The sequence below is a fragment of the Scleropages formosus genome, chromosome 13, assembly GCF_900964775.1.
Source record: "Scleropages formosus chromosome 13, fSclFor1.1, whole genome shotgun sequence".
Lineage (NCBI taxonomy): Eukaryota > Metazoa > Chordata > Actinopteri > Osteoglossiformes > Osteoglossidae > Scleropages > Scleropages formosus.
Genome location: NC_041818.1, coordinates 8,798,832 through 8,870,920, shown reverse-complemented (window position 1 = coordinate 8,870,920; position 72,089 = coordinate 8,798,832). Strand labels below are relative to the sequence as shown.

The following is a 72,089-nucleotide window of genomic DNA, read 5'->3' as shown; positions in this document are numbered from 1 at the left end:
CCAGATGATATCAAAAGAACAATGTAATTCAGACGGAGGTAAGACCTGGTAAGGCTTTATCTTAAACCTAGCCTTGAGAACAGTCTAATACTAAAAATTAAAATCTTATCTCATTCCAAAATAAAAATGTATCTGTGAGAAAGCTGACTCCTCAATTCCAATACTAATGGGGTTTCAGACACACTATAACTCTATGTAAGTTAAATAACTGTATAACTCTAAGAGGCTGCATTTCTCAAGTAAGCAGGTTTAACATACACCGATCAGCCACAATATTAAATCCACTGACAGGTGAAGTGAATAACATTGATTATCTCATTACAATGGCACCTGTCAAGGGGTGGATATATTAGGCAACAAGTGAACAGTCAGTTTCTAAATTTGATGTGTTGGAAGCAGGAAAAATGGGCAAGCGTAAGGATCCGAGCGACAAGTACTAAATTACGATGGCTAGATGACTGGGTCAGAGCATCTCCAAAACGGCAGGTCTTGTGGGGTGTTCCCGGTATGCAGTGGTGAGTACCTACCAAAAAGTGGTCCAAGGAAGGACAACCGGTGAACCGGCAACAGGGTCATGAGCACCCAAGGCTCAGTGATGCGCGTGGGGAGCGAAGGCTAGCCCATCTGGTCCGATTACCCACAGTAGAGCTACTGGAGGACAAATTGCTGAGAACCTTAATGCTGGCCATAACAGAAAGGTGTCAGAACACACAATGCATCGCAGCTTGCTGCATAGGGGCTGCGTAGCCACAGACCATGCTGATCTTTGTCCACTGCCGAAAGCGCCTACAATGGACATGTGAGCGTCAGAACTGGACCATGGAGCAATGGAAGAAGGCTGCCTGATCTGATGAATCATGTTTTCTTTTAGATCATCTGGACAGTTGGGTGCATGTGTGTTGTTTACCTGGGGACTAGATGGTAGCAGGGTGTACTATGGGAGGAAGGCAAGCCAGCGGAGGTAGTGTGATGCTCTGGGCAATGATCCCCTGGGAAACCTTAGGTCCTGGCATTCATGTGGATGTTACTTTGACACATACGATCTACCTAAAGATTGTTGCAGATTATGTACACCCCTTTGTGGCAACGCTATTCCCTGAGGCAGGATAATGCGCCCTCTGCCACGCTGCAAAAATTGTTGCAGAATGGTTTGAGGAAGGGGGGTATGGTGGTGCAGCGGGCTTGGTCGGTTTCCGCTCTCTGGCAGGTCTGGGGTTTGCGGCCCACTTGGGGTGCCATGCAACAGGCTGGTATCCTGTTGTAGGTGTGTCCCCTCCAGCCTCTTGCCCTGTGTTGCCCGGTTAGGCTCCAGTTCGCCACGACCCTGCTCGGGACAATAGGCTTCAGCCAGTGTGTGTGTGTGTGTGTGTGTGTGTGTGTGTGTGGTTTGAGGAACATGACAAAGAGTTCAAGGTGTTGACTTGGCCTCCAAATTTCCCAGATCTCAATCTGATTGAGCATCTATGGGATGTGCTGGAAAAACAAATCTGATACATGGAGGCCCCACCTCAAAACATAAAGGACTTAAAAGATCTGTTGCTAACCTCTTGGTGCCAGATACCACAGAACACTTTCAGAGGTCTTGTGGAGTCCATGCCTCGATGGGACAGAGCTGTTTTGGTGGCACCAGGGGGACCGACACAATATTAGGCACATGGTTTTAATGTTGTGGCTGATCAGTAGCACACTATGTGTTAAAGCTCTGAGATTATGACCATATTAATTACTTCACTGAGTTTGGGGACCAGTAAAATGTGGTGTAATTCACAACAGTTATAGTTTACAGACTCAGTAAAACAAATCAAAATGCAACATGGTACTATAAATTGTGACATGGTAGGATGTCACAATTTAGACAGTTATTGAATGCATAAAATCTAAGAATATGAACTTATAACATTTTCAGTACTTTTCAGACCTTGTCCAAAGCTCTTCAAGATCTTTTCTTTCTTAACCGTCATGATCGCATGGAAATGTGGATAGTGGAGGACTCAAGTGAAGAGTTTACTTACAAGTGCTCTTTAGTGCGAAATGCAGTAGGTGATCAGTGCAGTTCTTGTGCTGTGGAGAAGTTAAGACTCTACTTGGAGAAACAGCAATGAGTAGACTTGAAGAACCGGGAGATAAGGATACTCTGAAGAAACAGAGACTGCAGAAACATAAGCGTTAATGTGAACTGCCCTATGTATAATTAGATGAATGCTCCTTTTCTACATATTTGTCAGGACAAACAACTCATATGAACCCAGATGGGTGCTCTGCTGAAGAATACTTCTGAACCAGAAACTTCAATTACTTAGCAGCTCTTCTGGGAAGTTCTTGCAGTCTTATTCAAATAGTTTTTGCTCAGTCCTTCTAGGAAGTTTAGATGAATCTGCTATAATGAATGCCTCACTTTATAAGCATATTTATTTTTAAGAAACAGAAGCCATCATTAACAGTCCTATAAACTGTTTAAACTGGAAGAAATTAGTCTTTTTCAAAATGACTGGTTTCCTTTTCTCATATGATTTAAAAAAATAATAAATCACAGATTCTGCGTGGTTTTTTAATAATGCTCACTCATTGATAGGTGTGTTGCTGCAAAACTGCATAGAGATCTGCAGCCCCAGGTCTGTATAAATGAGTTTTATGCATTGTGGCCTGGTGTGGGCCAGAGGTGGCCACATGGTAGAACTGAGACCAAGGACAGCAGGATTCACCAAAGAAAAAATTTTATTCCAAGCTACACCAATACAGACTGGGAAATGGGCCATTGAAGCAGAACAAAAATAGATGATGGCCAAAACAGACAAGAAAAAAAAGAACAGAAGAGCAGGCAGAACACAACAAACCCATATTTTTTGCCTGGGCGCTTTTGTCCTCCTAAACAATGAATGAATGTGTATAAGTGCTTTTGGAAGGACTGCTTACACTCTATTATTTTTGGGTTTTACTCCAGATAACTATGAATTTAACTACAGAAGTGGATAAAGTGGTTCAAAATCAATATAGAATATAACCATAGAAAAGAGTAAAATAGAAAGACAAAAATCATCCATTTAATGAAACAAGTTAGTTGATTATAGAATGCATTACATTATTCTTAAAACCTTAAGATAACAAAATGTCAAGCATATGCTGTAGTTTGATAGATTCAATACTTTGTGGAGCTCAGCAAAATAGTTCCACAAAAATTTGATTCAGTGATTTAATCCAAGAAAAAAAACTGAACTGATAGATAAATAAATCCCTTGAGAAGCACGAAATCACAAAATGAGCTGCTAAGAAAGTGAACCATCCATCCATCCTTCCATCCAGCCATCCATTTTCTTTCCCACTTGTCCTAGTAGGGTCACGGTGGCAACAGGAAGAGCAAAGAGGCCCAGCCACCCCGTCCCCTGCAACTTCCTTCAGCTCAGCCTGGGGGATCCCCAGCCGTTCCCAGGCCAACTGTGAGATATAATCCCTCCAGCGGGTCCTGGGCCGACCTCGGGGCCTCGTCCCAGTTGGTTGTGCCTGGTATACCTCCAAAGGGAGGCGCCCAGGGGGCATCCTTATCAGATTCCGGAACTACCTCAACTGGCTCCTCTCAATGCGGAGGAGTAATGGCTCTACTCTGAGTTCCTCCTGGATGGCTGAACTCCTCACCCTGTCATGAAGAGTAAGTCCCAACACCCGGCAGACAAAACTCATTTCAGCCGCTTGTATCCGCGATCTTATTCTTTCAGTCATTACCCAGAGTTCATGACTATAGGTGAGGGTAGTGACGTAGATCGACCGGTAAATGGAGAGCTTTGCCTTATGGCTCAGCTCCCCCTTCACCACTACAGTCCGGTACAGTGACCATATTGCTGCTGCCGCCGCTCCCAATCTACAGCCGATCTCAGGCTCCCTTCTCCCCTCACTCGTGAACAAGACCACAAGATACTTAAACTCCTCCACCCAGGGCAAATTCTCTCCCCTTACCTTCCTTCATACCAAGAAAACTTTTTTGTGATAGAATTAGGGATAAACGATTGAGGTTCATAGTATCAGTGAAATTTTATATCTTGGATTGTTTTGCCTATAGAAATGATATTGAAATAGCTAATACACAGACAGTAGTAGCAGATGGTGTTGGACAAATATACAAAGGAAAATTCTGAGAGAAATGGGTCCGCAGGGGATGAGGAGATAAAATTTTATACATGACCCAAAATGCACAAAAAAAATCTCTTTAACATCTTGAAAAATATGTGCATAGTTTCACTCGCACATTCATTTGGCAACTTCTACTGACAACATGCTCTATGTTCAAATATTTACATAATTTATGGAAACTGTCATATGTGTCAGTTTGACATTTTGCTAACACTACTGCATCCATAGAGAGACCGGAATTTCTGGAGGCAGGAGCTGATGAGGAAAATCCCTAGTGGACAGACTGCGGGAGTTGCTGGGAGCTGGGATACAATCTTAGGAGCACCTGAACACTGCGTTACAGCGGGGTGAACAGAGCCCGACAAGTTTCAAGTGTGTTCCCAGTCATCCAGTGGCCTGTCCTTGTGCCAGCACTCCTGCAGTAGTCTTGTTCAAATGTATGGTAAAGCTTTAAGTTCTCTTACTGATGTTCTGAACATTCAGAACAGATGGTCTGAGATGTGGTGAGGTTATACAACTGGACATTTGAGCTGACAGTACGTTAATATCTTTGATTGATAAAACTGCTATAACTCTTAAATGATGCTTTGAGTTTTTGACATGTGATATTCTATTTTTGTAAGGTATACCTGAAAAACTGGTTTAGTACACACACACACACACACACACACACTTTCTGAACCGCTTGTCCCATGCGGCCGGAGCCTACCTGGCAACACAGGGAGGAAGGCCGGAGGGGGAGGGAACACACCCAGGACAGGACACCAGTCCACCGCAAGGCACCCCAAGCAGGACTCGAACCCCAGACCCACTGGAGAGCAGGACCCAGTCCAACCCACTACACCACCACGGCCCCTAACTGGTTTAGTAATTAAAAAAAATGGTGCTACTGCTACTTTAGCAGGTAGTGCTGCTTTTTAATTTATAGTTACAACACCTTTAAAATGTAATGTTAATAATGTAGATTTTTTATTCTGAAGATCCTTGATTGTACGTTGTACTGAGTTAGCACACACAAATCCTTCCCATCTAAGAGTAGGTTATTACTGTGAAGACTGAAATCCCAAAGCCGTTATTGCTAGGATTTCACCAAAGTGCAGCACTGTGCTGTGGTTATATAGTGGAACACGGGACCCTTGAACCATTGGCAGGCTAGCTATCTGAGGTAGTTAGGAAACCATAGCCCTTACCTTGTGGATAAAGCCTATCTGTCACAAGATGTAAGACTATATCTTCTCAACACCTGGGTGAAAACAGAATTGTCAACCGATCAACACAGCGCAATGAGTTATATCTGGAAATCTGGACATGTAAACCTTCTTACTGTCACTTGCACACCCACAACTCAACCGACAACACCTGACTCTGCTCCAGCACCTGATTAACCACCCACCCTTTAAAAGACCCTCCTCAGCTCCCATACCTTTGCGGAATCTCGTCAGGGACAGCCACCCTTCCTTGTGACTCCTCGCTCATACGCATCTCCAGTTCTGTTCACGTTCTCCAGTTTTGACCCCTAGCGTTGTTTCTCGACCACATCCACGGGTCTTCATTTCAACTCCGATCGCCGTTCGACTAACTCTTCGCTTCATCTCCTGACCTCGCCCATGGATTCCCGCTCCGACCCCGACCGCTCATTGACCGACCCTCCGCCTGTCCCCGATACCGAGAACTTGCCTGATTCTCTGACTCCAAATGAAGGACTCCGCACTTGGGTCTTTCCGTTCGGGTTCTCTTGGCCTGATGTGACACTTAGTTAATGTTACACAAGGTTTTCCTTCCTTTGACCATTTTTGGTCTGAGACAGTGAGCTGTATGGAACTTTTAAACTGTAGAAGCAATTAAAACTTTTGAAAAAAGTCAGACTCCAGGGCTGTTGAGAAGGCTGCTGTAGTTGGATGGCAGTACAGTGGGAGATGTAATCCAACCTGAAAATCCTAGAGTTTGTTGTTTCACTACAGCTGCTGTGCCTCCATAAAATGTGACAACTAGACAACTGTTTCGGCTGTTTACAGTTTCACAAGTATTTGATGCTTCATGGGGATTTATCATGTTCCTTGAGAGGTTCTGTTTCAGGTCATGCAGACGTTTGGGGTGCTAGGCTTCCTTTGACAGTTGAAAAGAAGCTGCTTAGTTTCCACGAGCTGTAAGACTTCTTTGAGCATTGCATACATGACACCATCCTAGCAGGGTTCAAAGGGTAAACAGTATGAAAAACTAGTATGTCTGGTTCAGGGAATGAAATTATAAATGAAAATTAACTTACTAAAAATGACAGGCAAGAAGCTTACATAAATTTGATATGTATGAAATTTTACAAATCTAATCTTGTTATGTATGTAATGACATTTACATTTATTCATCAGGCTCCCTTCTTGAAAAGGATGTACAACACAGAGTAAACTAAAGTCCATTCAACGACAAAGAGCTTTACATGCAAACACGTGTCTCTGAAAGCACAGCTCATAACTTTGACACTATCTTTTTGAGAGCACACATTATTATTGATTAATCATTTATCGGAGGCTCAGCTCAAAAGCAGTTAATGCAAAGGCATTTACTTTATGTTTGTATTCTATGTGTACTACTTACACTGATTCATTCATTTATGTATCTTAGTGATTTCATCAGAGCAATTCAACGTAAATACCCTGTTCAAGGGTAGTACAGCTAGAGGGGGGATTTGAACCTGGGTTACATTCTCTGAACTTGCTTTACTCAGTCTGTCTAGCTGTTTTGGCAGTTATCTTGCTTGATGATGATTCATTTTGGTCATCGCATTTATGCAATAGAAAGAACTGGCTTGAATACAAGACATTTTCTGACTGCAGCTAGATAAATGATCTGTAAAGTAACTGAGTGATATTGCTACACTAATGTTAACACTGGAATTCTGTTAACCATGCACACAGAGCTTGTCACCTAATCAGTCAAAAGTTATACAGACAGCTACACGACAGGGGAAGAGCGAAAATGTGCCGTAGCTTGTTTTTTACGTGGTTCGTGGGAGTGGAGTTGAGGCACAATAAGATCGACATCCATCTGTATACAAGGAAGACAATATGTGTGAAGTGTAAATAAATGTGTAACATAGTATAGGTTATATACAGTACTATACAACTTTAATATAAAATCAGAAAAATGTATTCACATTATTCGAATGTTACATTCCACTTAACATAACACAAATGGTAATGGAATAAGAAATTTCATCATCCAGTTTTTTCAGTTTTCAATTGATTCTGAGGAATGAATTAGAACCAGCAAACAGGGGAGAAGTATAAATATAAGTGCCACATCACATAACTATCTCCACTCACTCCAGGACCACAATTCATATTTTTCAGGGAATGCTATTACCTTCACACTTCCCAGATTCAAAGTAAATAATAAAAAAAAGGAAAACAAAAACATTATGACAATGAAAAGAGTAAACAGATGCTGCAAATATGCAAGCTCCAAGTGTTCTGTTGTATTTATTGCTCTTTTTTGAACAGAAGCAGATTCTGAGCTGAAAGGTCTTCCTGACTGGCACCTACCTCAGATTGTACTTGTTCCTCAATATCATGCGACACATAGCTGTGAATTTTTATGCAGACCTGGGATTTCACCTGCTGAAAAAGATCTGTCACATTTACATTTAGTATCAGCCACCGTTTTCACCCAGCATAAAGTGAAAGGTAGCACCGAGGCATCTTGAGGAATAAAATGGAAATATGAACTTTGTATTTAATTATTTGAAACAATCAATAGGAAAAACTAGATTGAAAACCAATTTCTTAACGTTTACTGCGTATTTAGAGGTGGGTCTGAAAGCAATATGATTTTATTAAATTATAAAAGTCTTTTGCTCAGAATCAGTTTTTAAACATCTCAAGTGTGTTTCCAGAGAAACGTTAATAGGAAATTATGCATTCCCTGTTTAAAGTGATACTGGAAATCATCTTTCTTGTAAAAGCAACAGCGAAATATATAAGCAATAATACTGTATATGCTTTCGGACTTTTGGACAAGTATGTGAAGATACAGAAAGCAGGTTACACACACATACAAATCCAGCACTTGGGCAGAATATGTTGAATTTCCTGGTAATTAGGGACAAAACGGTTGTAGAAGGTTTGCTCACAACTGTGACTATTGCACCAGGCAGTTCTACTGCACAAGAATCTCAAGGACATTTCTCACAATTACCTTCATATTTCCTGTTAATTCCATGTACTGCTACTCAAGTATGCACCCATTTCTAGAGCTTTGCCATAAAATTTTATATAAACATGACTCATTGAGTCTGAAAAAAAATTTATGTTTATGGACCTTGATCATTTCCTTATGGATCTTCATATGCAACTGGTTTGTATGCTGGTTTAAACAGTGATGTCACTGTACTTTGAAAATCACATGCCTGCATTTATATCTCTCTGTTTTGTTGAAATGAACTTGTTTCTCTGAGTTGTGTGTTGCTTTGGAGAAAAACACATTTGAAATGAATAAATGTAAAGAGGTTGATGCTCATTGCCATCCACGTATATTTAGGCCAGGGGTTCAGTTCCTGTGACCCTAGTAAGTGATGTTGAGATGTGAATATCTAGCCGGTCAACAGCCAGTGGATCTGAACCCCATCTTCTTGCTCAGAACTGGCTTCTGCCCAACATATTTGTGGGGAGTGCCAAATTCAATTCAGTTCAATTCTCGCCCGCTTTGCACACATCTGTTGGCTGAAGTCTTTGCCATGGCAACAGTCCAAAACCTTCCTGTGGTGCACCCTTGCTAAAAGGTACATGGATAAAGAAAGGATTAATCACCCCTTTGCTGACTGAGAAGGTTACTTTCAACAGTTTGCATTCAGAAACACATTACTGGTTATTCTGTAGCTTCTTTCATGACTCTGACAAGACACAAAACTATAACAGGTTTCTTTATTCTGGTATTGCTTGTAGAAAACATGATCAGCAACTAATCAAAATAAAGAGAGCGAAATTAACTCCAAAATGAGAAATGGTGCAATTGGTTCTACTATTTTTTAAAAAAATTTAAATGCAGAGACTTTTACAATGACAATAAATGGACCTTCTTTCACGTAACATAGGTGTCAAAGGAAGAGAGACGATTTACTTGGTCAGTCTGTGTTGGGAACTGTGTTCATTTCTCTTTATTGTCTGGATACAATACAAGGACTTAAAGGAGCTTCCACAACACACCAATAAAGAAGCAGATGTATGCAAATAAATGCCTGCATATATTGCCACACATTTATTTTAAAATATCCACCAAAACTTCATCATATGTTTTGTATTGCATTCCACCTGGATAGCATCCTACTCATAAGTTTCACATTTTGGGATTTTCTTCTGCTGTGATCAAACCTCTGGATGCTGCATTCATTAAAACCATTTGTTCCTACCATGGCACTTGGTCAACAGAGAGGTATTCTTCCCTTCAGACCTGCTACACCCTAAACATCACCATAGCATCTGCTGATCTGTTAAACAGAAACAAACCCAGAGGTCCTCACATATCTGAGTGTTAAGCAAGGATCCAACGTCAGGTTTGGTTTGTAGAATCTGTATCCAGCAACTGCCGTCAACACTAAAATACACACACATTGTCTGAAACCGTTTGTCACAAGCAGGGTTGCGGCAAGTTGGAGCCTAACCCGGCAACATGGGGCACAAGGATGGGGGGAGGGGGCCACAAACCAGGATGGGATGCTAGGCCATCGCAAGGCACCCCCCCAGCGGGACTGGAACCCTAGGCCCACCAGAGAGCAGAACCCGGCCAATCCCGCTACACCACTGCGCCCCTCAACTCTGAAATCTTTGTGAAAATTAATGACATTTCCTTACCGCGGCTGGCAAAACATTTACAATGTCACTCATGGCATAAATTTTACAAATTTTTATTGTCACACCCCCTCCATCAGTGCATTGACAACGCCTGCTCCGAATCAAAGGAGCAGCGTATAAAGGCAAGATCTGCCAACTCAACCGATGCAGATCCTCATTTCTGGGTCACCACAACGCTCCGTGCTTCTTTGGTTTTCATACCCCTTTGTTGCTGTGTTCCCTGCTTTGACCTACCGCTTGTACCTTCGCGACCCTGAGCCTGTTTGTTCCTATTAGAAGATGATTGACGTTCAACCGACCCTTGCCTGTCCCCTTAGCTGGTGAACATAACGAGCTCGCACCTGAGTCCTTCACTCTCCCCAACCCCCCAACCATGACATTTATTTCCCAAAAAATTTAAGTTTTGTGTGATATTAGTATTGGGTGAAGAAACACGAGTTTCATTTTCATTTCTGATGATTTCTTCTGCTTGAAGGTGCAAGACTCACCATAATGCTAAAAATCACAGCTCTTATTTCTGTCAGAAAATATTGCCATAGTTGGACTGGAATTTATCCTTAATTTCAGTTGCAGAGAAGATTGTTGGGACTGTTTGTAAGTTTGGAAACTGACACCTGGACCTGATCATGAGGTCTTTTTTATTACTTTATATGGGATTGGAGAATTTAATTAAAAAGCATTTACAAGTCAACAGTCTTGGAAGAAATATGATTCCAAGATTAATTTCTAACTGACCATTACTACAGCACTTACCAGTTGTTTCTCTCTTCCAGCTTCTCCTGAGGGCTTCGAGAATTTCCTTGGAAGCACTAGAGTCGCCTGAGTAACCCTGAAAGATCAATCACCTGATGCATGATCTTGATGACCGCTTTAGTACACTTGACAATGACTTCTGTTTCCATAGACACTTGTTCTAAGTTGCCTTAGTGAACTGGTCTTTTTAGTTATTGACTCTACTTACACAAGTCCAATGTAAAGGACTAGAATGCCTAGAAGATGTGGACAGCCACTGGTACTTGGACCCCCAGAGGTTAATTTTTCTCCTAATCTTTGTGGTTGGGGGTTGTTTGTTTTCCTTTCCTCAGCTTTAGGTTTGCTTACTTGGTTATTATTTATACTGTTACCTCATTTACATTTACATGTATTCATGTAACAGACACTTTTCTCCAAAGCGATGTACATCTCATAGAAAACACAATTTATGCATTACTTTAGCAGAAAAAGAAACTTAGATGCTGACGCATAATTCTAAAGTACAGTTAGTTTGCTACTTTCCACCATATGAACCAATGTACATTACACGAGTATCTGCATAAAGGTTTATCCGAATATCAACAATTCGTAATCACATTCCTAATAATTTATTTAAAACATTTACATTACATGGATAGCTGTGTGAAACATCTTTCTCTACTTTAATATGTTTTTATCCTTTTCTTTTTATCTGTGCACAATTTTCAGCACTCTAGGTCACTTTTCAGATGAGCGTTCTATAAAAATAAATTGTCTTGTATTGAACTGAACTGAGCTCAGATTCAAGGAAAATCAAGTGAATTATTAAAAAAAATATCCATTTGTCTATTTTCTGTTTTCTCCCTCAGTATCACTGAGCCTTTCTGTACAGTTTTGAAGCTTGTCATATTTGTTTCTATAATAGCCTTGATGAGTTTATGATTGTGAGCACAACATAATGCTGCAAAAAGTGATCAGATGACAGACTGTAATAAATATCAATTGTAACTTTTCTATTCTTTTGAAAGTACGAAACTAATCATGTTTTCACACATCACACTTTTTCAAAATTTTTCTCTGTATCACTCCTATGCTTGAATAACCAAGGATAACCCCTTCACCATGCAGCTTCCTCTGTCCACTGCTGAAGGGCTTACAAATACTGTCCGATGTCAGAACCAAAGTTTAAGACATATCATTTTTTGGCATCTTGGCTGCATAACTGACAGCAGAGATACTAAAAACTGGCAAACTGAAGCTTTGTCTTGCTCTAACCAACCGAGAAGTGAAGTTGAATAAAACCATTAGCTAAATAAACACATTTAATGAGCTAGTGCTGTTAGATGTAAGTGAATCACAGCACTTCAATGAAAATGTCTCTTGCAGACTAATCGTGGAAATGAAAGCAGAGCTGAGTGATTTGAATGAGGAAATAAGGGAGAAAAATGCATTTCCGAGGCTGCCCTATGCCTGTCTGGGTCCACAGAAGGTGGAATACGGTTTTGATGTCTGAAGAAACACAAAGGGTCCCACCACACTTAATAACAAATCATTATGAATGAAATTATGGAATCATTACATTATTTTGTCTAGGATAAGTACATATATATCTTGAAGTGGGGAGGGGGTGCAGTGGCGCAGTGGGTTGGCCCATGGTCCTGCTGTCCGGTGGGTCTGGGGTTCGAGTCCCGCTTGGGGTGCCTTGCGACGGACTGGCGTCCCATCCTGGGTGTGTCCCCTCCCCCTCCGGCCTTACGCCCTGTGTTGCCGGGTAGGCTCCGGTTCCCCGTGACCCTGTATGGGACAAGCAGTTCTGAAAATGTGTGTGTGTGTGTATCTTGAAGTGATTTCAGCCAATAGGCTAAAGAAAGTTACACCCATACTGATACCATAAAAACAGTATTTTCAAAAAGTTGATCTTTAGATTAGGAATGTTCTGTAAAGGTCTAGGAAATAAATGATAAATTGCTTAGCAGATGGTAACAATGGCATAAAATTATACAAGTTTAAATTGTAGCCAGCTGAGGTGCAGAAGTGGTCACAGTGGTGGAGCAGATGCACCAGACAGCAGGTTGTCCTCATAAAACAGTCTTTAGTGATAACACACACTGGAGGCATGTGCCCTTTAAGGCAAAAATCCCAAATAAGTCCTTGCAATAGATCTCAGGAGGGCAAATAAATCCCCCAAAAAATCCACAAAGCAGGTCAGGAGTACCACTACCCTGGAATGAAATTAAGTGCAGGATGTCATCACGGGGGGAGCGGTGGTGCAGTAAATTGGACCGGGTCCTGCTCTCCGGAGGGTCTGGGCTTCGAGTCCTGCTTGGGGTGCCTTGCGACAGACTGGCGTCCCGTCCTGGGTGTGTCCCCTCCAGCCTTACGCCCTGTGTTGCTGGGTGAGGCTCCGGCTCCCCGTGACCCCATATGGGACAAGCGGTTCAGGCAATGTGTGTGATACCGTTAATACCGATAAGAAATGCTCATATTATAAAACTTCTATAAGGTGCAATCAACTTGCAGCTTAAGAGAAACACCTCACAACAAGGGAAATGTCCACTTAAAATATGAGCCTTGAAGATGTCAAGCATCACTCAAAGAACTCAGCCTTCACTTCAGATTATTTATAAGTATGAAGACAAAAGCAAACAATTTTGAAGAAAGTGGGAAAAAGAAGAAAAAGAAAAGCCTTACCTATGAGTTTCAAGCTTGATAAAAGGCTGAGAATTCTCTTCAAAAGCAATTTTATTACAATTAGCTGTTACTTGATTTACTATCATGCCAAATGATGCTGTATGAATAGCTCTGCAGAGAGTAATTACAATAATTACATAGAAAAAATAGTCTCTACAGGAACTGTTCTAATAATAATAATGATAATAATCCATTCATCCTTTTTCAATAATCACTTTGTTATGAGCAGAGTCACAGTCATCTGGAGACTATACTGGAAGCCTTGGGCGCACAGCTGACAGGGGTGGACAGGATGGACAGGACAAGATGCCAGTCAGTCGCAGGGTAGCCACACACAGCCCCTCACCCATTCACACACTACAGACAATTTTGTGTCATTAACTCACCAGAACTGCATGCCTTTGGGCTGTGGGAGGAAACCAGGGCACCTGGAGGAAACTCACACAGACATTGGGAGAACATGAAAACTCCACACAGATAGAATGGGGACTGAACCCCCACATTATCTTGCGCCACCGAAGCACTGTGAGGCAGCAGTGTTGCCATGCTGCCCAATAATAATAATACTAATAATAATAATAATAATGAGAAGAAGAAGAAGAAGAAGAAGAAGAAGAAGAATGGGTGCAGTGCCATAGTGGCACAGTGGGTTGGAATGGGTCCTAATCTCTAGTGGGTCTGGGGTTCAAGTCCTGCTTAGGGTGCCTTGTGACGGACTGGTGTCCCATCCTGAGTGTGTCCCCTTTCACCCTGTGTTGCTGGGTTAAGCTCTGGCTCCCTGTATGGCAGAAGCAGTTTCAGATGATGATAAGAAGAAGAAATTTATCATATTGTTAGATTACCTTTACAAGCAGTTGCTAAAAGCATTTTCCAACAATCATCTGTGTTTAAAAACTACCAATGCAGCACTGCTGTAGTCCAGGGCCCATCCTGGAAGAAGCACAAGGTACGAGGTACAATCTGGATCAGACACCAGTCCATTGCTGGGCAATGACACACACTCATTCACTGATGCATAAACACAAAGGACAGTTTAGAGTCACCAGTTCCCTTGAAACATATCTTTGCACTCTCAGAGGAAACTGAAACACCTGCGGATCCTCAGACAATATGCAAAGTCCAGACAGACTGAGCTGTATTTCAACTCATATCTGAAAACAGCCCGAGAGCACCAACACTATTTCGTGCATCACCATACTGCCCTACAAGAAAATACACACATGCACACTGCCTGAAGCAGCTCCTCCCAAGCGAGTTCATGGTGAGCCGGAGCCTAACCCAGCAACACAGGGCCTAAGGCTGGAGGGGGAGGGGTCACACCCAGGACAGGATGCCAGTCTGTCACAAGGCACCCCAAGTGGGACTCAAACCCCAAACTCCCCAGAGAGCAGGACCCAGCGAAGCCCGCTGCACCACTGTGCCCCCACTTACAAGAAAATAATTCATATTTACAATTCCAATTCGTATTCATAAAAATCTTAACTATATTTACATCAAAGATAAAGATGGCGAAAATATTGCAAAGGTCGCTGCAAACTAAGCAGTCTGGAATAACGCAGTTGGTGAGGCATGCAGCAGTGCTGCTTGAGTCCAATGTTCAGTTGTTAAAACAGAGGAGACAATGTGCATCACTCAGTCATATCTAAAAATCTCATATGACAGCTTGGCAAGAACAAAAGAAGGTCTCTCTTTTGACCACTGCAGCAGCTCCGCTCACCCCAGGAATCTTGAAAAATTAATTATGGAACTGTTTGCAAAAGTCTTTGCATTGAAGGACATGTGATCTAATGTGCTATGGATCTTTTTAAAACCCCTTCTACAAAATGCAGTAAAAATGTTTTTGCTTGTGAGCAATTTTTTACTTTTTTGAACCCGGTTCAGCTAGGTGTCCCTGGTTATGAGTCAAAAACAGAACCGTTCTTTCAGTTTATTCATTTACACATAAAAGACACAGTCCACAAAGCATAATTTTTTATTTAAAATATAGACTAGAAAATATTGCTTGGGACATCTTTGGTGTGCTGACCTTCTATGTATTGTAGATTTTGGCAATCTATATATTCTTCATGAAGTCACCCAGAGCAAAGGGGAAAAAAAAAACAATGTTCTGTTTGGCGGCTACATATTTTTTGCAAAATAGTGAGCTTATTTTGAATTTTGGTTCATGTTTGCTAACGAGTATCACTCATGAAATGCAAAGAAGAAATGTAGGCTTACCAGTGGCATTTAATTACATAAACAACTTCATGGGGGAAATGACTTTTCTGTACCCTTTTACTTACTTCACACACACACTGTCTGAACCACTTGTCCCATATGGGGTCGCGGGAAGCCGGAGCCGGCAACAGAGGGTGTAAGGCTGGAGGGGGAGGGGACGCACCCAGGACTGGGCACCAGTCCGTCGCAAGGCACCCCAAGCGGGACTCGAACCCCAGACCCACCGGAGAGCAGGACCCGGTCCAACCCACTGCGTCACCGCACCCCCCTTTTCACTTACATCTTTTTGTCAAAATGTATGATAATACCATATATACTAAATTTTTCTTGTGCTTCAACTACTTTGACCAGCGATCATCGAATCTGAGTCTGTCCTACAGCCAGTTCTTAAGAATTCCTCAGATTTTCTAACTGAGTTGGATTTAATGTAATGTTCACTGGAAAAATAATGAGATATGCCTGTTTCCACCAATTACTAAAAATTAAGGGAAGGATCATAAGATTCAGAACAAGAGTTAGTTATCACATTGCCCTTGCAGCTTTTACAACATGAACGAAATGAAATAGCAACTGAAATGTTGCCATATACTGCAAATATGCAGTTTGTACAAAGACATAACATTTCCAGCAGGGAGCCACTTTTAACCACCCAGGTCATGTTGTATCGAGAATGAGTTGGAGCATGCAGTATTCCTATTAGAGCTCACATACAGCTTTTTATTTTCAACAAAGTGAATAGAGTCATGAATGAGGACTTGCAACCCTTCTTTCGTCACGAACAGGTTAATGTTTTTCTGCACGAGTGTTTGAAACTCTGATTGTACCCTATAGCGCCACTTAAGAAGTCAAAGTTCACCTGGCACAGCCAGCGGTCCCGATCGTAACTGTCAAAGCCCATCGAACCGGTCGTGACCTCAGATTGAGCCACATTATGTATTTTCTCTATAGGAGTGTTCATTTTGGTGTTTGTAAGCACTGAAAATAACACGGTGCTGGAAGGTGTCCTTGCAAAGGGCAATAAAGAGATTTATTACCCCAAGTGCAATCATTTTCTGTTGTATTTCCACTGCTTTTTGAGAGACCTGGCACAATTTGAACATTCTTGTAATCTGTATTTTGGAATGATAAGATGTATTTTAGTTTGAACTTAATTACTGGTTACGGCTGCCTTAAGAAAACGTAGGGATTTCTTTTTTGTAAACAACAAGACCACATGTTTGCTGAATCGGGCAGATAGGTATGGAAAGTAGAGCATTTTCCATTCTAGTTGTTGATAAGCAGCTATATATAAGGGACAGGATTTTACTTGTCGAAGACTACCATGTGGAGAAGAGTCTTGTCTTTCTCAAGAGGCAAAAACTTTTCTGTAGTTTACATTTTTCAGACTAATCACTTTATTTATCTCAGTGATATCTGTAGACATTTCACTTTTTGTTGTTAAATCATCCTTCAAAACAGGTAAGTGATTTTTGTTTTGCTGTTTTTTTTTTTTACTGCAAAAGCCACATTTACATGTTTTGAGGATGTAAAGCTAATATTTAACCACAATGTTCAATGTGGATTTTAACTGTAACTCAGCAACATGACATACAGTGAGAGGACGAACATATTAAATTCAACAATGTAATATTTCAGTTTCTGATCTTTTTTATTGGTCCTTTCCTAACCCATTGCCTTACTGCACTGAACAAACAAAAAATATAAATGGCACAGATAAAAATCCAAAAAGTATCAGATGTTATAAACAACAATAATTAAACAAATTCTGGTTAAAGCCGGAAGGTAACGAAGAAAAGAAAAAAATGTTTTTAATACTGAAACATAAGAAAAATCCACCTGTCCTATGCATGTAACATTGCGCGAACATAAAAAAATTACTCTTTAATAAGCAGTCTTTTGAATTGTCAATTCGTTTTTGGTTTACGTGATTTTGAGTAGGTCAAGCCGTACAAAGGATGACAGTTTACAGGTCTCAGCTGGATGAAGTTCACCTGGAGCATGTTGCACTGACTTCTGCACTACATACATTTTCTGAACCGCTTGTCCCATACGGGGTCGCGGGGAACCGGAGCCTACCTGGCAACGCAGGGCGTAAGGCTGGAGGGGGAGGGGACACACCCAGGATGGGACGCCAGTCCGCCGCAAGGCACCCCAAGCGAGACTTGAACCCCAGACCCACTGGAGAGCAGGACCCTGGTCCAACCCACTGCACCACCACGCCCCCTACTTCTGCCCTAACTGGCAGAAATACAGTTTCACAGACAAGATCCTGGGCATCAGAAATAAATAGCTTTACTCAGAGTTTGTGGGACTTGAGTCTCGATTTGAATGCATTGAGTAAAAGGGTATCCTTGAAACTGGTTGACAGGCTATACTTCACTTTTGGGACCTATAATGGAAAGCATTGCCACTAATAATGTACTATTGCAAAAATTATGAGAAAGCCTATATCCTAATTACTGTACAGTGTGATTTATCATGTACATAAGTGAGGGCTCATAAATTACGAGTTAAACAATAAAATCAAAGAAATAAAACTGTGAAGTCTACTGAGAGCAAAACTGGTACAATATGACCATACTTTCTACCCCTTACCACAGTGCAGTTGGTCTCCAACTGCAGAACATTCAAATAGCAAACTTTTTGCTGTTATGATTTTTTCTGAGAAATGTTTTGCTTGTCATGTTCTATGAAAACTTAAAACCTCTCTTACCTGCTCCCCAACATCCTCCATAATAACCTTGTTCCCATCCACTACAAAACTCTCAGGCTCGTCACACTTATCCACTGTCTCAGTCCTCTAACTTCCAGACCAACACATCCCACCTCCAGTGCAAGCTTATCAAATATGTTCCATGCCAACAGACCCAAACTCCATGCCGCTTAATGGAAATGAGAGAAACGCAAAAGTTTCACAGACTTGGTTTATAAGATGCTCCTTGCATCCTTTCACTATCTTGTTTCCTGAACAAAAACTATTTCCTTTCAAGAAAAAAATGACTCTGCACCCAACAACCCTCACAAACTCTTCAACACTTTTTCTTCCCTCCTCTCCCCTCCTTCTCCTCCTCTTTTCTCCTTTTTCACTGCTAGCAATTTAACCAAAAGTCAATTCCAATACTGAAAAGTTCTTAGCATCCACCGGCCCCATCCATATCAGAAGACAAAAGCTCCTACCTCCTGCTCTCTTGACTCCATCCTTTCTCCTCTCTTGCAGGCTATTTCCCTGCAACTTAATTTCTTTTATATTTCCTATCATTAATTTGTCACCCTCCTCTGGTTCTTCCCATCTGCCTTCAAAACAACCTACATCTCACTGATGTTAAAGAAACCCTCTCTGACCCAAACTCAAACCAGAATTCCAGGCCTGTCTCTTTTCTGCCTTTTTCTCAAAAATTCTGGAATGTGCAACCTGTAATCAATTATTTATAATCCTTACCCAGAATGATCTTCTTCACAGTGATTAGTCTGGATTAGAGACTGGTCGTTCCACCAAAGCTGACCTCCTTACAGTGCCAGAATTTCTCCAGTCAGTAAGAATAGCTTGTCTCTTCTTGGTCCTTGTTCTACCCGACCTTCTGCTGCTTGATACTGTCAGCCAGCAGATCCTGTTTTACTCTTGTTGAATCAGTTGAAATAGTCTCAGTTTTACCTTTCATGTAGATCTTAAAAGGTGTTTCAGTATGGTTCTGTGTCTTCCCCTCAGTCTCTCTCAACTGGTGTTCTGCAGGGCTTGGTGATGGGTCCCTACTTCTCCTTCTGCTGCACCTCTTCTCTTGGCTCTGTCATTGTCTCCAATCATTGTTATACTGATGATACCCAGTTATTCTTCTGTTTTCCCCGTATAAACTACAGACATAGCCCCTCCTATTGCAGCTTGTCTCTCAGACATCTCTGCTTGGTTGAATGATCACCATGTACAACTCTGCCTCTCCAGTACTGAGATCCTTACTCAATATTAAGCCAGTTGCATAAAAAAGGGCATCTATTTTCACAAGGCAGTGTAGATTTTTTTATATGGGACCCCATTACATGTATAGTTTCAGTGCTTTTATTTCAATTAAAATTCTGGCTCTTCCTTGTTGCATTCCATTTTGTGGAATTCAATATTTTAGCATCTTGAAGAAGAAAGTAAACAAGAAACTGAAGGTTGGTGCTGTCGTCAGATTTTTGCTAGCTCATATCCCTGGGGGATACTCTTGGTGTGCTTTTCAGCATGTACTGGACTGCTTCAGAAACTGCAGTATACTGCTAAATAAATAGATTGTGAGCTCTGAAAATATGGATAAATTCTTGTCCTTTATTCCAAATTTGAGAAACAATAATGAAGAATGGTTAGCGGACTTGATTCTTTGTCTTTCAGATTGATCATGTGTTGTAGCGGAGAGGTGTACCAAGTACACGTGACAACAGGGGACGTCCTGTATGCTGGAACAATGAACAATGTCCTCATAAAGTTAGTTGGCACTGATGGGGAGAGTGACCAGACCCTGCTCTATAATAAGAAGGGTGGTTTCTACCAAGGTTCGGTAAGTGAAGGAAACTCAAGGTAACTTTACGACAAAATTTCACTAAGTTGTAACTATGCTCATGGATAACAGATTAACATCACAGTTCACTTACAGCTGAAAAAAAGATTTTCACACTGAGTAAAGTGTAAAATTATGCGGGGACATAGCTATTTCAGAATAGAGGAACAGACTTATTCTTATAAATTGGATTGTAGACTATGAACTTCTTGCAGATTTATCCTCTCGTGCAGAGCCTTGCATGTAACTTTGCTCTGGTTGTGCCTGCAGACATGCACATACAGTGTGAAATGCCCAGTGTCCTTGGGGAAGCTTGTGCTGATTGAAGTAGAGAAGCAGAAGTACTCAATATTCCCAGAAGATGACTGGTTCTGCTCTAAGATAGCCGTGACGACGCCAGATGGGGACAGTGTCAGCTTTCCATGTTACCGCTGGCTGTGGGACAGAGAGAAAGTGGTCCTTATGGAGAGCACAGGTGAGTAACTAAATGTTTCTGAAAATAATATCTAACTTGTTTGTAAGCTACCGAAATTGTAATCAGACCTGGGTATCCCTGTTCTAAGTTCATGTCCGGAATTTTATATCTCGTCCAGAATTTCACTGTATCAGACATACAAAATAAGAACTTACAAAACCATAATTGAAAAACTGAGAAATATCCAGCTGATGCATCATATAGGAGTACAACATATAAACTGTTATACCAAAATAAATACAGACCAGAGGAATAAAACCAGAGTTTTTTAAAATCACGGCCTGATTTATTTTGAGTTAAAAAGTCGAATTTGCCACAGTTCCAATTTTCCATGGTCATCAGTGAATGCATTGCCACACTTAAATGAGGAATTGATGAATCAGTAAAAAATGAATACCAAGCATGTTTTATATGTATGTTGATTTAGGATTTTCTAAACTATTCCTACAAAAAAGAATATTCTGAACATATAGATTCTGAAATGTGTGCATTATTATTATTATTATTATTATAGAAAACATGACCATCTCCACTATATATGCAAAGTGACAACATTTTGCACATTGTCTGCTCATTGTAAGGCAAAAAATCTTTGCGGTGCATATGACGCGTTTTATTTCCACAGCCAAAAGAGTGTTTGATGACAGTCTCCCCCTGGCACAATACCACCGGGAGAAAGAGCTGCAGAGCCGCCAAATGGAATACAGGTGAGCTGACTGCTGCCTGAGCTTCAAATAGGCAGCAGCAGCCAGCGCACATGAACATACAATATATGCAAGGATTACAAAGTAGTAACAATGAGCACATTACTAGCGTATCCTCCAGAGGTACGTATAAATCTGAGTTCTGAAGATTCGTGTTTTGAAGAGCATGATGCTTTATCAGCTTTGTGCAATCTAATGTCTAACTTTGCTGCTCGTCTTCATACGCACGTGTAGGTATTTGTTCTCCTCCAGGGTTGAGTACTATGCAAGTCCCTTATCTATCTCCCACAAGGTGGTCTGTGTACATGGAGGGTATCCCCCAGTGCCTGAAGGCGGACTCCCCCACCTCCCTGCCTGCTGCAGTGCGCTTCTCGTTCAAGAAGTCCACTGAGTTCGCCTTCAACAACTCCTATGGGTTAGTTTTTTGGACCAAGTTTCAATCTGTAATAGCAAAAAATGTGCACCATGAACACATCTTAGTTGTTGGGGAACACAATTACCTGCAATTTCCAGATTGTAAGTGAATTAAAAACAGAAAAAAACTGACATGAAATACTCCAGTTACAAAATGCTTTTGTGGGCAATGCGGTCTACTGTTTGTTTGTTGGGGTGCAAGGTGGTGCAGCGGGTTTGGCTGGGTCCTGCTCTCTGGTGGGTCTGGGGTTCGAGTCTTGCTTGGGGAGCCTTGTGATGGACTGGCGTCCCGTCCTGCGTGTCTCTTATGCCCTGTGTTGCTGGGTTAGGCTCCGGCTCGCTGTGACCCTGCTTGGGACAAGCAGTTTCAGACTGTGTGTGTGTGTGTGTGTGTGTGTGTGTTGGTTTATTCAAAAATGGGTCACTTGAAACTCTTTTTATCTTCATATGCCAAATTCTCAAAGGCTGGCTGAGCTTAAGCTGAAGGACTTCACAGAGTGCAAACAACAGTGGACAAAAATGGAGGACATCAAGCGTGTTTTCTGTACCAAACGAACTGAGATTTCAGGTAATGTATCAATAGACAGGCCGCCGCAAATGAGAAGTGCATTCAGCAGGGACAACATATTGTTGGCGTTACTCGAAGCTGCCATTTAGACACATTTTAAACCGTTTTAAGAAACAAAACAATCACTGCCTATGTCAAAATCTCTATGTTTTGTTTAAATTTAATTTTTGACAAGTTTTTTCTCTTACGTCATTTGTCAAGTTCAGCGTCCTGCAACTGTTCATATAAAATTAATGTTTAGTTGACAAAAATTCTTTAATTATACAATAACATTATAAATAATGCAACAATGAGCTGCTGTTACAAAAACACAATAATAGTGGCTTTTCATTCCTTTTGAACAGTATAGCTGACAGCTGAACAGTGAACTAGACTAATGCAAATAGAGTTTCCCTTTGACTAATTTTGGGACAGAGGGCAGTGTAGTGTTGAGGGACAGTGTCTGAGACCTAATACAACAACATCAAAGTTTTTTATGTTAATATGACTGATTCATACATCATATTATGCTGCACTAACATGGTCGAGCTGATCGTGTGACTTCTGTTTTCATAAAGCGTATGTCCAGGAGCACTGGAAAGAAGATGCATTTTTTGGGTACCAGTTTTTGAATGGTGTAAATCCCATGGTGATCAAGCGTTGCTCCAAACTTCCCCGTAACTTCCCAGTCACTGATGACATGGTGAGACCTTTCCTGGAGCCTGGTACTTGCCTCGCAGCAGAACTACAGGCATGTAAAATTAGTTTGTAACTTTGGAATTGCATGAGTTTACATTTACATTTATCTACTTTGCAGATGCTTTTCTCCAAAGCGACTTCCAGTGAACTCTATGTAGTGTTACCAGCCCACACACCTTATTCACCGCAGTGACTTACACTGCTGGATACACTACTTATACTGGGTCACTCATCCATACATCAGTAGAGCACACACACTCTCTCTGTCACTCACACACTATGGGGGAATCTGAACAACATGTCTTTGGACTGTGGGAGGAAACCAGAGCACCCGGAGAAAACCCACACAGTCATGGGGAGAACATGCAAACTCAGTTTGCTTAGCAACTACAAAAAAGAAAAAGTACTGAAAAAATATAGAAGGGAGACTTTTTAATGCCATACATTAGACAGCTAAGCTGTAAAAAAATAAATTAGGCAATGATGCAGGCATTAGAATTCTTGTTCCCCTTAACAACATTTCCAGAAGTTGAACTAGAGAATGCAACAATAATGAAAAAAATAACAAAAATAAATTAAAAAGGCTAGCTTTAAAAGTCAGCAACAACAAAAAAAACAAAGAAAGAATAAAAATTCCCTTATTATTAAATGATTGTTTTTTATTGTCAGAGGGGCAACATCTTCTTGTGTGATTACAAGATTCTGGAAGGGTTGCCAACGAATGCGATCAACCAAAAACAGCAGTACCAGGCAGCTCCTCTATGCCTGCTGTACAAGAACGCGGAGGACAAACTGTTGCCCATTGCCATCCAGGTATGTCATGGCCAGAGGTTCAACGTCAGTGAGCCTAGCAGGAGATGCTGAGATGTAATCAGTCAATCAAGGAATGAAATCTAAACCTCAAACTCTGGCTGTATCTCCTGCAGCTCAACCAACAGCCAGGAGATCTGAACCCCATCTTCCTGCCCAGTGACTGCGAACATGACTGGCTGCTGGCCAAAATGTGTGTGAGGAGCGCCGAATTCTGTGAACACCAGCTCAATTCTCACCTGCTTCGCGCACACCTGTTGGCTGAAGTCTTTGCCATGGCAACACTGCGCACCTTACCCATGGTGCACCCCCTGTACAAGGTACAAAATGAGTCCATTTACCTTACATTTTTCTCCAAAGCAACTTACAGTGCTGAACTGCTTACAATTATTTGCCCATTCATACAGCTGGGTAATTTTACAGCAGCGATTTAGGGTGAGTACCTTTCCTGAGGGTACTGTAGCTGAAGGTGGGATTTGAGCCTAAGAGCTTTGATCCAAAGGCAGCAGCTCTAACTACTACACTACAAAATGACAGAATCTGTACAATGGGAGATAAAACAAGAGTAGTGAAAGACCCATGAAAGAAAAAGAAGAAGAAAAAAGACGCAAAACCGTCCTCATGTCCCTCTTGTCCACATAGTTACTGATCCCTCACACCCGCTACACCTTGCAAATCAACCACATGGCCCGACAAGTGCTGATCAGTGAGACTGGATCATTCACACAGGTATGGTACAATTCTGCTAAGATAAAATTCTGAGCGTGTTATATATGATAATGATTAAGTGAACTGGGGGGGGCGGTGGGGTGGACCACGGTCCTGCTCTCCAGTGGGTCTGGGGTTCGAATCCCGCTTGGGGTGCCTTGCGGCGGACTGGCGTCCCGTCCTGGGTGTGTCCCCTTCCCTCTCTGGCCTTACGCCCTGTGTTACCAGGTAGGCTCCGGTTCCCCGTGACCCCGTCTGGGACAAGAGGTTCTGAAAATGTGTGTGTGTGTGTGATTAAGTGAATTGGTCATGGAATGCCTGTTTTTTTGTACAATTTTCTTACGTTATTTTCTTAATCTTATTGACCTCCTGACTTCTTGCTTCTTGAGAAATGCAACACTTTCGCTCAAAATGGCACTAGAAGCACTTAGACTTGAGTTTCGCTTTCATTTCTGCAGATTTCTTCAATTGGAGGGGCAGGAATCAGCCTGATGCTGAAAAGGGCCTTGTCCTCGCTGACATACAGCTCCCTCTGCCTGCCTGCCAGAGAACATCTCTGCACGTGGCCTGGAGTCTGTGCCCAATTTCTACTACAGAGATGATGGACTCAGGCTGTGGAACATCATCAACAAGTGTGGCTGCGGTTTAAAAGATTGAGCTTTTTTTTTTAAAAAATTTGGGGTATTCCTTTGGTATGTGGACACAGGACCTGACACAGCCTACTTTATGCTTCTGTTTAGGTTTGTCCAAGGGATTGTCTGCCACTATTACTCTTCTGACATGGAGGTGCAGAAGGACTCTGAGCTGCAGAGCTGGATCAGGGAGATATTCGTTCATGGTTTCCTGGAACGCAGCTCCTCAGGCTAGTTCCTCTTCATTTTCTTGTTACACTTTACAATTCCGTTACCTTGGAATAAATTTGGTATGGAGGTGAAAGAAACTCAGTTCACTGACAATCAATGGACAGATTTTATTTAATGAACACCTTTATTATTATTTTTACTTCTTTGCTATTTAAATTATCACTGTCAACTTTTACACTTGTCAGATTTCTATATTTGTATAGAAAGTAGTGTCTTTCTCCTGCTGTTTGCATGTCTTGTTCCTATGTGTGTTTATATTTTTGTCACCAATTACTGCCTTGTGCAACTTTTTTTGAGATTGACAAAGTATCTATCTATCTATCTATCTATCTATCTATCTATCTATGTCTGTTCATATTGTGATTTGTTCTTTTTCTGTCTTACAGGTATCCCACAGTCCTTCTCTAAAGTTGAGGAGGTTGTGAAATTTGTCACTATGGTGATCTTCACAGGTTCAGCACAACATGCAGCTGTAAACAGCGGACAGGTGAAAAACCCACTTGATGAATAGCAAATATTAGACTTTTCCAAGATTGTTCAAAGTGTAAAGTGTTCCACACACTTTTTTCTCAGTTTGACTTTGGTGCCTGGATTCCAAACAACCCCTTCACCATGCAACGTCCTCTACCCACCGCTAAAGGAAACACTTCTCAAAATACCATCCTGCAAACACTGCCAGATATCAACATCTCGGTCCAGGGCATGTCCATCTTCTGGGTCCTCAGCCGGACATCTAGTGATTTTGTAAGACCTGTCATTGGCTACTGATTTGAAATAAGCAAACTGAGCTTTTCTCAGGCAAGCAATGAGCACAATAGATGTTGACTGATTTTTTAAAAAATGAAGGTGCAGCAATCTAACTTTTACCGGCAATCAGACAAAACGCTTTTTATATGCAGACACTTAGGAACTGGCAGCTTTGATTGTGCTAAATTTAACAAGTAAAAAAATGTATAAATGGTGAAAAGCCGTTGCTAACTGCTCTTCAGAAATGAAATTCATTTCGTTTAACGATATTCATTTTGTTAGTACAGCATACAATAATATCCTATTTTATATCTGACATTATTTTATTTTGATCTTAGTCTGCCACAGTCACTACTGCCAGAACTGTCTGAACAGTTATGCAGTATTTATTCAAAAATATTTATCCTGTTTGACAACAGTCTGCATGGTGACAGTATGATTCTTACTGACACTCTTAGAAACACCAACACACAGTACCATCAGATTGTTATGGAAGTGAGTTGAGAATATATACACACACACATTTTCTGAACCGCTTGTCCCATACGGGATCACGGGGAACCGGAGCCTACCCGGTAACACAGGGCGTAAGGCCGGAGGGGGAGGGGACACACCCAGGACGGGACGCCAGCCCGTCGCAAGGCACCCCAAGTGGGACTCGAACCCCAGACCCACCGGACAGCAGGACCAGATCCAACCCACTGCGCCACCGCACCCCCTGAGAATATATATAAATTACATATTTTACAAAAATTTTTGTTCCAGAGTTTATACATATATATATATATGTCTTGGGAAATTCTTAACCTCAAAACCTTTTAAAGCTACTTGAACACAGAGTTCAAATACAAACTTCTGGAAAAAGCTAAAACTGAAAAAAGAAAGAAGGCAAATAAGTGAAATGAACTGATTTAATACATAGTAATGTATTTGTAATTGCACATGTAATTGCACAACTGCTAATTGCTTATTAATTAGAGTTTCTCAATTTCAGGTTGCCCTAGGTGTTTACCCTGAGGAGTACTTCACTGAAAGCGTCCCCTGCAAACTGATTAAGAAAATGCAACGGAAGTTGAAGGGTCTGAGTGAGGAGATAAAGGAGAGGAATGCAGAACTAAAGCTGCCCTACCCTTACCTCTGTCCAGAGGAAGTGGAGAACAGTGTAGCCATCTGAAGCGAACTTAAAGTTCCCATCACAACTCCAATGTCATTTTCATTACACACAATTTTACTAAATTATTGTGCAGCAAGACTTCTTAATCCTTTCCAAATGGCAGATCTATTTATTTCAAATAGACATAAAAACCTTTAAAAAGATCCAGCTAAATTATCTCTGTACATTTACATCTACAGAGACTGGAAAGCAAATCAGAGAACGAACTGGATGGAGTGATTTACAATCAAACTTTACAGCAAAAATTAATAATCCTTTATAAATACTAGAAGAATGCTATTATATTAAGGTTAAACCCTGGGCAAAAAACACCAAACATTCAATCTGCAGAAAGGCTGCAGCTATATTAATTGATAATAATAACAGGAGGACAACAGCCAATAGAAAGTAGAATATAAATGTCTTTCAGTGTTCCTGACTTCTGAAAAACACCCAAAGAAAGACTGAAAAATTATTTTATTGCTAATTCTCCCATCTGGGGACTTTTAAATGGAAATAAAGGGCAACATCCTGATACATAAACTAAAAATGTATTTCACGAAGTTTATAAAATGTTAATATTTTTAATAATTGTTAAAGTAAATTCTTAATTGCTCATATAACAGGCCCCAGCTGGAGCCTTTTAAATGGAAATAAAGGACACCATCCTGGTACACACACACACACACACACACACACACACACATTTTCTGAACCGCTTGTCCCATACGGGGTCATGGGGAGCCGGAGCCTAACCCAGCAACACAGGGCATAAGACTGGAGGGGGAGGGGACACACCCAGGACAGGATGCCAGTCCATTGCAAGGCACCCCCAGTGGGACTCGAACCCCAGACCCACTGGAGAGCAGGACCTGGTCCAACCCACTTGCCCACTGCACCCCCCTAACTAAAAATATATTTTATTTTTATAAATTGTTAATACTATAACATGTAACTGAATAAATATTTCATCAAATAAAATACATCAGATATGTCATTTCAATCACATTTTTTATATTATACAGTATACACAATACATATACATACACTGCCAGCTGGCACCATAATAGTGAATATGTAATAAAGGCCAATATTTGAGATTGACAAAGTTGCACAGCAAGTAGTCCTGATGCCTCACAGCATCTGGGCTGTAGGTTCAGACATGGGTTTAAATCCAGCTCAGTGTGTTTGTATTTTGTGTGTTCTCCCTATGATTCCTGTGATTGTGTGGTTTTACTCTGGGTGCCATGCATGCTTGTCCTTCCAAACTTCAAAGATATTTTTCAGGTGAATTTTTGACTCTCGATTTGCTGTACCGTGTGTATGTGTGAGGGAACGAGTTTGTGTGTCATTGCCCTCTGTAGATGCATCCCCTCCAGGGTGTACCCAGCCCCATGCCCAGTGTTTATGTAATAGACTCCAGACCACCACAACCCTGTACTGGACAACAATACTAATCCAGGAATGGATGGATGGTAACATCTGGTCAACCTTCATAGTCATTTCATACATTCCTTTTTATTAATCCCCCCACTAGTACTATGGACTCTCTATCTGACCCAGAGTTGTTCATTTGCATACTCCCCTACACTGTGTTTAACATTTAGCACACAATTTTCTGCAAAGCAACTATTTACCCACTTATACAACTAGGGAATTTTACTGGAGCAGGTTAGGGTAAGTATATTGCTCATGTAGTTACCCTAACCTATACCAGTAACAAGATTCAAATCTGCAACCTTTGGGACCAAAGGCAACAGCTCTAAGCACTAAGCTACCTCCTACCCCAGCTGAAGTCTGTCTTTAGGCAGAGGTGCAATGTGTTTATTGTGATCACCAAACTTTTACCAAATTTGCTCTAGGGGGGCACAGTGGCACAACGGGCTTGGCTGGGTCCTGCTCTCTGGCGGGTGTGGGGTTTGAGTCCCACTTGGGGTGCCTTGTGATGGACTGGTGTCCCACCCTGGATGGACTCACCGCACCCCCGCTTGGGACAAGTGGCCTCAGCCAGTGTGTGTGTGTGTGTGTGCGTGTGTGTGTGTGTGTGTGTGTGTGTGTGTGTGTGTGTGTGTGTGTGTGTGTACAGCACTAATGAGAGGAAAATGAATTGCTTACCTCAATATATTCATTGCACTAAGGACAGTAATGGCTGTGGCCCATAGCGGTGCTCCGTAGGTTGTATTTGTTTTATATTGAAAAGATGAGCTGCTCATCAGCTACCTGTGGAGTGTATTTAATACAAGAATGAAGCTACCTTGGGGAAGGCCATGTGGTTATGGAAACATTGTCTGTAATTGTGGAGGCAGGCATGGAGCCCAATCGGCCAGATGCTCAACCCTGCAATTGCCTTTAAATCGCATTTTAATGCGGAGGCAGCGAGCCATCCAAGGACGCGCGTTCCCACCTCCTGAAGTTGCGCCTGTGTCGCGCGCGCCCCCTGCAGCTCCCGCATTCATTCATATTGCAATGTTGGGTGGACGTGCTCAGCAGCGCGCATTGGGGCCCCTCTCAGGCAATTAACGCACATTGTTCCATCGTAAGGCAACCCTTTTGCATTCCCGGCCTGGAGGATTGAACCAGCGGGAATTAAGAGCATAATAAAGACAAGTGCCCAGAGAGCAAGAGACGCATATAAAACCAGTATTCTGAAAGTACACAACCTTGGAGTTACCACCCAGTTTACCCTTTGCCTAAAGGATAATGAACAGGTTACCAATTGCACTTATGGCATAAAACTATAATGCTCATATAACATACAGTACTTTAAGTTTAATAAATGCAATACTTGACAGTAAGACATCGATGCATTACATCTGCAGAAGGTATTTTAAGGGCAAAATGAATCCCACAAAGCACCATTTACAGTTTTTCATTTTGAAGATGAGTTTCTCCAAAGGGATGTACGTACATCTCCGAGAACAATACAAAAAGGGCATCAAACCAAGAGAAGGAGAAGTGTGGATGCAGACGACTCTTGAGTAGACATTCACTTAGTCACCATAAAGCACCATACATAGGACTGGCTGCAGATAGAGATTTTTTTGGAATTAGAAAACAGATAAGAGTACACGTTTACAGAGCACGCAGGAGATCAGGAGAGAAGTGGATCCGAAACAGTTTTTTTGAAGCCTGTAACATATGCACAGTATTAAATACACTCCACACTCAAGTGTTTTTGAAACCCTACTTGAATTTTTGGAGGGATTCAGCAATTCTGGGTGAGAGAGGGAGCTCACTGCACCACAACAGCAGAGGCAGAACCGAAAACCTCCATGCTTTTGATTTTGGAAATCCTATGCGTGGGTCCACGAAGCGGTCAGAAGATAATTAAATAAAGCAAATGAAGCAAATTAAAAAATGTAAATGTACCTAATTACTGTGAGCAGTATAGTGTAAGGTTCGAGTTCGAATTCCATACCTGATTGTATCCAGGTAATTCATCCCTCAGATTAGCACTCATGTCCTCCTCTGTTATTTTTTCCTTGACAAATTGAAAATAGAGTCCTAACTATTCCTCCATCTATCTAAGTCTATATCAGTACCACCAAAGAGATGACTGGACATAGGATTCAGCCCCACAGACCAAAGAAGGAATACACAGTGAAACACACACTCTCCAGGAGGAGACCAAGGCAAAAATCAGGACTGATCGGGGATTCATTCACCCTTCGGTCCAAAGCGTGCAAAATGTTCCTAAGAATGGAAGGCAAGTCTGAAAAATACAGAGTCCGTACCTGCAGCTTATGTGGGCTGCCGGACTTGTTCTTGTTTTAGCAGTTCTAAACTGTAAAGAAAATAAACTGGAGGGGTTTAGCTGAGCGGCAAGTAGAAAAGCTTCCAAATCACTGGCAACGAGCAGAATCCCACTTGATCCGTAGGACGGAAGGAATAATTGAAATGTGCAAAATTGTATGTTTAGCAGTAAATCTATGACGTTCACTGATCGCTCATTTACTAAACAGGCTAAACCATCCACTAATCTGTTTTCTACAGCCTCTCCAATAAGTGTTTTTTATCCAACCTTTACATTCAGTAAAGTTAAAAGACATTCCAAACACAAAACGCATCCACTAACAACACGCACGCGCTTTATACAGCATTTAAAACAAAGATAAATCACTAATCTGTGCTATAAACGCATATTTTTTTTTTTCGAAACACAGGAAGAGAAATCATGACAGATTAGAAGCAGAAGTTATAATAAACACATTAAGGATACAAACGTGGGGCTTTAAAACAGTGTAGTTTACAAGCGTTTAAGCACAAACTGTGAAAAAGTAACTTAAAACTCAGAAGAAATGTACCCAGTTATCTTAAAACTCATTTAACACTCAAATATCTCTGTCATCAATTATCAGTTATATACTGGAACATATTTTCACTCAACACCATGGATACACACGAATTTCTGCCGGTCACTGGAACCAGCAGCTGTTATCCAACCACCGAAACCGACCGCTCTTCAGCACAGAAGAGCGCTCGTGGACAGGGCCCACGATGTCCTCCAGCGTCCACGGAGAGAGAGTCGATCGTCCTCGTGCGCCCATGGCCCCCCACACAGTCAACCCGTGTGGAGACCTTGGTCCTAGAAGTGAATTTTAAGACAAAAAATTACCTATTAAAAAGACTGAAAACCATTACCCTTGATTGGCATCATTTTTCAAGTGCCTTCCAAAAAAAAACTGAAATGATAAATCAGTACAGCTGCAAACTGAGCTGTATCCTTTCATCATATACAGTTATTACTGTTTCAGAATGATTTTCCAGTGAGGCAATTTTCGGCAATATTACTGACTTTTATTTATTACAGCGTACATAGTCACGTTGATATTTGCATACGTATCCTCGAATTTATGTCAGTGTCAAGAAATGCTTTCAACTAAAATATGTATAAAATATATATACATATCATATCTGTTTCCTGCTCAAGTGTTTCATAGCGCAGCTATCATACACCAAAGTCTAAGTTCTTAGAAGCTTACTGAACAGGAAATATTCATGCCTTTCCATGCGGACATTCTAGTGCCTTTTTTTAGTAGCTGGCAGAGTAATGAAAGAACCTGGGAATAAAACCTCTCACTTTTTTTTCTCCTGCAATGCAATGCAAACGTGCGTAAAAAGTGCGCGCCATGCGCCGTGTCTCCACAGTTTGTAGCCTTTCATGATGCTCACACTTCTGTCACCGTGGAAGTTAAGTGAGGGTGAGGCGAGAACGTGAGACATCCTGCGGGAAGGAAGTGTGGCTGTAAGAACTCAAGGAAATCTGGCCCCCAGTGCTCGAGAAAATGTGATTTGTCCCCCACCATTGTGTATAACTCATTTGGCCACTGTAGACTATTTTTATCTCCATTTCCTGACAAGCCTTGACCCCCCCTGATTGAAACTGTATTGTATCCACATGTACTGCACATTCTGTTCATGTACCCATGCGCAATGAAATTGGATCAAAATGCGTTACCATAATGTCCAGTGAAAGGTAGCAGGTCAATTATGTCCCGTTGTCATTTTATAAAAGCGGGACAACACAAGGGGGCAGGTTTGAGTTACATTGACATTTATCTGACACTTCTCTTCAAAGTGACTTACAATGTTAAGGTTACAATTAGTTACCCATTTATACAGCTGAGCAATTTAGGTTAAGTACTGTGCTCAAGGGCACTATAGCAGGAGGTGAGGCTCAAACCTGCAACCTTTGGGTCCAAAGGGAGGCGCTCTAATCACTACCAGTTGTCCCACTCCAAGCTGTAATAGCACAGAGCAAAGTATTTGCCCTAAATTGCTCCATTAAAAAAATATTGCCCAGCTGTAAATGGATAAATAATTGTAAGAAAAATAAGTGGCTTCGGAAAACAGTGTCGGGTAAATGTAATTCTGTTATCAAATTCAGGTTCGGTTTTCTAGTGTTTTCACACTAAACTTATAATTACTTAAAATTAATTAATTAGGTATTAGTTACGCATGTTTAAGAAATTGACTGCCCGTGGAGTGCAATTTTCTGCTGTTTAATAATTGCCGAACTAATTTTATATTTGAAAAAGAGAAACACCAGAGCTTGTGCGTAAATCACTGCGTTTGAGTCACCGTTAAAAAGCTTTCCGTCACTATCCTCCAGTAGGGTCTTTGTTCTGCTTTTCTTCAAAACACTTGCTGACCCGATCACACGAGATTTTAGGAGAGCTGGACATAGGAAAGCAGCTGGTTTCGGTCCCCCGATCTGAAACATTTTCCATGGCCAGTTTGCAAGGTCACTCTCCTGCGCAAACGGTGCGTTTTGGCGCCAAATGGCGCGTGGCAGGCGGTCAAGCCATTGGTCGCAGCGGGTGAGTCCAAACTGTTAAAGAGCCACACGTGGTCACACCGCCATGCTAAACACTCGGACCGCAACCCTTTTTCATTTATTACTGCAATTCATGAATTGTGTGACACATTTAGCCCAGAATTTTTTTTTTTCCAGAGTCCCACAAATAACTCAGACCGTATGTACTGACCTTTCCTACTTACTGCAGTGAAAAGAAAATATTTTATCTGGAGCCTGAACACAAAGAAGTTTTTATGGTCACAAGCACTGCATACAGAGTACATTCAGTGTTCAGCACAATGCTGGTGCAGTACAGTTTTTACACCTTACCCACACCCCACCTCATGTCTTCCACCTTCACATTATGAAAAGTGGAAAAGCTTTTGTAGATTAAATTACAGACCATGAGGGAACTCGAGGCTACCTGGATAATATTGAGGTTACAGGCCTGACATTAACTGAAATTAAATCATAGTATTCTTTGATGTTCTTCCTGACATTCTGTCAGTGCACACGTTTTTACTGATCGCTATTGTGGAATAAACACGCCCAAGGTGTCACGCAATGGAAATGCTTTATTAGAGACACGACACTCTGCAACATAGACGTGTGAAACCTTTTCCATGGATTTGAAGAGATTTAGGCTATAGAACTTATTAGAAGGGCTCATGATGGCGGGAATGCGCGATTTCTTTGTATCCTATTGTACTATTAGTGTATTTATCCGGCACTGTTCAAGGCTATACACAATGTCCGGTGTGTACAATACAAACATGTCACGAGATATCACCAGCCATCAGATGACAGACCAGTAATATTGAATATGAACTTCCGTGCTGCAGCAAACACAAGATCAGTCCCGGAACAGACACGTTTCATAAATCACAGAAGCGCGTTTCTTATTCACTACGAGCAGAAGAGAAAATTGCTGCACACACGCGATGAGGTCACGGAAGTGCGAAACGTGTCCACCACGCGAGTGACTCCACACCTCCCCTTGAACACGGAACTCAAGGATTAAAATTTAAATGCATTCTTTTTATTGTATTCGAAAAGAGGGGGTGCGGTGGTGCAGTGGGTTGGATCAGGTCCTGCTCTCTGGTGGGTCTGGGGTTCGAGTCTGCTTGGGATGCCTTGCGGCGGACTGGCGTCCCGTCCTGGGTGTGTTCCCTCCCCTCCAGGCCGGTGTTGCCGAGTAGGCTCCGGTTCCCCGCGACCCTGTCTGGGACAAGCGGTTCAGAAAGTGTGTGTGTGTGTGTGTGTGTGTGTGTGTGTGTGTGTGTGTGTGTGTGTGTGTGTGTGTCTGTTTTTGAAAAACAAACTTTTTAGATGCATATGATAGATATAGATAGATAGATGTAACAACATATGCACTTATGATTGTTTTATTGTCTGCAACAATAATAACAATAACAATAGCCTACTGTATTACTTTTTTGAAAAATTGTGCATTAACAATAACGACAAATACACACACACACACACACACACACACACACAGAGTCTGAAACCACTTGTCCTGAGCAGGACGAAAAATTGTACTTAAAAAACACACACACACACATTTTCAGAACCGCTTGTCCCATACGGGGTCGCGGGGAACCGGAGCCTACCCGGCAACACAGGGTGTAAGGCCGGAGGGGGAGGGGACACACCCAGGACGGGACGCCAGTCCGCCGCAAGGCATCCCAAGCAGGACTCGAACCCCAGACCCACCAGAGAGCAGGACCCGGTCCAACCCACTGCACCACCGCACCCCCCGACTTAATAAACAATGATTAGTTAAAAAAAAATTGTAATTACAATAAGTGAATTTACAGGCTGAACAAAGGGTGACGTGCATGATGATGGTTGAGAAGAATTTAAGAAAACTTCATGCTGTCTTCTTACTCCTTAGGCTCGTGTCTGTGGCACTCAGGTGTTTATATTCATATTTGATTACACACACACGCGCCATCTGAACCACTTGTCCCATACAGGGTCACGGGGAGCCAGAGCCTAACCCGGCAACACAGGGTGTAAGGCTGGAGGGGGAGGGGACACACCCCAGACAGGATGCCAGTCTGTCGCAAGGCACCCCAAGCAAGACTTGAACCCCAGACCCACCAGAGAGCAGGACCCGGTCCAACCCAATGCCCCACTGCGCCACTGCACCCCCTCTTTGATTACATACAGCCTCAGTCAAAATTGTATTAACAGTAATTAATATAATTGCTAGTGTGTAGCGCTTATGTCTTACACGGCCTGCGCTGATGCAGAACTTGTGTGTTTTTCGCGTGGGATTTCCGGATTGCTCCGGTTTCCTCCTGCAGTCCCAAGGCATCTATTTGAATTTATAAATCTAAAATTGCCCGTGGCATGTATAGGCCTCTAGGTTAGAGTGCTCTGGTGTATGGTTGGGTAAGCCTACTGTTAGTTACCCCTCGAATACCGCATTATTGTTGTTACCAAATGTCTACATTTACATTTGTTAATTTAGCTCACACTTTTCCCCCAAAGCGACTTACAATGTTATGCTACTTACAATTATTTTCCCGTTTATACAGCTGGGTAACTTGAGCAATTTTGTCTAAGAATTTTGCTCAAGGGTAGTACAGCTAGAGATGAGACTCGCACCTGCGACCCGTGGGTCCAAAGGTACTAGTCGGAGCCAGTATACTACCAGCTGCCCTGTAGAATACACAGACAGTAGGACAGTTTTTGTCCCCTCTCCCATCTGTCACCCTTTTCCAACACTACTAGGCTCCTTTGATAATCTAAACAGGACATCAAAGAGTCAAACAAGTCGAAATAACTGGACAATGTATGTGATCTCTGTGCACCCTGGATCGAGTGATTATCGATTACTGATTTCTACAGGTGAGGGAGACTCCCCCGCCCCTCATGATCTCAGCCTCTTAGGTGAGTGTGAATTCATCTGCATTTTTTTTCGTTGATTTCTTTTGTCTTTACCGCTCTGTTTTATTTCTTTTGTTAAAGGTTGAATTATTACATAAACTATGAGTATCATATGTAGGCATGGATTGCTTATGAGCCTTTTTTTGATGGTTTGCTATTTAATAGCTGTGAAACAGCTGAATGAGCACAGGTAGACAGTATTATACATATATAATAATAATAATAATAATAATAAGAATGATATATTACACATATATAGTCATACAGTATTATAGAGTAAGTAATCAAGCAATTTTACATGAAACTGATCCTGTGACGTATGGCTGTAAAACAGTAGAAGAAGAAAAGCTGACTGAACTTCGACTGACTGCCTGTCTGTGTCTATATCTCTCTGTCCGTTTGGTGAAATGCAATTTTGTTGTTCGTTGCTTTGGAGAGAAGTGTCTAGTAAGTGAATCAATGTGAGTAAAACTGCCTTATTATGTTCTGATAATGGCTGAAGTAACTGTGTCTGTTTTGATGAAATTTCTTGATATTTTAGACATTTATATTTATTCATTTAGCTGATGTTTTCATCCAAACCAGCTTACAATGTTAAGTTACAATTATTGACCCATTTATACAGCTGGGTAATTTTACTGGAGCAATTCAGGGTAAGTATGGGGGGCGTGCTGGCGTAGTGGGTTGGACCGGGTCCTGCTCTCGGGTGGGTCTGGGGTTCGAGTCCCGCTTGGGGTGCCTTGCGACGGACTGGCGTCCCGTCCTGGGTGTGTCCCCTCCCCCTCCGGCCTTGCGCCCTGTGTTGCCGGGTAGGCTCCGGTTCCCCGTGACCCTGTATGGGACAAGCGGTTCAGAAAAAAAAGAATTCAGGGTAAGTACCTTTCTCAAGGGTACTACAGCTAGAGGTAAAGCTTGACCCTGCAACCTTTGGGTAAAGAGGCAGTTGCGCTAACCACTATGCTACCAGCTGTCCCCTGAACTAGAGCCTAACCTTGCAACATAGGGCCTTGTCCCAGTTGGCTGTGTCTGATATACCTCCAAAGGGAAGTGCCCAGGGGGCATCCTTATCAGATGCCCGAACCACCTCAACTGGCTCCTCTCAATGCAGAGGAGTAGCAGCTCTACTCTGAATTCCTCACCCTGTCACGGAGAGTGAGTTCCAACACCTGGCGGAGAAAACTCATTTCAGCCGCTTGTATCTGCGATCTTATTCTTTCGGTCATTACCCAAAGTTCATGACCATAGGTGAGGGTAGGGACGTAGATCGACCGGTAAATGGAGAGATTCACCTTATGGCTCAGCTCACCCTTCACCAGTACAGTCCGGTACAGCGATCGCGTTACTGCTGCCGGTGCTCCCAGTTTGCGGCCGATCTCACGCTCCCTTCTCCCCTCACTCGTGAACAAGACCCCAAGATACTTAAACTCCTCCACCCGGGGCAAATTCTCTCCCCTCACCTGGAGGAGGCATGCCATCCTTTTCCGTGAGAGAACCATGGACTCAGACTTTGAGGTGCTGATCCTCATATATATATTATTAAATAGTTCAGATCAGACTAGAGCATTTATTTACAAGGTTTTATAGATGTTAAGAACAGTGACATTGCTTTACTGCATTTAAAAGTTAACACAGAATTTTGGATATTAAGAGTAATTTACTGTCAGTTTCCATAGTTTTCTGAGAAATGTATATTCATGACAAATTATTGTGGGTGCTTTTGCACCTCGACTTTGACCAGCGAGTTTGTATTACACGGTTCACCCATGTTGGTAAAGTATAAGTGTGACAACGCCTTAGTGCTGTCCTGAAAACGCATCGTGTCTACCTTTTGAAATCTGTTAAATTCCATAAACAACCTGAGAGCAGGAAGCAATCTCACCATTCGTGTGAATAAGCACAATGTAGTTTGTTAGCTTTCACGGCTGCAGGAAATGAATTCAGAGCACAGATCTGCATTGGGTAACATCTAAGGGAATTTAAATTGCAAGATTTGTTCAATATTAAACGTTCTGGTTAAAATGAGGTATTTTTTACATAGCTGATGCCTTTTTTCCATACTCCTTAAAGGCTCAAGTTTTTATAAAACAACAGTGTTTACAATATAACACAACAGTAATTAGATGGTGACAATCCAGGATAAAATATTGAATCTGTGTTAAACTAAATGGAGGATTATGTTAACAAAATAAGGAGGATTTATGTTAAATACAAATTTGTAGCCCAAGACATGCACCGTTTCCCAAACATGCTGTTTCTTGTTATCGCTGCTTTAAAAGCCTAATTTCAAAACTACAAAGAGAAAATTAAATCAATTCTATGCGTCACAAACATTTTAATTCAGATTATAGACCGTTCAAAAGAAGGCTCTCCATAGTCACAGCAAGAAAACTAAAACTGTAAGCGCGGTCGTTCCCAGCGTAGCGCTGATGTGTGAACCGACTGGAAATAAAAGGAACACCATCAGCTAATATATAAATTCTGCTTTTTCCTGTACAGCATTTTAGAACATCTAAAATAAAGCAATATTTGTGTACTCATAGGTACTAGAGGTCTTTCAGGAACGGAACCTCGTGTTGCAGAAGATCAAGTATATCTTGAAGTGAAAGTATGACTAATGGCAGAAGGTTGTGAATAAATATATAAATAAATATTAAACGACTTTACTTCATAATGGAGGGCATGATGGTGCGGTGGGTTTGGCCGGTGCCTGCTGGGTAATGGGTCTGGGGTTCAAGTCCTGCCTCGGGTGCCTTGTGGCGGACTGGTGTCCCGTCCAGGGTGTGTCCCCTCCCCATTCGGCTCTGTATTGGTGGGTTAGGCTCTGGTTTACCGCGACCCTGCTCGGGACAAGCGGTTGTGGACATTGTGTGTGTACTCACAACTAAGAGGTCAAACATAACAGTTATGTACAGTTGACTTGGGTGCTTTTCAACCTCCTTTATTACAGCAGTTGAATATGAAATAATAAACCCGGCAAAAGTTGAACCAATCGTATAACAAATTTCAAAGTTAGGTACTAGTGATATTTACGCATTTAGCCGATGCGTTTCTTCGAAGCAGCTTCCAATGTTAACCCTACTTACCACTATTTAAACAGCTGGGTAATTTTTACTGGAGCAATTTAGGGTAAGTGCCTTGCTGAATCCTGATAGGTCATATGTTGTGTTCTGATTAAAGTGCATCGAATTTACTTGAAATGTGTTTATTTTTAAATTTATCATTTATTTGTTTACAGGAAATAACTGTTTAACAAATAACAGTGTTCCATATGAACGTTACCTGGAGCACTTTGTTCTATGCGTTAAATACCTCAACACAGGGGTGAAAGACAATAACTCGAAGGAGTATCTCCTTGACATTATAATAATTATCATGCATGTGTAATTAGCGACACGGTAACACAAGTTCAGCGTATGAAAGCTACTGGATCATGTTTTTTTTCACTTTGATTAAAACTTTATCAAAGAGTTCCTTCTAGCTCACTTGGATTATCAAAACAGTTTCTAAGTGTACAGGATGCAGTAAAATGTGAGGCCTTTACTAGTAATTAAAGCACATATACTGACATGTACAAAAACTTGTACCTTATCTTATGAACAGAACTAGGAGTAAGAGTCTGTTTGTGACTCCACCCACTATGTCACTATAAATAAAAGCAAGGCTTCATTTCATTAATTCATTTAGCTGACACTTTCTCCAAAGGAACTTCCAATGTTAATCTACCTACAAATTATTTACGCACTTATATAGAGTGGTAATTTTACTGGAGCAATTTAGGGCAAGTTCCTTGCACAAGGGTACTACAGCTAAAGGGGGGATTCAAACCTATGACCTTTGGGGCCAAAGGTAGCAGCACTAACCACTACATGACCACTTGCTCCTAGTTTATTCATGCCTTACTTTATCCATAGGTTTGGTTCTGCTGAAGGCATCAAAATGCTGCAATGAATTTGATTCTTTTTATTCTGTTTCCATCTGGAGCTCATACAGTGCAGGGTCTCAGTATTCCCCTATACTGGAGATGCAGGGTATGAGACACAATATGCCTGTGGAACAGGCCTGAGAAGATGTTTGACATAGCATGATGCCCTGCTGAAAGTATCATTTTGAAAAAGCTTAGACTGATCATGAACTGAAGAACCTGGTCATCAACAGTGTGTTGGCACTTTGTGACATTCGAAAAGTGCTAAAACACATTCCCCACACTGTCACACCGCCACCAAGCTGCACTGATGGCACCAAGCAATATGGGTCCCTGGATTTGTTCTTTTGAAGCTACTTTAAATTTACATTTACATTTATTCATTTAGCGGACGCTTTCTCCAAAGCAACACACATCTCATAGAAAATACAATTTGTTCATCACCTTAGGAGAAAGAGACATAGCTGCAGATTTGTGATTCTTAAGTACAGTTAGTTTGTTTCCTTCACCATATGCACCACTGTTCATCGCACAAGTAGCTGCATAAAACTTCACCCGAATATTATCGATTCCTGATGACAGTCCTAGTAGTTTTTTTTTTTTTTTCCGAGATGCATATAAACATTTACGTTACATTGCAGGAGTGGCTCTGTAAAGGACTGATCCGAGCATGATCATGATCATTTACACCTTACATGAACTTAAGAGATCATGGGCGAGGTGAGTCCGGAAGAGATGAGTTTTAAGACCTTTTTAAATGTGGACAAAGATTCAGCAGTTCTGAGTGAGAGGGGGAGGTTGTTCCACCACAATGGAGCCAGAATCGAGGACCTCCGTGCTTTACCTTTCCGGCTTAGTATCAGCACATTGCAACAGAAACTGGGATTTCACAAAGTAAGGTGACATTTTTCAACTCTTATGTTGTCTGGTCGTAGTGGGTTGGACCAGGTCCTGCTCTCCGGTGGGTCTGGGGTTCGAGTCCCGCTTGGGGTGCCTTGCGACAGACTGGCGTCCCGTCCTGGGTGTGTCCCCTCCCACTCCAGCCTTACACCCTGTGTTTCCGGGTTAGGCTCCGGCTCCCCACGACCTTGTATGGGACAAGTGGTTCAGACAATGTGTTGTCTGGTTCTGGTGACTCTAAGTCCACTAGAATTCTACCGTGTTTTGGACATGCTCCTCTGCTTCTCTAACTCTAGTCAGAGATGCTTTTCTGCATACCGCTGTTGCACTGCACTGTTATTTTTCACTTGTATCCTTCCTGTTAGCTTTAATGAGCATTGCCATTTTCTTCTGACCTCTCCCATTTATAAGGTGCTTCCACTCACAGGAACGTCGCTGATGTTTGTAGTGTATCGCCCCAATCTCTGTGAAATTTTCACACCGTGGCTGATGAAACTATTTATCCCTATCCAAAAAGTGCTATACTTCCACAAAACACATCCAACACAGACTTTAAATTTTTAATTTGAATGACTTTTCTACTGATATTCCTGGATGGAACTGATATTTGCCTGTTGGAGTGATCTGTGGATGCTGCCATCAACGGTCCTTAACAGTACATTTGTGTACTCATTCATTATGCTGTTTTCACTGGAACGAATAACTAAATGGGAGCTGAAAGAGTTGCTTTCCTGCCCTTGGAGCAAATACAAATTGCTTCTGTTTCTTGTTTTTATGTTTCCTCACTGGCAGGAATTTTAAAGCTCTCCAAGTATGAAAAGTCCTATGATAGAGGATGCAGTGGTGCACTGGGTTTGGCTGGATCCTGGATTCGGGTGCCTTGTGATGGACTGGCGTCCTGCCCTGGGTGTGTCCCTTGCGCCCTGTGTTGCTGGGTTAGGCTTTGACTTGTGGCAACACCGCTTGGGACAAGTGGTGAAAAGTCTTATGTCTATAACTGCAGATTTTATGGAATCAGAAAAAGGACTTTTTAATGCATGAGTCTGCATCCAGTGTGTTGGTCAACAGCAGTTTTAAAGAAAACAGAGACAGCAAATGGAAATCTGACACCATCGTCCAAGATCGGATAAGACAGCAGCTGTTCACCGTGACGTGCGAACTCGGACATGAGATGTGGTCTTCTTGACAGCAGAGCGATAGTGAAGTGCACCTAATGAAACTACATTTATTCATTTAGCTGACACTTTTCTCCAAAGCACCTTATACTTGTAATTTATTACAGCTACAAACTTACAATTAGTGACCCATTTATACAACAGTGCAATTTTTTTGCATGGGAGCAACTTAGGATAAGTATTGTGCTTAAAGGTACTACAGCCAGAGAGGGGGCTCAAACACTCAACCTTTGGCATCAAAGGCAACAGCTGTAACCTCTATGCTACCTGTTTTCTTTTAACTAATATCTGGATGTAGGATTTGAAGCTGTGACCAGCTCTGAAGGCAGGAGTTCTAACCAGTACACTATCAGTTCTACCCTGTGACTGTAGAGTAAGTGCCAGTGTTCTAGAATAAACACGGAACACAGGGACGTAGCGAGTGCTTATCGACAAGGACCTAGAGTGACAGAGAGACAAGAGCAAGCCTTGGACAACGCGACGTGACAACAAGACTGAAGCACGGGACCAGGAAGAGAACTCAAACGATGGGAGGAGACAAGACAGACGTTCAGCAGAAGAGCACAGCAACCAGTCTGGACCATTGTTTAATTCTGATCGAGGATCCACAACTACTTCACCCTCCTGCTTGCCTTTTGTAGCTTGCTCTGTGATTAAGAACAGGTACGCTGATTTCTGATGGGTGACTCAGAACTGGACCTCCGATTATTACTGCAGCTGCTGCTCATGACAAAGATGATGTAGAATTTTACTTTGGTACGATAAATAACTGCATACAAAGACAAACACCCAGTAGCAATCCAACATAAAATCTGGACTGAAATAAACTAGATCACTCTATTTCTATGTAAAAAAAATATACTGAAAATCATTAATTTTCCAAGAATAGACGATTCATTAGAAATAAGATCCTGCTTTAAGGTGTGAAGAGGTGGAAAGTTGACACAAGATGCAGACCTGATGTTAAGAGGTCACTCATTCCATAACTTGGGAGGAAGTGCATTTATTAATTTAGCTGACACTTTTCTCCAAAGAGACTTACAACGTTCAACTACTTACGAGTGTTTACCCATTTATACAGCTGGGTAATTTTGCTGGAGCAATTCAGGATAAGTACCTTGCTCAAGGGTACTACAGCTGGAGATGGGATCAAACAGTAATGTCCAGACATGAAATCGACGCTGACGTATTTTATTCTAACATCTGCACACACACGTAAAATAGAATGACATCAGTAATATTATATTATATTATATTATATTAAGCTCAATCATAATATAACATAATATAAACTGTCATAATTATTTATTTATTTATTATTGTTCATGATTGACTTTTACTTTCAATTTAAAAAGTAACTGTCCTCAACTTCTTTTTATTTTTTTAAACTTTCAAAATTGACTTTTTGTCTAGAATCACAAGTCTGCATCCAAGTCTCTCCCTCTGTTGATGTAATACACTCATTGTATTTTTCTCTGGGACATATGTTGCTTTGGAGAAAAGCATTTTCTGAATGAATACATGTATTCATTTGTAAAATTGTTAGATTATTCTTCATTCTAGTATTTATTCACCATATGGTATCTTTTTTACCTTATTGCATAGTACTTGTATACTGTTTCTTTGCTATCTGTGACATTACCTGCTTCAGAAGTTTCTGGAAGAAAGTCCCTCTGCTACTGGTAAATTCCACTTAATTTGGATTGGGTAAGGAGACCTTGGAAGGTCATTGTGTCTGGTACTAGGGGTTAAGACCCTTTTGGGGGTTATAAAAAGACACAGAGAGGTGCAAGTGCGCACATCTGTGATGGATAACATCTGGTGAGAACTGTAATAAACAGATTTATTATGCCTCATAACTGAAACTCCAAAGCACCTTGAAGTCCAAAATGCAGCAGCCAGGATTATCACCAGAAAATAAAGTTACACCATCTCCGTTCTTTGTTCCCCTCACTGCGTACCTGTCTCTTAAAGATGTGATTTGAAAGTACTTCTCAAAACTGAGAAGGTGCTCAGGGGGACAGACTCCATTCTACCTTACTGATGACCTCACAAATTAAATGCTAAGCTATGCCCTTAAATTTGGTAGATGCCAATCTTTTCATTATTCTCAAGTTCTATCTGAATAATGATCTGCTCCCTGCTACCTGCAAGACCTGATCACTTGCTTCCCCCAAGTCAGACTGCTATGCTCCTACACCTCTGCCCGCTCGGTGGTCCCACTCATAAAAGGTCCAAAATCAAGAGCATGAAGGTTTTCGATTCTGGCTCCAGTGTGGTGGAATGACCTCTCGCTCAGAACTGTAGAATCTCTTGCAACGTATGCCACATTATCTGTTAAAAAACACTATATGCAGCTACTCATGTCTACTGGTTCATATGGTGGTAGGCTATGTGACAAATGGACTGTACTCAAGAATCACGTGCCTGGACCCAGATCCTTTCCTTCTGTTGGTGTAATACACTTTTTGTATTGTTCTTGGAGATGTAGGTCTCTTTGGAAAAAGGCATCTACTAAATGAATAAATTTAAATGCAAATTTTCAGGGTGGTGTGGTGGTGCAGCAGGTTTGGCTGGGTTCTGCTTTCTGTTGGGTCTGGGGTTTGAGTCCTGTTTGGGGTGCCTTGTGATGGACTGGTGTCCCATTCTGGGTGTATCCCCTCTCCCTCCAGCCTTGTTCCCTGTGTTGCCAGGTTAGGACCCAGTTCACAATGACCCCTCCCTCAGGACAAGCAGTTTCAGCATGTGTAAATTTTTATGTTAAGCTGTGGAAAACCAACCAGCAAATACTGTTTTACCTTCCTAATCAAGTTTGCTCTGCCCAGTGTTTCCTGCCTGTGTGTTCTTGTATCTCCCATTTTTGCTTTTCTTCATTTGCTTCCTGTACCTGTCCATATCAAGTTCAAGACTCTGGTTACACCTAACCAGACCATCAGACCCAATAGTTGCAAGCCTGATCACTTGTTATTCCTCAGCCAGATTTCTTGCTCTTCCACCTCTTCCACTTGTTGGTGGTCCTTCACACGAGAGGTCCAAAATTATAAGCCCAAAGGTTCTTGGTTTTGGCTCCAATTTATTCGAATGAACTCCCTTGCTGCTTCAGAACTGCTGAATCCCTCTCGCCATGCAAGTAGAGCTTCAAAACACATTTTTTTCAGAACATCCTTCTCTACAAACCTCTTATCTGCTCCATAAACTTCATTTCAATTCAGTTTTTGTCAACTGGTCCTGGTGGTGGTTGCAGTTGTTTCAGGTTGAGCAGACAGGCCTAAATCTTCCTTTCCCAAGCCTCAGTCTCCAGTTTATCTTGGGGGTTCTCGAGGTGTTCCCAGGCCATCTGTGAGATATAATCTCTCCATTGGGTCCTGGGTTTACAATGAGATCTGCTCGAAATGGGACTTGACCACAATAACACCATTGGGAGCCACCTGGAGGTGACCTTGTGGCATGACCAAATCATGTCAACTGACTCCTGTCTACTTCAAGACTCCCCCAGATCACTGAACACCTTACTCTATCATAGAGAGTGAGCCCATTGATCCTGCAGAGGGACCTCATTTAGGCTGCTTGTGTCCACGATCTTGTTCTTTTGGTTCTTACCCAAAGCTCAGGACCACAGGTGAGGAAGGAGACATAGACTCACCCTTGCTGATCCGTAAAGTGCCTACAAAGTCACACCCCTTCACGTATCATTCCTCCCAGCAGGTCTACAGAGTTAGATGTACACTCTCAAGTACATCACCAGCCTTCTCTCAGAAGGCTGAGTCCTCCGAGCAGCTGTTGATGCATTTGCATAAATAATAGTCAGTTTCTCTCTGCATTGAGACAACCCTCTCGGCCCCTGGTGCGAACAACCATTGCAAAGTCCTCAGCCAGGGTCTGCGAGCATCCCCACTTCTGCATCGGCCTTTCACAAGGAAGAAGTGCAGAATATGAGAGAGACCATCCCTGACTGGGAAATTTGGTTTCAGAACCTAAACTCTTCCAAATCTCACACCAGCGCTGACTTCTGCCTGGTCAGATAGGTGATATTGCATTTACTCAGAGCCAGTTTCCATTGCCAAGGTCTTTTCCATCCAGGTCCATCTGCCTATCACCTTGGTGGTGATGAGCCCATCAGATATGCTCCATGAACTTGCAGAATAATAGCTGTTAAAGAAATGAAACTTTTGCATTATACCTCTGCTGACTGTGTATACTACTCACGGAATTTCTGTTGGCAAAAACTGGTGTTTTATTGAAAGAGCACACTTTGAGGGTTGGGTGCCTGCATATATATTTCCCTGTCAGTTATTGAAATGCACTTTATTTCATTTAAGTTATTCTGTGGATTTATTAAAAAGCTTCTACTGATTGAATAAATCTTAAGTATAAACTGTGCAGAGGATGTCATGGAAACTGAAGATGACAGCGTCCCCACCAGCAGGTGGCAGTGTTGCTTCATTTTCTCGGCGTGTGTTGCTGTTCAAGAGCTGAGAATGAAATAAATGATAAAAAAAAAATTAAATAAACTGCATTATGCAACAAAAAAATGTGAAGGAAACAGTACTTGTATCTGAAAGATCCACCAAGCACCGTATGTTGCATTTGTGAATTTTAGCCCACACTCCTTTGAAGAGAAATGCACATAAATCAAGTTCATGCTGCTAATAAGGATATAGTCATTATTCCCCAGGGCAATGTTGCTAAGTGTATGTCAAAAACAAGAAGTGTCCACACAAGTTCCCAAATATGTATTTAGAAAACAAAATCACTTATGAGAAGTGTTCTAAGGGCATACACACACACACATGCACGCATGCACAATCGCACACACACACACGCCATATGATTATTGGCATCACAGGTTTATATCATAATTATCATGCATTGTGTTTACTGTTCACATGCTTGTTAGTGTATTCATTATGTAGACATCATTAAATTATATTAGGTTTTACTGCTGTTGTCTGCATGACTATTACAATTTTATTTGATTTTGCAGCATGCTTTGTATTGTAATGGCATTAGATGTAATGACAGCCTTGAACTGAAAACAATCATGCAGAGATGATGACTTACAGCCACATTTATTGCTGTAATTTCCTCCAGCTATAACCTCATGCTCGGAGGTGGTAGCTGGGATCTGGTGGTTGCTTATAATTTGTTTTAGTGATTCATGCTGTCAATGAAGGAACCCTCAATAACTTTTGATCAAGCCATTTATTTGCAGCAGCAAGGAGCAAGATTGCTTTAGAAAAGAAACTAATGGCATATCAAGTAGTTTGTGATCTGCTGCAGGATGGATTTGCCCGGTCTTTGTCTTGCACACGTTGCATATTGGCTGGTTTTTGTTGGCATGACCTCTATTCTGAAAGACTGGCACGTCCCACCCCATAGAAAGGAAGCATGCAGATTGGTACTCACCAGGTATAGCCTAACCTTTCCAGAATTCACACCCTCTCTATTTGTTGGTATTCTCAAATGTCACCTGATGAAAGTGATATCACTCACCAGAGGAACACCTGCATGGAAGTGGAGAGGAAGAGCAGGGGTACGGCATTTAAGAGGAGAAGACAGAAACTGTATCCCTGCTTTTTTCTACGCAACAAAAAAGGGCCTCGACTTAATATGTGAATCAAAAGGGCTCTGCTCCTTCTGAGATTAAAATGGGTTTTAGATTGACGTGTAACATCAGAGTGAGATCCACCAAGGCCTGGTGTAAAACTTGAATTGTTTGAGAGTATTGCTGAGAGTAATGTGGAACAGGAGAATTGGAGAACCACAGATCCCCTGCTACTTCCCCTGCACAGCTGTAGGGCAGGCTGCAAAAAACCCTGAAACCTTTTCAGCCCCACTTAGATGTTAAAACCTTAAGTTTTCTAACGCAGCTAATTGTGGACTTACTGTGGCATCACACATATTTGCTCTGAGGGAGACTGTATGTCATGATGAGGACAATGGGAGGATACCAACTCCAGAGAGACAGCACTGCTGGGCGACATCTGCGTTCAAGCTTATGACTTGTAATTACACTAGTTGGCCTGAAGACGTCACTGTTTGCAAAAAAATCAACAGTATCAAAGCAGCGCTTCAGGTCAGTGAAGAAAATGCTATGAATTTTAATAATGCACACTTGATCATGACTACAGTTACTATCATACACTGATCTCGATGCTTTTTAATACATGGCAATGCCAGTGTAAGATATATACATTAAAGGGCTAAGGTCACAAATTACATTGAACAAGATAACTCAGATTATGGTATATAAATATATTCATATTATTTGATAGAAGCTGCGTTCTTCAGACCGTATTTTTTATTTTTCACTTAACACATTTAAGAAAACTGTTATAGCTTAATGTTGCAGGATAAGTACTGAATTTTGTATAAGTAATTTTTTCTTTCAAAGTAAATCTCAAGTGCTAAAATCATGCCGCTATAAATACATTAATTAGAGGAGATGAAAATAAGGCAGGCTTCAGAAAATATATTCTCCACCCTAACATCCTGCACTTCTTCATAAACCTATCAAGAGCTAAACAACTCGGTAACAAATCAAGTGCAGTTGTTAAATATGTACATAATATGATATTAATGTCACAGTCCTGTTTTTAAAAGGTGTGAAATTTAAATTATGGTGTCTTATCATTTGCTTGGAAGATGATATTGTGGGAAACATTTTGTCTTGTATCCCAGAAAAACTGCTCTTGGGCTCATGCTTGAAGATATCCTCTATCTTTGAGGATGGTCATTCGCACAATTGAAAGGCTTTTGGAGGTTGTGCTGCTGCTTTACAGTGTTGGAGTTACTTGGGCAAAGGTTCAAATCCCAAATAACCTGTGTGGAGTTCCCATGATTTCTTTGTGTCTGTGTGGGGTTCCACCAGGTTCTCTAGTGTCCTCCTGTAGTTCATACATATGGACGCACACACATAACAACAGTTGCTTGTCCCAAGCAGTGTTGCAGCGAGCCAGAGCCTCACCTGGCAATGCAGGGCACAGGGGACACAGCGAGGATGAGACACTAGTCTGTCACAAGACACCCCAACCAGAGCTCGAACCCTAGACCCACCACACAGCAGGCACTGACTGAAGCCCCCACTCCACCTCACCCCCCATAGACATCCACTTTAGGTGAATTGGTGGCGCTAAAACACTGATGACGTGTGTGTGTGTGTCTACACTGTGATGGACTAGTGTCCCATTCTTGTGTACCCCTTCTAGCCTGGTGCCCAGTAATTCTGCAATAGGCTCCAGTCCCCTGTGATCCATGACAAATGGTCAACGAAAGGGAGCCAGTCAAATGTGTTTTGACAGTGTTCAGCAGATTTGTGTTTTGTCATAATATTTTGAGGTTTTCTTGAAACATCGTTGTTCCATCGTCAGACTATTTTTATGTAAATCATACTTTTTAAGTAAAAACGCAAAGAAAAAGCTGTTGATGCCCTGGCTAGCTAATATAGCCATTGATAGACTGTGAATGTGATTTTTCTGGCAAAGGAAATTAGCCAAAGTAATAAAGTAAGAATTAATATGAACTGCTTATGCACTATTTTATGAGTGCTGGTCCTTCAGACTGACTGACTGTGGCCATTAAGAGTTCTGGCCTGAGCTCTTAGGTATCAGCCAAGTGAATGTTGGCTCCGGTACACGTATAGCGTGAATCGGTCCTTTGCTACGATGGTCTGCGAGACAAAAGGAGAGCAAAAGAAAAATGACAAGATCTTCAACATCAGACACATCTTGAAACACCAAGACAGAAAATTGCATGGCTAAACTCTTCAGTTACAGATATAGTAGAAAATTTTGTTAATATAATTTAAACATTATTGATTTATTATAGGCTGTATAATTTATATTAATGTCATTTTGGACAGAGACTGAATATAATCAGATTTTTTGGCAGTTTGAAATCTATCTATCTATCTATCTATCTATCTATCTATCTATCTATCTATCTATCTATCTATCTATCTGTTTTAAAAGGGAGTCTAAAATTGCACCTGAAATATTTCAGTCTGGTTTTTAATGATGTATGCAAAGGTTTCAAAGTGGAAGGAATCCTGGAGTGAAATGTTTTCAGATGGAGACTCAGTTTCAAATGGAGAACCTGACCGGAATGTGAGAGGTGCGGCACATTTAAATACAAACAAAGGAACGCGGGTGAAGCTCTGCGCTGTTGCGGAAATGCTGTTGTTTGGTTCTCTCTCCACGCTCAGAAGAAGGAAGATTAAAGAAAGGCTCAGTCTGTAGAGACTTGGTGGAAACTAACAGGATCAAAAACAGCTTCTCTTTACAGCGCACACTGCCAGCATCTGCCTGTGAAATTAGACTTATCAAGGCCACTTGAAAATGAAGTGGTAATCTTTTCATTGTGATTTATTGTGATGTGTCACAGTGTCAAAACTTTTTACCAGCAGAAGCGACAGAAAACAGAAAGACTGTTAAGAGATATGCTACCGAAACAGGTGTTAGAAACATAATTTTTCCATTTTGCGCATTGGATTTTTTTTTTTGTCCGTTATGCAGAAGCGTATGATACTGATGCTGGAGCTCAAAATAATGTAAACCCATCGTATAAATTACTGCAGGGTCTCCTATAAAAACTTAAAGGTTTACGTGTTATGTTACATTTATTCTCTTGTGTCTATAAGCAGATACATGTGGGTGAGGAGGGTGTGGAGGTGCAGAGGGTTTGGCTGGGTTCTGCTCTCTGGTGGTTCTGAGGTTCTGCTTGGGGTGCCTTGTGACAGACCGGCGTTCCGTCCTGGATGCGTCCTCTCCTCCTTCAGCCTTGTTCCCTGTGTTTCCAGGTTAGGCTCCACCTCACTGTGACCCTGCTTGGGACAAGCTGCTTCAGAGTGCGTAGTTATGTGTGAAAGAACTGGCCAGTGAAATCTGACTCCTTGCGTGATTTTTGCCGGTGCCTTCTTCCATGCCTCCCTGGGGAGGGTGCAAACACAGGGAGAAACGTGCAAACTCCACACATTAGCCTTAACGTTTTTTTTCTTTTGACTCTATTCTACCAATCTCTCTGTCAATGACTTTATACAAGGAGGATCTTTCAAGGATTGCTCTGTAGTGCATGGGATATATAATTACTATTTTTTATTTCTTTAATTTTCCAACACTTTGAGCAGAACCTGTTTATATATTGTAGCTGGATTTTTCATTGGGCCAGTTCAAATATTTCCCTCAATTATGGCACATTCCCTTCAGTGACATGAAACATCACCTTAGAGACCATGCCTTTATTAAGTTTGTTAAAATGAAATTTCGGGAGAGGAGTATTAGAGCGAACCCCTGGCTGCACCCAACTGTCAATCATGCACACCAATTATAAACAGCCACTAATATCCACGTCCCACGTGCGCCGTTTTCTGCAAACTGCCGTATCCTACATGGATTGCATTTGTGGTTCCTTCTTAGCATTCTCGCATATTAGCTTGCCTACTGTTTGCTTGACTTCAGTTGCTCATGCCCATACATCCAGTGACCTCTTGCTCCGGTCCATGGCCTGTGTCGTTCACATTTATGACACATTTTTTTGGAGAGCGTTGCACCGTTACCTACATGAACCCATGTAAAGTGCTGACACTGCTTCGCATTACCTTCTGTTCTTAATGTAGCCCACTCCGAGTGTAGCTCATTACTCTATAAACTCTTAGTCTTTGGCGTACAGGGAATTGATGCATCCACCACTGTTTCGAAACATCCTTTTAAATCATTACCGCCAACATTATTTGTAGAATGCCCAGGAGGGGTGGGCTGCCACTGGCACATGGACCCCCAGAGGTTTCTTTTCCCCCTTGCGTCTTGACCGGGACTTTTTGATTCGCTTTCCCCTGTGACCAGCCTGGCTAACTTGTCCGACTCAGCAATACGTCATCTCTGTTGTTCTGTTCTCTGCGTTGCTCCACTGAGAAGAATTTTCTGTTCAAATAAATCAAATTGAAGAACCCAGTTTGCACCCCTAAAGCAGCTTACCTGATGTATTTAGATGTTTTCTCATTCAAAGCGATGTTCATGCTGTAACGTACACCAAGCGGTCTCTGGTAAATGCTATGTTGCAGTCCTAACCACCTTTGCTATCGTCTGTTGGACTTCCTACATGTACAAGCATGGGCTAACTTTTACTATCTGCAAAGCACCTAACCTTGCTTCATTTACATTTACATTTATTCATTTAGCAGATGCTTTTCTCAAAAGCGATGTACATCTCAGAGAAAAATGCAATGAGCGCATTACATCAGCAGAAGAAGAGACTTGGATGTAGTACAATCCGTTTGTCACAATCCACCACGTGAACCAGTGTACTTCACACAAGTAGTTCTATAAAGGTTTATCCATTATTCAACATTTCTTATAAAAATTCTTAAAAATAAACAAAGGTGAGGTTTGAGAACCTTCTTAAATGTAGAGGGAAATTCAGCAGTTCTGAGTGGGAGGGGGAGGTCATTTCACCACATCAGAGCCAGAACCGAAAACCTATGTGCTTTTGATTTTGCACATTTTGTGCATGTGACCACCAAGCGGTCAGAAAGGGAGGCACGTAGCAGTCTGGTTGGGGTGTAGCGAGTGATCAGGTCTTGTAGATACTGGTCTTGCAGATTTACAGTTGCTAAGAGTCCACCAGGTTTGGGAAGGTTCAGCAACCTTGGTCGAGGGCAGATGTGAGCCCTCCAGCGTACTCTGAACTCATGTGAAAGTACACCAATCACCACCAGTCTTACACTCCTGAAACATTCAAGTCCGCATCATGCTTCTCAGGTCAAAATCAAGTATGTAAGAAGTTTTAAACAATCACAATGTTTCCTGTTTTTCTTCTCAAAATCGGAAGCAGCTATGAAAAATGCCCATTTGCAATACAGGCACGTTCACTGTTGCTTCATTACATTTGAAAAGCCTGGCTCCATTACCGGATTACACATTTAAATTCTGATACACGATCAGTACATCTTAAATCCACAGCAAGACGCGTCTGATAGAATTCAGCCTGTACCAAATTAGCTAGTGCAAATTAAGTGGAAGGAGAATTACGGCAAAATTGTTCACATTTCACAAATGGAGTAATGGGTATACATACAAGCACAATGCTCGTTATTATCTGATAATGAACGGACAGGGTTATGTTTCACCTAGTAGAAACAAGCTGCAGCAAACAAGGAAAAAAGAAATGGGGAAACCTTGAAACATTGCCAAAAAACCCCTCAGTTTCTTGTCAGATGACAGTGTCGTGCGAATTCCTGCCTCTTTTCTTCCCACTTTGGTGCAATTAATGAAGCCCAGAAGGGTATTTCACATTTCCTCCAGGCTGTCTTTAGGCACCCAAGGCATACAAAGCTCAGAATAGACAGTGCTGAAGACGTGGAGAGAGCCAGAGAATATTAATCAGAAAATGCTGATTTTCCCAATTTCTCATGCTCCTCTGCTCCAATTTCTGTTTCTTATACTATTGTTAACCCAGAGGGTACTCACCTTGAGATGAAACATGTTACCTTGTTTATTTGGCAGACTGGTATTATACTGAATACAGTATCTTTTGAATTTAAATTATTCAGAAAAACAGTAACGCACATTTGGGACAGCTAGACAGACACTTAAGTTTCTACAAAGAAACTTAAAAAGAAATCAAAAGTTACATGACTTACTAAAGGCTCCTGTTTGAGTAAACAGAGCTCTGTTATATTTGCCGCTGATGTGGAGTTAAAAATAGAATTAAGCACTAACATGATGAAAACAAAGGTTTTAAAGCATCATCTTTTTCTTTGGGTTGAATCGATAATGAAGCCTAGATAAGTTTTGTAAGTGCAATGCAGAAATCACTCTGACAAAAATGTTGGGCTGAAGGCTACAGGAGTAATATAAGAGTAATACAAAGAACGGTGACAAGAATAATGAACACCCTCAGTGATACTCTGGACTAACATAGTGTTATTGCTATTGTAAATTTAGTCCTATGCCAGGTGAGGGATGTGGGTTTGAGTCCAACTCGGGTTGTGCTGGAGTCACATATTTCTCCTTGTGTTTGCACCCCGCAAACATGCACAGAAGAAGCCACTTGGCAACCCCCTTCCGTTCCACGCGAGTGGTCGCCAAGAGTCGGATTTGACTGGCTGGCACTTCCACACGCACAAAGGAAGGCACCTCACCTCATTAACTCATCAAAAAAGAATCAAAGGGATTAAAGCAACACGCAAAAAAATCCTTGGACACTAAACGCTTGAACCGTTCATGCATTGAATGAGCTTGACTTTACAAGGACGAGAAGATACTCCGCAGTCTCCGTCCGGAATGTCCATCTGTTATCAGTAACTGGCTATGCAGTGAGGGTTGCGGTGAAGCACAAGAAGATTGACAGCCTGGACAGGACACCAGTCTATTACAAGGCGTTCATTCAAACACCAGGTGATTTACAAGAGAATCACTAGTATACCTTAACAACATGTCTCTGTATTGTCAGCCGAAAATGGACCACGAGGCCGAAGCGAACGTGGAAAGAGGCAATCACAACTCTTCACTGGCATAACTGGGGTAACGTGAGGACCGGCAACTTTCATCAGCGCAAAAAAACGCCTGCTATAAAGAATTTAATTTCACAAGAGCGATGCTATAAAATTCTGCTTGAACAAGGAATTCATTCGTATCTGTACTTTAACAAGAATTAACTATTTTATGCCCTGTTTTACGTCAAAATCAGGTGGTAGACTACTGCAATCAATAAGACAGGAAAGGGGTCTGCGGGGGACATGTCTGCTTCAAAAAACTTCAAAAAAAAAAACAATGTGGGCCAAGCTTTGGAAATAAAAAATGGGCCACTTTTGTTTGCTGTGACATGCCAAGCAGGAAGAAGCAACGGACTTGATCCCTCGGAGGAGGGATTGAGCAATCAGAATGTCAGCGCGAGAGGCTTAGATTTGTTTACATCAGGCAGAGTTGGAACTCGCTTGGGCCTCTCTCGTCCTCTTGTTTGTTATTGTGAGACAGGAAAGCCGCTACACGCGGAGCCCCGGCGACTGACAGATCATCGAAAATGTATAGAGCAGGCAATGCAAAAATGGGGCGGGGGGGGGGGGGGGGGGGGGCAGAACAGCAAATGTTAATCAGAGACACATTGCAAAAAAGACTGCCTGCCTGCGCTGTGTTCACACACTGGGAATTACTCCAACGGTCCAGCAGCAGTGCAGCTGAAGGGTCAGAACAAAATATCTCACAATGTTCATAAAAACGGAGGGAACAAAGGATCTCTCGTTGCTGCAAAGAACTAGGCAAAGTGTTCCCGCGAAAATGAAAGCTGAAATGCTTGGATGAGTGAACTGATCTGGATTCTCACAGTCTTTGGCAGCAATGTACTACATCGCACTTTTTACCCTGAACTCGTTGTCAAACTCATTTGGCTTCACTACCTTCAGTCAGCAATACTATCGGTTTTGATAGCTGCTCCAGAGAAATCAAAAAAAATTCATTTTACCTAAGAAAAGGAACTAAAGTTCTGTACTATTATGTCCAAAAATATATGCAGTATATTGTTATATATTCATTCATTTTTGCTAACCACCTGTTCTAGTCCTGGTTGCAGTGGTCTGGAACCTATCCCAGTACCCTGGAATCACTGGGCACAAGGCTGGGGGTTATACCCTCTAAGGGACACCAGACCATCGCTGGGTGGCCAATTTAAATCAACAGCTGACCTGAAACACTTGTCTTTGGACGGTAGGACAAAAGTGGAGCCCCCGGTGGAAACCCACGCGGACACGAGTAGAACATGCCGACTCCACACAGACTGGGCTGAATTTGAACCCACGTCCAAGCAGACTAAGTGCTGTGAGGCAGCAGTGCTACATATATATATAAATATACGTAGCACTGATACCTCCCAGTATTAAATTATATATAAAATGCAATTAGATTTTTATGACTTGAACTAGGGGGGCGCAGTGGCGCAGTGGGTTGGACCACGGTCCTGCTCTCCGGTGGGTCTGGGGTTCGAGTCGCGCTTGGGGTGCCTTGTGACGGACTGGCGTCCCGTCCTGGGTGTGTCCCCTCCCCCTCCGGCCTTACGCCCTGTGTTGCCGGGTAGGCTCCGGTTTCACCCGTGACCCCGTATGGGACAAGCGGTTCTGAAAGTGTGTGTGTGACTTGAACTATTTCTCTTTTTCCAGCAGTTATCTTATTAACATGTCCCTGATAAGAGAGTGCCTAACAATGTCACCAGCAAAAGCCCGTGGTGCTCAGTTTACCCTTTGGGCAAACGGCCGATCCATTGTACGCTGGATGTAGCTGCTGTTTGTGGAAACTCAAAGCAAAGCTCTGAAAGGCCCACACTGCACATGGTACGCTCACGGAGCTGCCGCATGCTGAGCGCTCTTCATTTTCATCTTATCTGCATTTTAAATGAGCCTTTGGGTATTGACCGAGTTGCGGATTTACGCTTTAAGACTCAGTTATGTCCTGTCGTGCAAAAAAACGCGTCTCCCGTTCATTTGCAGGGGAGGCCGATCTTCGCGCGAAGTACTGCGCAAGTAGCCTACGTGATGTGCTTCTCCATGTGGCGCTAGGATATAACTGCATTCTCGCTGCGCTTTCTATAATTACGACCTGAGAAGAACGCGTTCGTTTGTGCTTTTATGACACGCTTGTAGTGCTTTAGAGCGCATGTGCTGGACATGTTTCTCCATTCTGTGCAACATCTCTGTGCCGTGGAGTGTGGTCCAGATGCCACACGTATCCAGCAGGTGGTACTCTTGTAATACAGTGAAAAGAGGCGACCGACGACGGTCTCATAATAGAAAAGCTGAGCACAATGTGGAGTCAGTGGTATTGTGGACATAAACGCCTTGCTGCCTGTGAGTCTGAACTTTTCTCAAGCAGGTCAAGGACAAGTCATAGATGTAAAGTTCTTACGTCCTTTTTAAAGAGAGATGATGAAATAAACAGAAACTATGTGAAGTTTCTACCTCCTTGTCGTATTTACTCAGCTTCAACTGCATTATTCCTGAAACTCCTCCTGGGGCCCGAAATAATTTACGGTGTGAACGTGGTGGTTAGTTGCTTATGCAACAGATGCGGCAAAAGGGTTAACACAGTAGACTTAGACCTGCTGTAGTTAAACAGGGCAACTGTAACCGCAAAGAAGGGGAAGGATTTAAACCAAAACTTTCATGAAATATATATGTAGAAGCCTGTTCAGTTATATAACTCTATGTACTGTATATAGCGAAAAAGCAACCCATGTTTGAAAACATGATAGTTTTGTCATGAAAATATATTTGTTTACTTCATATGCCTTAATGTTCAAATTCTATACTGCATTTTCTCCCTGGCCTTTCTTTATAAATAAATTTACATTTACATCTACTCATTCAGGAGACCTGCAAGTTTAGTGCACACAGCAGCAATACAGCAAATGCAGAAAACAAAAACAGATGTCAATATGGGTGAAGAAATTATGTTTCTGATTTGTATTAAAAGGCTGCGGTGGAAAATGAATTGATTTACCTGATGTTAGTACACCGCAAGGTGCGTGGAGTGGAGAGGGACAGTGCCAGCACGGCAACGCTCTTACAGCCTCCAGGGGTTTACTTGACACACCACTATTGATCACGTTGCCCAAAGTACATGCGGCGGAGCTGTCTTTACTTATTGCTTCGCAAGGTGGAAACAACTGCCTCAAAATTGATTCTTCACTCCTGCCACTTTTTTTTAAAACCAGTCATTATGCAATTGAACCTATATTGCAGCATGTGCTGGAATAAGGGTAAAACTCACTTGGAAAAAAAAAATCTGTGACATTTTAAAGGATGGTTTTTTCTCAGCATTCAGGTCTCAGATTCAGTAAAATGACCTTGATTCCCTGACTGACATTGGGAGAACATGCTGTGGTGGACTGAAAAAGTGGAGTGGAGGAAATAAAAAGCTGCTAGTGAGGCTTTTTCATTATTTAACAAAGGATGAAGTTAGAGAGAAAACTCTACCTGTTCTCAGATGCCAAACATGTGTTTGCTTCTGAAAAGTGTTTCTGAAGCCTGCGCTGCAGGACTTAGCTGAGACGAAAAGGCCAGAAAAGTCCAGGTGCATAAGTGTCAGCAGAAAGAAATTGAACATACAGACGTGCTTCCGAGTGGGATGCAAGCGAATAAGAGCAAGAATCAAGGTCATACAGTAGCATCTTTCAAAACATCTGGATTTACAGCAGGTGGTGTCATGTCCTCTTTGAGCTTTGACCCAAAATGCCAACGAAAGAGGTAGCAAAAACCACAAGCTGATCGGAAGTGTGGCTGAACTACCTAAAGTTTAAGCTCAGAAAAATCCTTACTGTTTCTTAGTATTTATCAGTTATTGTCACAAAATTAGAAAGGAGTTCAATACATATTACTTTCACTGGAATCATTCAAAGACATGATATTCTTATCATCCGTCTATACCAGACAGCAGTCCCTGGCTATATTTTATTCAGTAGATCTTATGTCCAGACTAAACTTGACCATTGTTTGACATGATATTGGGAAAACTGAAATATGATTAGGGTGATTTCTTGAGCAGCATTTTTTTTTTTTTTCAGTAAAACTTCCTGGATTTGGAGCTAATTGATTTTTGAGCAACTTAGATTTTTTAAGATATTTCCTGACCGTGAATCCTTCATGAGCAACAAAGAGAAAAAACATGATTTAAAACCATTTTGACAAATTGTTGCGTGTAATACAATTAAAAAACACCTGGGGGATTAGCAGTGTTTGGGTTATTGCTTATTTTTACATCCTGCAGTCATTTTACACATGTGAAAGAGCATGTTCCTATCATGACATTCTTTTGTGCAATAATGCAGCCAAACCAAAAATTATCACTGTTAATGGGAAGGTTTTTTCAAAGAAGAGAAACAGAAAGTGATCAAAATTCTGCAAGCTGATGTCCATTACGTTTTAAGAAACCGATGAAGACTTGTATCATATACACATACAACTTTCTCTAGCTTTCATTAATAAATGATACACGGAGGTAACGTGGCATTGGAAGATTAGATTCGGATTTAGCTACATGTTTTAAATTATAAAGATATTTTTGTTTTTCACACAAACATAGATGGAGTTAAGTATCGCATAGTTTATGTAGAGCAAATTGCACTGGTTTCAATGCTTGATGGGGTTTTGTTTCCTGGGTAATGTTGCACTCTAGAAATTCACAATTTATTGTACTTTCACAGTAGATGACTCTAATTCCCCCAGTTTTGCATCTTCTTGGTTACCCTTCATTGCATTTAATTGGGTTGCTTGCCTGCCCTAGTATGTAGCTATGGAGGAACAATAGAGGAAAGCTTCATTATTTTAGCCTGGAATTTTTGCCTAATCGTGCGCTGCTTTTATTTGATGTTAACACTTCATCGTTATCCTTCTTATGGACTGAGCTGGAGCCTGAGAGGAGCAGACACATGTATATGGGAGCTGCTGGAGTTTACTGTGATGTGCAAGGAGATAACAATAGTCATCAAAATATAAGCAAAATTACTGGCGGCACTGATATCTAGCTTACTCTGTTGTTAACTGTATCTGCTATAATGGAAATTGTGGGTCATTTACAGGAACCCTGTACAGTGCTCTGGTGAGGAGAGCACACCATGAAAATAAATAATTGAATTTTAATGAATATGTTTATTAAATAAGGCAGAAAGGTACAGGAAATTTACATGATTATTGCCTCACTGAAAATAAATGAGTCACAGTCTTGGAGTTCACCAGGTGGAGACAGCCTGGGTGAATTTCCCCAGAGGCATCAATAAAGTATGATGATGATAATGATGATTATTATTGTTATTATTGTTATTATGATAACCAAGTTAAGGTATGTGCAGATTACATGCAAAATTGTCTTACAATAGCAGATATTCCTTTAGCCACTAGCAGAAACAATGCATATCTAACCTCAGTGGTTTACAGTAGTGTTGGGGAATCTTGCCCAAAGAAGGCTGTATGGTATAAGCGAAGGATGTAGAGTTTCAACATCCCAGTTATCCCATCCGTACTCTTCCTAGGTTTTACACTTTGTGCGTTTCATACTTCATGGCCCTCCTGAAGCTGTCACTACTACAACTAGAGAGAGGAGCAAAGCCCAGCGTGTTACATCCCACTAACTGTCATGCCTCCTCTGTTGTGCATAGAGGCCTAGACACTTTTAGCTCTGGACCGTGTGGGAGCCCGATATCCGCATGCGGTATTGGGTAGCATAAGTTGGGTCATTTACTGCACAGACACCCCCCAAGACATGAGCTCATATTTAAAATAAGATGTCCCTTCTGATGCAAACAGAGTGTAACCTCTAACACTGTCCTGATATGCTGTGAGCCTGCAAGACACAACTGGGCATGGATCCTAGCGTCACACTTACCTAGAAGCCATGTCAATCCAACCTTGAAGTCTTACAACGCTAGTCTGATTGCCAAACATTCTAACAAGCTATGATAAGATGAAAGCAGCGATGAAGAAGGACAACGTCAGATTTAGACATTTTCATGCTTTGAGAACAAAAGAATGCTTTGCCCTTTGTTAGAAAGGAGTGTCATGACGACAGATGATGTGGACAATTGCTTTTCATTTGTCGGGATTTATATTTTCCTGCTTCTTCAAAGTGTGTCAAGGAGCTGGCTGCAAATTCACCTGAGATCAAAATAATGCAACGTTTTTGGACCTGTCTCCAGAACGAACACAATTAGACTGCTTTGAGTATGCAAAGTTTCCCTTTGCATAAACCATGATACAGTGTCATTTTTTAATATAATAGATTTCAAGAACCCTCTGAGAAATTGCTTAATTTAGTGGTTACTTTTGACTTCTGTTTCTAGTGAAAGTTATATTGTAATGTATATATAATTTCCATCAAGGACTTTCTAATAAAAACTCAAAATGAAAACTTGTATTACAAAAATAAATGTAAAAAAGGAAATCAAAGAAGGATATCAAATATGTGTCCTGTGTAAAATTCAAAGAAAAAACAAGCTTCCTGTCAGAAGATGGCTTTCCTTATAAACAATGTTTTAGTCAACTAGCTTCTGTGTTTCAGGAGGCCATGAGTTCTTCCTCCCATTAGCAGTATTACAGAAGCAAAAATATTAAATGTTCAAACGCAGTAGGTCTTCATGACCAGTTCAGGACTATAAAGAGACAACGATTTGTCTGAGGAACCATTTGCCACAAAGAAACTGCTCTGTCGAATAACATAACATAAAATTGTATTGATTATTTCTGCATAATTAGGTTTCATTTATTTGCTATCTTGCTCATAAAGTAGTTTTATTGCACTATAAAATTAATCCAGGGACATAAACAATCAATACCCATAATGATGCATCTACAAGGCAATAGATTTTAAATAATCTTTCATAATCATGCTAACACAGATTTTTCTATACACTCTCATTGTCTGAAACCGCTTGTCCCAAGGAGGGTTGTAGTGAGCCGAAGCCTAACCCAGCAATGCAGGGCATAAGGCCGGAGCAGGAGGGGACACAGCTAAGACAGGACACCAGTCCATCGCAAGGCACCCCAAGCAGGACTTGAACCCCAAACCCACTGGAGAGCAGGACCTGGACAAACCTGCTGCGTTACTGCACCTCCTCACTCACTCACCCACACACACACACAGTCTGAAACCACTTGTCCCACACAGGGTTGCTGGGAGCCAGAGCCTAACCCAGCAACACAGGGTGAAAGGCTGGAGGGGGATGGGACACATCCAGGGCGGGACGCCAATCCATCGCAAGGCACCCCAAGAGGGACTTGAACCCCAGACCCACTGGAGAGCAGGACCTGATCCAACCCACTGTGCCACCACACCCCCTATGTACACTCAAACAGATGATTTCATATCTGATGCTCTGTTATTGCAACAAAGCCTTTTGCTCAAGTTCAAATTGACAGTGGGTTCCAATATACATAAAAAAAAATGAAATGTGAACATAAATCGTGCTTTCTGTCTTGGATAACTCAGAGAAGATGTAAACTGAATGCCAAGCCATGATATCTTGCCCTGCTTCGTAGTGTATCCTGGAGCCAGTTAATTTAGGCTCTGATCTAGCCAAACGTGCCGCCAGCATTATTTCCCCTATAAAGGACTATTCTAGCTTCTTGAATGGGCTGCCTTAAATGTTTTGCTTTCACAGTTGTCTAAAGCATTACCCCACTCTGAAACAAATCTTAGAGGTCATAGCCACATTATATGTGGAAATGAGAAACCCTAAGATATCGGATGTAACATGACATGCAATATATCACGATACAATGTCTTCGGTCAAGGCGGCCTGAGTTTTCTACATTAGATTGTGGTCACACCTGCCGGATTGCGGCGGCCTGCATCTGTGGCACTGGTTTAGTTTTCAAATCAGCGCAAAGCGACCACTTCAAAGCGCTTTCAGGTGTCTTGTTTGCTTCAGTTACGACGTCTGTTTAAACCTTGTATGCCCTCCTGGGCTTTCTCTGGCGGTGTGAGACCCCAGCTGTTCTTCATGTTGTGCTCTAATGTTGTACTCACAGCTGGCTTCAGAAAACTGTGTTGGAAGTAAGGAGGCAAAAATATGTGTAAGGAAACCTGCTCATACTGATTTTCTTGTGTGCAATTCATCTTTCTGTCCAAATAGAGAAGGTGATTTTAATGAGTGGTACACTTTCAGATACATCAATGTAACATTTAATTAAGAGGGCCACTTGTCTGTTAATGAAGATAAATTCTGTCGTTTGAGGCTGGTGTGGATTATTCCGTGTTGCATAAATGTTCCTGCATCGTTTCTTTTGGTCTTCTTTATTAAAAAAAAGCCGAGAGGAAAGAGAGCTCACCACTGTGAATTGAGACAACATGCAGCCTTCTGAACATATGAAAGGCGAGAGTCCTTGTAAATGTGCTTTCTGAATGTTTTAACGGCGTTCAAACAACGTTCAAACACTTGCGCGATGAAAGTGATGGCATAGATGGTATAGACAGAGACCCATTCACTGGCACACGCAAAGTCCCGGAGACACACACACACGTACGCATACATAGAGCTCCACGAGGCCTGCGATGCCATGCCAGGCTGGGGTGTGTTGAGAGGCAGACCTTCCTCTCAGCTAGGAGTCGATAACGCGGAAGAACTCGATAAGGTGTGCCTTAGAGCATTCACCACATTTCCACCTGAGCTCTCTTTCAGCCATATTTTCGCACATTTAGTTTTAACTTTTTTTTGGGTAATGTATAAAATGAGCATTTCAAATTTTGTTCATTAAAAGAAAACCAAAAAATCATAATATAACAGTTTATCATCTGTTATGAAGAGCCTGCCACTTAATAGGCTCTATTGCAATACCAATTCATTTCAAACTGCTCACCCATAATAGCTTGGCCCTTTTTTATTCTTTGTGGACCACTGAATATGGATTATGATGATAGCAGAGCAATAAAAGTGCTGTGAATATGAAATAGGTTGGGCATTAACCCATTTGAGGCTTACCTTTTCAAAATTCCAATTCTGAGGTTTATGAATTTGGTTGCATTAGGTGGCCAGACTTATCTAAAATGGTTTACGGGAGCTGAAGCAGGTCCAGTATAGCAGTTAAGGTTGTTCCATCAACACCACCACTGTGCTTACTCTTACAAGGCTGAGAGAGTGTTTAAATCACTCTTGTAACAGAAAGTCATTTTCTATCTGAAAGATAGGCTGCCATCCGCCTAAAGAAATAAAGGCTGCAAGTGGAAATTTTTTTCTGTTTTCTGAGGGGGGATGATCACATTTAGACAGTTATAAAATGATAAGTTCATGTTTCACTGCTGTATGGCCAAACTGTGCTGTTGCACGGGCACAATGGACAACTCATAGAATTGCATATTGCACAAACCAACAAATACACAAGTGATCACACGAGTTATGTGAACACTGTAGTGGTTAGCATGTGTACACTGATTACCTCTGGGAGCCTTTCCATATAGACTGGTATCAGGAATCACTCTGAAACAGGTTTTATGCTGTGAGCTCAGGTGCAAAGTATATGTGGCTCTGGAAACCTTGAATAAGCTGGACGTGACACCACGGATGAGAAAGCAATCAGCATAAAGGACATGGTGACGTGGACTTGGACTGGACAATGTAAGGCTGTGTACAGCACTCTGAAACTCTCAGCTTCGTTAGCTCATATGCTCTATCAAGGTTCCACAGTGAAAACTGGTGCCAAGGCTCCTTGTATCTCTTCCATGCTAAGTGATATCAGATGCAGGTGTTTGTGCCAGGGCTGTGGCAAGTATAATGTTTGTCTGTTAAAATCCTTCACAAACAAACGCAAACCATACTGTATTGTATTTACATTTATTTATCTAGCAGATGCTTTTCTCCAAAGCAACTTCCAATGAACTCTATGTGGTGTTATCAGCCCACACACCTTATTCACCAAGGTGACTTACACTGCTGGAGACACTACTTACAATGGGCCACTCATCCATACATCACTGGAACACACTCTTTCAATCATTCACACCCTATAGGGGAACATGACCAGCATGTCTTTGGAGTGCGGGAGGAAACCAGAGTACCCAGTGGAATCCCACACAGAGACAGGGAGAACATACAAACTCCACACAGACTGAGATTAAACCCACATCCTCTTGCACCACCCAGGCACTGCGAGACAGCAGTGCTACTCGCTGTGTCACCATGTCATCCTATTATTTAGTTTCAGTGTTGTGGTTATTTATCCCAATAATTTTTTGACCTCTTCCTGAAGAAGTGGCACTGAGCTACATATATTTTGTAGGTCTGTTACATATGTAGGTTGTAAATTCTATCCTTTTTATGCCACCAAATCGAATTTCCCACTGGGATTAATAAAATTCAATCAATCAATCAATGAATCACTCAATGAATGAATGAATGAATCAATCCAGAATGATCTTTCCTTTCAGCAGCCTTCACTTTTCCTGAGAGATACAAGCACAGACAACCCAAATATAGCTACAGATTTACATTTATATCCTCTATACTGCCTTGTAATGCACATGGTGCCTCTTTATTACAACAGTTGTCTGCTATAGATTATTTTCCATATGCTGTGTTCACTGCAGCCCAAACAGTAATACAGATTGGTGCAGAGCGATAGATCTCAAGCCTGACATTTCACATAGTGTGAACAAATAACACTGAGTGATAAATGTGTTATCTTTATCAGTCAGTAAGATGACATTCCTCATTGTGCAGTTACACAACAGTATGGCAAACTATAAGATGTTTATTGCAAATGATCACGAACATTCTCTGGCATCCACGTGATACCAAGTATCGGTACCAGCTGGAAGAAGTAGGTTATTTATTTCCCCATTATGTTTGGGGGAAAAAAAATGCCTGTCAGCCATGTCCTTGTCACATTCCCTTCAACATCCTGTCAGACTTTCCTTCCATTGACAAAACCAAAGGGGAGATATGAAATGAGACCTTGTTAGCAGAAACCCATCTCGGGCTGCTAGAGACATTTCCCACTTTTGCTGAAAAACTACTCATCCTGTCAAGTTTTTACACGCATTGTACATCTATAAACCCTTTAGGACTTGTGGCCAAAAATATTGGTTACTCTCTCACTTTTTGCAAACTAATTTTTCTTTAAAAATAATTTAAAATGACAAAATTGTTTGGTTTCCACAATTCTTCATTTCACTGTCAATATTGCGGAAGATTTGTTTGCGATTCAGACCTTAATATGACCTTTTAAATCAGAAAATGACATGAAATGCAAGGGTGCCAATATTTTTTTTTTTGCCACAACTGTATGATGCCTTTCATTGTTGTGATAGAATGCACCTCAGTGCCTCAGCTTTTGGTTTATTATGTTTTTAAGATTAACAGCTGACTGGGCTAAGCATGGTCATCTAAGACAGGTGAAGACCGTGAAAGTGAAGATGAGAGAAAGCTACAACATTGTAGAGCCATGGAATGTATACATTGTCATTGTGTAACAGCGATGCCGTCTTTCTAATAAAGGGCTAACCGTAACCCTAACCTTAACTTACATTTAACTGAGTAGTAACCCTGGGTGGTGCCAGAGGACGTGGGTTCGATCCCTGCTCAACCTGTGTGGAGTTTTGCGTGTTTTCCCCGTGTCTGTGTGGGTTTCCTCCGAGTGCTCTGGTTTCCTCCCACAGTCCAAAGACATGCAGTTCAGGTTCTCCCATAGTGTGTGAGTGACAGAGAGAGTGTGTGTGTGTTCCACTGATGTATGGATGAGTGGCCCATTGTAAGTAGTGTATCTAGCAGTGTAAGTTACCTTGATGAATAAGGTGTGTGGGCTGATAACTCTACATAGAGTTCGTTGGAAGTCACTTTGAAGAAAAGCGTCTGCTAAATAAATAAACGTAAATGTAAATGTATGTAATGTGATCTAAAACCAAACCAGAAAATCAAAACAGGGGACACAAAACCTTCAAACTGCAATACATCATTTTCTTGGATGGGAGGCGGACTCTGAGTCATTCACTAATAAGGGAGTTTATTAGGCCCACCTTCCTCTGTAACTGTTCTAAACAATGTCAACATTTTAATTCAAATCTTGACTGGCCATGCTCTTCCTTTTCAGCCCTGTTGTTTAGTCATCAGCAGGTGTGCTTCACTGGGACGGAACCTAGTCCTGATCATCTCCACGGGACTTTGGTGATGTCCAGGGGACACGGTGTGGTTTATTTGCCTCAAGAATTGCAACACCTCCCTGTTCAGTGTCATACTGCTCATGGATCTGACAGTAAGACTCCTGGCCTGCGTTGACAAGAATGTTAAAGTGCGGTGTGGAGGAATAGTACAAAGTACAGTAGCCGGCATGCACAAGCATTTGGTATGTGCTGAAGAGAGGTGAGTGCAAGGACAGTAAACGTGAAGCTGTATGCCTGAGCACACTTTGTTAACGCGAAGGTTCTGGGTCGGATGTGTGCTGTAGTTAATATCCAGCTTCGGCAATTTAGCAAACAGGAGGCTTCGCTGTGGGAAGGGTGGGGGTGGGGGGCTGACCAGTGGGGATGTGGAGCTCAGCCCTCCGGGGGGAATTAGCAGCGAAGCCTAAGCGGGAACAGCTTTAATCCAGGAGCCAGTGTGTGGGGAGGTTCTCCGCAACAGCTCAGCAGGTGGTGTTGGAATGCCTTAAATCCAGGGATTCTAGGGGCAGGTAGGGAAGGGGGGGGGGATATTGGACAGAAAGTCCTAGCAGAAAAATGAAGGTTGCTGGGAAAGACAGGGGTAGAAATGGGGGAACTCGAAAGAGCCCTCAATCCTTTGAGAAGGAGCTGGTAAAACCTCAAATGTAAAAGCATTGCCTCCGTGTCAAGTTTACGCTGAATGCTAATATAACTTCCTGGGGTGTGAGTACAACATAACAACACCATATAAGGATGGTTCAGGATACTAAATCGCTAGTTACTATCAACTTAAACATGAAAAAATAATTATTTTAGTTACCGTGAATTACATACCCTTTTGATTAATGTGATCTGTGACCCGCTTTATGATTATTACCTGTGAATTTTTTTTGTTCACAGCAAAAAAGGGGTGAAAAGTTTTCTAGATTTAAGGTTAATTACAGACCATTGTTCTTTCATGATCAGTTTGAGAGTCCTTAAGCTAAATGTATCAGGTACCAACCTTTCAGTTCCTGGAAACTTTTGAAAGCCCTATCTTACTTTAGCTGTCTGACTTTATTGCACTTTGAATCACATTTTCATAAAGTACTTTTTTTGAGGACTAGCAAAAGAATTGTAACTTGAGTCCTACTTTGAAATATTATAAAAAGTTTTCAAAGAATGTGTGCACTTTCAAGAGTACTGTATTCAATTAAAGGGAAATGTAAAACTTTCGATATGGAATAAAGAATAATTTTTCCTTTGTCCTTTCCGAGTAAAAATTAGCCACAAACACTGCAAAGCACAGCACATCCAATGCATAGTAAATACAACAACATTCAAATAAATACAGCAACCTCTTGATTTACGAAATTAATCCGTTCCTGAAAACAATGTGGATAGCAAAACTTTGGTTAGGAAAAGCCTATTTCCTATCATTTTAAATGGGGCAAAATAACAATGTGCTCCTTGCTCGTATGGAAACCACAAACCAATTTTCTCAAATATCACTGAAAAGCTGTAAAACACCCCCTGAGCTGAAACATTTACATAAGTTGGAAATTGTATATATATATATATATATATATATATATAAAGTCTTCGCTTTCCTTGTAGATGTATTGTGTGCCAGAAAAACCCTTTGTATGGTGAATTCTCATAGCTCAAAGACATAATAACCAGTTTTATCCTTTCCTGAGTACCAGAAGTGACAATCACACACACACACACACACACACACATTTTCAGAACCGCTTGTCCCTTACGGGGTCACGGGGAACCGGAGCCTACCCGGCAACACAGGGCGTAAGGCCGGAGGGGGAAGGGGACACACCCAGGACGGGACGCCAGTCCGCCGCAAGGCACCCCAAGCGGGACTTGAACCCCAGACCCACCGGAGAGCAGGACTGCGGTCCAACCCACTGCGCCACCGCACCCCCAAGTGACAATCATTCATGCTAAAATATCACCAAATGCCATCCAATAGACATGATTACTTCAATAGTTACTAGTAGTTATTACAACACTGTTATTCAGTTTTCTTTCATTAATTACTGGATAATACTGTGTGGCTGTGTACCTGTGCTCATTCAGGTCTTTCATAGCAATTAAGTACCCTACTCTTAACAAAGGATGAGTTTCCTCCGGGTGCCCTGATTTTGTGTTTCAGACTGGAACTCGGACTGGTGGATCTAAATTGCCCATGGTCTGTGACTGTGTGTGTGTGTGTGTGTGTGTGTGTGTGTCTGTTACAGTGCTGTGCAGCTGACTCCAAGAATAAAACAAAAAAATTGCATCTAACCCTGTCACCAAGTAATCCTGATTGGATATACTACAGTAAACAAAAATAAATAAAATATATAATACTTAACGTGTTGATAAAAATATATTGTATTTTCTTTTAAAAAGGAATACATAAAAACGGTTGCAAGTGGACTAAATGACTGTGCATTTGTACAACTGTATTTCTTGTATATCTAATCCTTTTCACTATGAATTTTTGTTTGTTAAATCAGATTGGAAGAACTCTGTCTCATTCCTCATTCCAACTTTTTCACATCACACTAAACATATGAATCATAAATGAAATCACACCATTGCACGTTTGTGTGTGCCCGTGTCAACATGAACAATAAAATAAAAAAAAATATTTAGATATTGGAGATATTTGAGCGATATTGGAAAAGATCATTTTACTTAATGTCCTGGATACTGTAACCAATGCAGTCCGATCAGGCCTGGAGTTGATACTGATATATGTCTCAGTTCTACGAGGGATCCAAAGACATTTCTTCATAATTCCCAGCCCTCACTCTCCATCTCACACATAAACTGCCAAACTCACAGCTTCCGACTTCAGGGAGTTCGACGGACAACAGTCTCTGTGCTGCTGTAGCATCTATTGTTTTAAGGATCAGCTTGACAGCAGTGTGCAATGTATTGTGCCTTTCATTGTCTTCCAGGCAGGAATAAGCATAAAAAGGAACATAGAGAAAGCATTTTTCCATGCTTAATGAGATTATTTCTTTATTGCCACCATAATTTTTTTTATTTTAACGATGATTATTTCAGTGAATTCATTCAAAGCCTAGACTGTGACCTCTAAGTGACCCAAAGAATGTGGTTGCACCACCACAGGTAGCTCCTTATCTCTCTTTTCACTTGCAATGTACTTGTGTGGAGCAAAAGGATTTTATGAAAATTACCACCGCCCCTTTTAGAATGATTGGGAAACCCATAAAAAGATTTTCTTAATGTTTATTTGCACATGATGGTCTGATAAAGGGGTGCAGTGGTGCAGTGGATTTGGCCGGGTCCTGCTTTCTGGTGGGTCTGGGATTCGAGTCCCGCTTGGGGCGCCTTGTGATGGACTGGTGTCCCGTCCTTGGTATGTCCCCTCCCCCCTCCAGCCTTGCGCCCTGTGTTGCCGGGTTAGTCTCCGACTTGCTGCGACCCCCGCTCAGGACAAGCAGCTTCAGCCACTGTGGGGAGTGCGGTGGTGCAGCAGGTTTGGCTGGGTCCCACTCTCTGGTGGGTCTGAGGTTTGAGTTCTGCTTGGGGTGCTTTCTGGTGGACTGGCGTCCCGTCCTGGGTGTGTCCCCTCCCCCTCCGGTCTTATGCCCTGTGTTGCTGGGTTAGGCTCTGGCTCCCCGTGACCCCATATGGGACAAGGGGTTCAGAAAATGTGTGTGTGTGTGTGTGTGTGTGTGTGTGTGTGTGTGTGTGTGTGTGTACCACGATGGTGTCCTTTATTTCCATTTAAAAGGCTCCAGCTGGGGCCTGTCCCCCCCCCCAGCTCTATGCCCTGTATTGCTGGTTTAGGCTTCGGTTCGCCTCGGAACAAGTGGCTTCTGCCAATGTGTGTGTGTGTGTGTTCAAATTGCCACTATGTACACTCAATTCAGGGAACAGTTTTAACCGGTGTTTAATCACCCAGTCACAGGATGCACGGCTGGGGATCAGCTGATGAACCTTAAACAAGGTAACCGATCAGTGACGGTATATCCTCTGGAATGCGGAACGCTGGCTGTGGGTAGTAAATGGAATAATGACGTCCTCACAAGCTTTTGGAATGGGTTGAACCCCTGCATTCATGGTGAACTGGCATTCTGTGGAGAGAAGTGGATGTTCAATCAATTCTTGGACAATGCTATCATAATTGACAACCTGGCATATGAATGCACCCCGCTCTCCTTTCATGCACCATCCATGTTTGGCCTTGGGTTGATGAGGTTCTGCTGGTCCAGGGATGCCTGACTCCCAAGGAGAGACAGCATTATTTCCAGGAGGGCTTCTGCTTATAATGCAAGGGTCAAGACCACTTCCACGTAGTTTGTCCAGCATTCCCAGGTTCAGGATGAAGCTGACCAGACTGAAAGGTGAGTGACCCCTCTCGGCCTGCATCGCAGCTCCTTTTGCCTGTTAAACTGTAAGGGGGAGCAAAGAGTGCACATGCAAGCGTTCGTGGACTCTGGAGCTGCAAGCTGCTTTATGGATTCTGAGTTTGCAGAATCATAGAGCACTCCCATCATCCCATCAACCCCATCATCCTGGGATACATTTGGCTAGCTAAACATAACTCGGTTTTATATTGAAGTACGGTGGACTTTGTATGTTGAGGAACATGGTGTATATATCTTTGGGCCACCTCTATAGACTGCCCACAACAGACACTGGTTCCTCTGGTACCAGGTATGTACCACAACATTATGGAAGTTTTTTGCAAGGCCAAAGCAGCAGCCTTATCCCCACACAGGGAATAGGATTTTGCAATCAACCTGTTGCTGGGAACATTGCCCTCTAGAGGCTGAAAGTATCCTTTTTCCCCTACCTGAACAGAATACAATGGAGGAATATATCTCCTTGGAATCAGGTATTATTTGCCGTCGACCTCCTCTGTCTCTGCGGGGTTTTTCTTCATAGAAAAGAAAGCTGAAGGCTTACAATCATGCATAGATTTTTGAGGTCTGAATAAAATCACTGTAAAATACCCTCACCCTTTACTGCTCATAACTGCAGACTTGGAACAAGTGCATGGAGCCACTTTTTCAAAGTTTG

The 72,089-nt window shown here is 41.8% G+C and overlaps 1 protein-coding gene across 1 annotated transcript; it reads left to right on the top strand.

The window, feature by feature from the left end:
* Window positions 1-19,975: 19,975 nt before the first annotated feature.
* Window positions 19,976-27,275, top strand: LOC108925302 (hydroperoxide isomerase ALOXE3-like). Its single transcript, XM_018737130.2, is given in 15 exon segments — window positions 19,976-20,134; window positions 20,405-20,609; window positions 21,235-21,316; window positions 21,606-21,728; window positions 22,192-22,295; window positions 22,853-23,025; window positions 23,643-23,786; window positions 23,900-24,103; window positions 24,426-24,512; window positions 24,950-25,027; window positions 25,029-25,123; window positions 25,232-25,353; window positions 25,741-25,841; window positions 25,928-26,098; window positions 27,096-27,275. Coding segments are annotated over 15 exon segments (2,028 nt in total).
* The last annotated feature ends 44,814 nt before the right edge of the window (window positions 27,276-72,089 follow it).